This window comes from Salvelinus alpinus, chromosome 31, assembly GCF_045679555.1.
Source record: "Salvelinus alpinus chromosome 31, SLU_Salpinus.1, whole genome shotgun sequence".
NCBI classification, from domain to species: domain Eukaryota; kingdom Metazoa; phylum Chordata; class Actinopteri; order Salmoniformes; family Salmonidae; genus Salvelinus; species Salvelinus alpinus.
The window spans coordinates 23,920,598-23,992,008 of NC_092116.1; the positions used below are offsets into that span (position 1 = coordinate 23,920,598).

The 71,411-nt window shown below is 41.8% G+C and overlaps 4 protein-coding genes across 7 annotated transcripts; 1 reads left to right on the forward strand and 3 right to left on the reverse strand.

Annotated features, from left to right (window-relative positions):
- Positions 1-6,703: 6,703 nt before the first annotated feature.
- mblac1 (metallo-beta-lactamase domain containing 1) lies at positions 6,704-11,719 on the reverse strand. Of its 2 annotated transcripts, XM_071378149.1 has the most exons (4): positions 11,170-11,719; positions 10,704-10,960; positions 9,341-9,431; positions 6,704-8,427 (listed from the first exon to the last, which is right to left on the reverse strand). In XM_071378149.1, the coding sequence occupies exons 1-3, from the start codon at positions 11,599-11,601 to the stop codon at positions 9,365-9,367; spliced, it is 756 nt and encodes a 251-aa protein (XP_071234250.1). In that variant the 5' UTR covers positions 11,602-11,719; the 3' UTR covers positions 6,704-8,427; positions 9,341-9,364. The 2 variants fall into 2 exon arrangements, with proteins under 2 accessions (XP_071234250.1, XP_071234249.1); XM_071378148.1 differs by having other exon boundaries at positions 6,704-9,431.
- An 8,043-nt stretch (positions 11,720-19,762) lies between these two features.
- Positions 19,763-39,784, reverse strand: LOC139561799 (trafficking protein particle complex subunit 14-like). 2 transcript variants are annotated; one of them, XM_071379083.1, is made up of 11 exons: positions 37,736-39,784; positions 36,396-36,485; positions 36,173-36,302; positions 35,939-36,025; positions 31,904-32,024; positions 31,531-31,678; positions 27,569-27,630; positions 25,573-25,745; positions 25,095-25,231; positions 24,740-24,939; positions 19,763-24,226 (listed from the first exon to the last, which is right to left on the reverse strand). In XM_071379083.1, exons 1-11 carry the CDS (start codon positions 38,225-38,227, stop codon positions 24,034-24,036), a joined length of 1,833 nt encoding a protein of 610 aa, XP_071235184.1. In that variant the 5' UTR covers positions 38,228-39,784; the 3' UTR covers positions 19,763-24,033. The 2 variants fall into 2 exon arrangements, with proteins under 2 accessions (XP_071235184.1, XP_071235182.1); XM_071379081.1 differs by having other exon boundaries at positions 36,390-36,485.
- A 102-nt stretch (positions 39,785-39,886) lies between these two features.
- LOC139561800 (galactose-3-O-sulfotransferase 2-like) lies at positions 39,887-60,409 on the reverse strand. Of its 2 annotated transcripts, none has more exons than XM_071379085.1 (6): positions 59,975-60,409; positions 58,194-58,310; positions 54,808-54,958; positions 54,544-54,690; positions 48,263-48,383; positions 39,887-47,440 (listed from the first exon to the last, which is right to left on the reverse strand). In XM_071379085.1, exons 1-6 carry the CDS (start codon positions 59,995-59,997, stop codon positions 46,500-46,502), a joined length of 1,500 nt encoding a protein of 499 aa, XP_071235186.1. In that variant the 5' UTR covers positions 59,998-60,409; the 3' UTR covers positions 39,887-46,499. The 2 variants fall into 2 exon arrangements, with proteins under 2 accessions (XP_071235186.1, XP_071235185.1); XM_071379084.1 differs by having other exon boundaries at positions 58,194-58,313; positions 59,975-60,408.
- An 8,857-nt stretch (positions 60,410-69,266) lies between these two features.
- On the forward strand, positions 69,267-70,502 carry LOC139561597 (A-kinase anchor protein 5-like). The gene has a single exon (XM_071378817.1). The coding sequence runs from the start codon at positions 69,267-69,269 to the stop codon at positions 70,500-70,502; it is 1,236 nt and encodes a 411-aa protein (XP_071234918.1).
- The last annotated feature ends 909 nt before the right edge of the window (positions 70,503-71,411 follow it).

A 71,411-nucleotide genomic window follows, 5' to 3' on the forward strand; every position in this document is an offset into this window, starting at 1 on the left:
TGTCTAGCTAGTATTACTAGTAGTAATAGTAGTAATAGTAGTAGTAATAGTAATGGATGTAAAAATAGTAATAGTAGTAAAAGTAATAGTGATAGTAGTAGCAATAGTAGTAGTAATAGCAGTAATAGTAGTAATAGTAGAAGTAGTAGTAGTGGCAATAGTAGTAAAAGTAGTAATAGTAGTAGAAATAGTAGTAATATTAGTAGTGATAGTAGTAATAGTAGTAGTAATAGTAGCAGTAATAGTAATAGTAGTAATAGTAGTGGATGTAAAAGTAGCAAAAGTAGTAATAGCAGTATTAGTAGTAATAGCAGTAATAGTAGTAGTAGTGGTAGTAATAATAGTAGTAGTAGTAATAGTAGTAGTAATAGTAGTAGAACTAGTAGTAATAGATGAGAAAGCAGTAGTAATAATATTAGTAGTAGTAGTAGTAGCAATAATAGTAGTAGTAGTGTAGTGTTGTAACATTTGTATCATGGCTGTGTGTGGTTATAGCCACGAGATGAAGCGAAACCAGTCTGTCAAAAGTTGCTAGCTCATGTCTAAATTCTCAAACTAAATACATACTGCAATTCAAACCACAAAACATCTTAGCTTCGATTTTAAGACTTAAAATACAACGACTTGCCTAGCTAGTATTACTAGTAGTAATAGTAGTAGTGATAGTAATGGATGTAAAAGTAGTAATAGTAGTAATAGTAGTAGTAAAAGTAATAGTGATAGTAGTAGCAATAGTAGTAGTAATAGCAGTAATAGTAGAAGTAGTAGTAGTGGCAATAGTAGTAAAAGTAGTAATAGTAGTAGAAATAGTAGTAATATTAGTAGTGATAGTAGTAGTAATAGTAGTAGTAATAGTAGCAGTAATAGTAATAGTAGTAATAGTAGTAATAGTAGTGGATGTAAAAGTAGCAAAAGTAGTAATAGCAGTAATAGTAGTAGTAGTGGTAGTAATAATAGTAGTAGTAGTAATAGTAGTAGTAATAGTAGTAAAACTAGTAGTAATAGATGAGAAAGCAGTAGTAATAATATTAGTAGTAGTAGTAGTAGCAATAATAGTAGTAGTAGTAGTAGTAATAGTAGTAGTAGTAATAGTGGTAGTAGTAGTAATAGTAGTAATAGCAGTAATTGTAGTAATAGTAGTCGTAATAGTAGTGCGATGTAATAGTAGTAAGATGTAATAGTAGTAGTAATGGTAATAGTAGTATTAGCAGTAATAGCAGTAATAATAGTAATCATAGTAATAGTAGTATTAGTAGTAGTAGTAGCAATAGTCATATTAATAGTAGTAATAGATGTAAAAGTACCAATAGTAGTAATAGTAGTAATAGTAGTATTAGCAGCAATAGCAGTAATAGTTGTAGTAGTAACAATAGTAGTATTAATAGTAGTAATAGATGTAAAAGTAGTAATAGTAGTAGTGATAGTAGTAAAAGTAGTAATAGTAGTATAGGTAGTAATAGTTAAGTAGTAGTAATAGTAGTATTAGCAGTAATAGTAGTAGAAATAGTAGTAATATTAGTAGTGATAGTAGTAATAGTAGTAGTAATAGTAGCAGTAATAGTAATAGTAGTAATAGTAGTGGATGTAAAAGTAGCAAAAGTAGTAATAGCAGTATTAGTAGTAATAGCAGTAATAGTAGTAGTAGTGGTAGTAATAATAGTAGTAGTAGTAATAGTAGTAGCAATAGTAGTAGAACTAGTAGTAATAGATGAGAAAGCAGTAGTAATAATATTAGTAGTAGTAGTAGTAGCAATAATAGTAGTAGTAGTGTAGTGTTGTAACATTTGTATCATGGCTGTGTGTGGTTATAGCCACGAGATGAAGCGAAACCAGTCTGTCAAAAGTTGCTAGCTCATGTCTAAATTCTCAAACTAAATAGATACTGCAATTCAAACCACAAAACATCTTAGCTTCGATTTTAAGACTTAAAATACAACGACTTGCCTAGCTAGTATTACTAGTAGTAATAGTAGTAGTGATAGTAATGGATGTAAAAGTAGTAATAGTAGTAGTAAAAGTAATAGTGATAGTAGTAGCAATAGTAGTAGTAATAGCAGTAATAGTAGAAGTAGTAGTAGTGGCAATAGTAGTAAAAGTAGTAATAGTAGTAGAAATAGTAGTAATATTAGTAGTGATAGTAGTAGTAATAGTAGTAGTAATAGTAGCAGTAATAGTAATAGTAGTAATAGTAGTGGATGTAAAAGTAGCAAAAGTAGTAATAGCAGTAATAGTAGTAGTAGTGGTAGTAATAATAGTAGTAGTAGTAATAGTAGTAGTAATAGTAGTAAAACTAGTAGTAATAGATGAGAAAGCAGTAGTAATAATATTAGTAGTAGTAGTAGTAGCAATAATAGTAGTAGTAGTAGTAGTAATAGTAGTATTAGCAGCAATAGCAGTAATAGTTGTAGTAGTAACAATAGTAGTATTAATAGTAGTAATAGATGTAAAAGTAGTAATAGTAGTAATAGTAGTAGTGATAGTAGTAAAAGTAGTAATAGTAGTATAGGTAGTAATAGTTAAGTAGTAGTAATAGTAGTATTAGCAGTAATAGCAGTAATAGTAGTAGTAGTAGTAGCGATAGTAGTATTAACAGTAGTAATAGATGTAAAAGCAGTAATACTAGTAATAGTAGTAAAAGTAGTAATAGTAGTATAAGTAGTAGGAATAGTAGTATAAGTAGTAGTAATAGTAGTAGTAATATATGTAAATGTTTTAATAGTAGTAGTAATAGATGTAAATGTAGTAACAGTAGTAAAAATAGTAGTAGTAATAGTAGAAGTAATAGTAGTAATAGATGTAATAGTAGCAATAGTAGTAGAAATAGTAGTAGATGTAGATGTAACAGTAATAATAGTAGTAATAGCAGTAATAGTAATAACAGTAGTAATAGTAGTAATAGTAGTAGTAGTAGGTGTAAAAGTAGTAATAGTGGTAGTAACAGTATTAGTAGTAAAAGCTGTAATAGTAGTAAAATCAGTATAGTAGAATAGTAGTAATATTAGTATTAATAGTAATAGTAGATGCAATAGTAGCAATAGTAGTAGTAATAGTAGTAATAGATGTAAAAGTAGTAATAGATGTAAAAGTAGTAATAGTAGTAATAATAGTAATAGTAGTATTAGCAGCAATAGCAGTAATAGTTGTAGTAGTATTAATAATAGTAATATATGTAAAAGTAGTAATAGTAGTAATAGTAGTAGTAATAGTAGTAAAAGTAGTAATAGTAGTAATAGTTAAGTAATTGTAATGGTAGTATTAGCAGTAATAGTAGTAGTAGTAGTGATAGCAGTATTAATAGATGTAAAAGCAGTAATAGTAGTAGTAATGGTAATAGTAGTATTCGCAGTAATAGCAGTAATACTAGTAATCATAGTAATAGTAGTATTAGTAGTACCAATAGTCGTATTAATAGTAGTAATAGATGTAAAAGTAGTAATAGTAGTAATAATAGTATTAGCAGCAATAGCAGTAATAGTTGTAGTAGTAGCAATAGTAGTGTTAATAGTAGTAATAGTAGTAAAAGTAGTAATAGTAGTAATAGTTAAGTAATTGTAATGGTAGTATTAGCAGTAATAGTAGTAGTAGTAGTGATAGCAGTATTAATAGATGTAAAAGCAGTAATAGTAGTAGTAATGGTAATAGTAGTATTCGCAGTAATAGCAGTAATACTAGTAATCATAGTAATAGTAGTATTAGTAGTACCAATAGTCGTATTAATAGTAGTAATAGATGTAAAAGTAGTAATAGTAGTAATAATAGTATTAGCAGCAATAGCAGTAATAGTTGTAGTAGTAGCAATAGTAGTGTTAATAGTAGTAATAGATGTAAAAGTAGTAATAGTAGTATAGGTAGTAATAGTTAAGTAATAGTAATAGTAGTATTAACAGCAATAGCAGTAATAGTAGTAGTAGTAGCGATAGTAGTATTAATAACAGTAATAGATGTAAAAGCAGTAATAGTAGTAATAGTAGTAATACTAGTAATAGTAGTAAAAGTAGTAATAGTAGTAATAGTAATATATGTAAATGTTGTAATAGTAGTAGTAATAGATGTAGATGTAGTAACAGTAGTAAAAATAGTAGTAGTAATAGTAGTAATAGTAGAAGTAATAGTAGTAATAGTAGAAGTAATAGTAGTAATAGATGTAATAGTAGCAATAGTAGTAATAGTAGTAGAAATAGTAGTAATAGATGTAAAAGTAATAATAGCAGTAATAGTAATAGCAGCAGTAATAGTAGTAGTAATAGTAGTAGTAAGTGTAAAAGTAGTAATAGTATTAGTAGTAAAAGCTGTAATAGTAGTAAAAGTAGTATAGTAGAAGTAATAGTAGTAATATTAGTATTACTAGTAGTAATAGATGTAAACGTAGCAATAGTAGCAATAGTAGTAGTAAGAGTAGTATAGGCAGTAATAGTAGTAGTAATAGTAATAGCAGTACTAGTAGTATCCGTAGTAGTATTAATAGTAGTAATATATGTAAAAGTTGTAATAGTAGCAATAGTAGTAGTAATAGTAATAGTAGTACAAGTAGTAATAGTAGTATACGTAGTAATAGTAGTAGTAATATTAATAGTAGTATTAATAGATGTAAATGTAGTAAAAGTAGTAATAGTAGTAGTAATAGATGTACAAGTAGTAATAGTAGTAAAAATAGTAATAGTAGTAATTGTAGAAGTAATAGTAGTAATAGATGTAATAGTAGCAATAATAGTAAAAATAGTAGTAATAGATGTAAAAGTAATAATAGTAGTAATAGGTTGGAGTTAAAACCTACAGGAGGGTAGCTCGCCAGGTACAGGGTTCCTACTGGAGGGTAGCTCTCCAGGAACAGGGTTGGAGTTAAAACCCATGGGAGGGTAGCTCTCCAGGTACAGGGTTGGAGTTAAAACCCACGGGAGGGTAGCTCTTCGGGAACAGGGTTGGAGTTAAAACCTACAGGAGGGTAGCTCTCCAGGTACAGGGTTGGAGTTAAAACCTACAGGAGGGTAGCTCTCCAGGTACAGGGTTGGAGTTAAAACCTACAGGAGGGTAGCTCTCCAGGTACAGGGTTGAAGTTAAAACCTACAGGAGGGTAGCTCTCCAGGTACAGGGTCGGAGTTAAAACCTACAGGAGGGTAGCTCTCCAGGTACAGGGTTGGAGTTAAAACCTACAGGAGGGTAGCTCTCCAGGTACAGGGTTGAAGTTAAAACCTACAGGAGGGTAGCTCTCCAGGTACAGGGTCGGAGTTAAAACCTACAGGAGGGTAGCTCTCCAGGTACAGGGTTGAAGTTAAAACCTACAGGAGGGTAGCTCTCCAGGTACAGGGTTGGAGTTAAAACCTACAGGAGGGTAGCTCTCCAGGTACAGGGTTGGAGTTAAAACCTACAGGAGGGTAGCTCTCCAGGTACAGGGTCGGAGTTAAAACCTACAGGAGGGTAGCTCTCCAGGTACAGGGTTGGAGAGCCCTGATTTAGATGATGTTGGAAGTTGCCTGGATTTCAGACTGTGTATTTCTGATTTAGCCAACTCATATGATGTTATCGTGTTTGGCAGAACAACAACAGACAAAACTGACTTCAGCTGGAACAAAAACATTTTTTTAACCACTTTGAGATTCTTTATGTAATAAAAAGTGGTCTATAACTTATTATTATCCAGGCTACATTGCTGGTGGGGTTTCAGAAACGTCTGAGGCCTTGCACAGTCAGTTAGTGAGAGTGCTGAACCCATAGAATTCAGATTTGAATTAATTCTACGGTTCTAACCACAGAGTTAAATAGAACACATAGGATCTACGGTTCTTTCATTGGTGTGCTATCACTATTGCAAAAAACAGGACCTTGTGAAGACTACAACAACAATCACAACACCAGTAGTGATGTTGCACAAGCAGCAGGACCCCCTGAATGAATAACTAAGTCTAAGATTAAGACCCCTCCAGTGAACTGAATGGGCACTTGAGTGAAAATATGCAGTGGTTTTGAGTAACAGACAAGATGAACAAGATTCACAGGACTTACAGTAAATGAGTGACATTGTATTGTTAGAGGGGTCAAGGAGCGGCTTGAGTGTCATGTCATTGAACTCTATAAGGCTTTTTGGTTCAGTCATGCACATCTCCTAACTTTACTAGGCCTAATATATAGGCTATTGAGGTCTGTCAGAGTAGTTGGTCCATCTATGAAATACAGTAACCTAGTGATGAAAAGGCAGGTGTTTGTTTAGGAAGCAATAGTAATGGTATCTTTTTGTAGGAACTAACAGAGGCTAACTCCACCATGGCTCGTTGGCCAAAGCCTATGGGGAAATGAATGAAGGCCAAAAATAATGTCTTTGGTAAACACAGGCTTGGATGAACTTACACGTTTTGTTCTATGAGATAATCTTCATCAGCTAATGTCACTTTTTGTGAATTTTGAAGCATTTATGTAATCAAAATAAGCACATCAAGGCTTCATAATTCATAAAGCTCATGTTACTTGAGCGATATTATCTCATCGAACAAAACGTATATCTCCTAAGCCCGTTAACCTTATTTTCGGCGTTTATCCCAAAACTCCATTCTTTCCCCATTCATTTGCCCCATAGGAATGTCTAAACGAAACAGGTTTCATTTCCGTTTTTTTGGACTGCAAACTGGCGAACTCTATTCTACATTATTACAGTGCTAATACTGATTCAGAGAGAGGAACAATGCTGAGTTAGCTAATCGGGGAAGCCTAGTGACGAATGAAGAAAAAGTCATTACTTTATTGAGTCCAAGTCACTTGATATTAACCGTTGACAAATCCCAGTTATGCAACGCTGTTACATTGAATGGCCCCTGGCCCCTGCCTTAGGCCCTCTGACTAACGTTCACAACGGCTTTTTATGATTTCCTCATTATTCAAATCACTTTGATTTCATGAGGGCTATGAAAGGCGTGCTTGCTTAAGGCTAGCCAACATTATAAAAATCCTATAAACATCATAGGCAAGGCAGTGGTCCATAAGACAACTTTACCACAGACATCATTATAGTCAGGGGTGGAATCATTTTTTTATTATTATATATTTTTTTTTACATAGAATCCTATAATTTTTTAATGGGCAGTTCCCCGAGTGACTTTTCCCCATTTATCATAGTGTACTATTGTAGGCTATCGTGTAGGGCTCTGCTGCTGTCTCCGATCTCAGGGGAAACTCCTTCTCTCCAATTTAATCATTCAACATTGTGACCCCTATTAAAATTCACTTACTTTATGGAATTTACATTCCACCAAGCTCGTTAGACCCCAGCTGTCACCTACGGTTTATAGTATAAAAAGAAAACAACACAAACGTTACAGCATTTAACCCAAGATGGTAAACCTTAGTATCTGAAAGAAAGATACAACTCATTGACAATACCTTGTGTTGTGGTGTCATGGGGTTATTGTGAATTTTCAACCGCAGATGAATAAAGGAAACCAGTATCTTCGGTTCAAATATGTCTACCACCACAGAATGATCATTCATAGCCTCCTCGTGCCCCAAGGAGACATGCACATCCCATGTACACGTTTCATTTCAAGGCACGTTTGCAAAGTAGACAGGTGATCAACACAGACGACTGTCCCTACACCGCAGACTAGTGTGATGCGCTTCTTGCCACGGCTAGATGTACCGCAGCATCTCGTTTGGGTCCGTGGACAGTCACTGTGTCCCGACACACACTAGCACACCAATACGCATGGCCAATACATCTCTTCAGTGTGAGTCGACTATGTGTGTGGAAGGTCCCGACATAGATTCAGTCACTGTGAGGTGACGATAAGTTTACCGCCCAATGATGTGTATTAACCCTAGATGACTGACAGGGGGCGCTGTATTGGAGCGCACAGCCATTTTGGTACTCCTCCGCCAATGTAAAAAAAAAAAGATTTTGGAAGCTATAAAAATGCATTTATTAATGTCTACATCAGTCTACACACAAATACCTCATAAAAAAAAACTGTTTTTTAGACATTTTTGCAAATGTTTTACACACCTACTCATTCAAGGGTTTTTCTTCATTTTTTACTATTTTTTACATTATAGAATAATAGTGAAGACATCAAAACTATGAAATAACAAATATGGAATCACATAGTAACCAAAAAAGTGTTAAACAAATCAAAGTATAATTTATATATTTTAAATTCTTCAAAGTAGCCACTCTTTGCATTGACGACAGCTTTGCACACTCTTGGCATTCTCTCAACCAGCTTCATGAGGAATGCTTTTCCAACAGTCTTGAAGGAGTCCCCACATATGCGGAGCCCTTGTTGACTGATTTTCCTTCACTCTGCGGTCCAACTCATCCCAAACCATCTCAATTGGATTGAGGTCAGGTGATTGTAGAGGCCAGGTCATCTGATGCAGCACTCCATCACTCTCCTTGGTCAAATAGCCCTTAGACAGCCTGGAGGTGTGTTTTGGGTCATTGTCCTGTTGAAAAACAAGAGACAGTCCCACTAAGCGCAAACCAGATAGGATGGCATAATGCCGCAGAATGCTGTGGTAGCCATGCTGGTTAAGTGTGCCTTGAATTCTAAATAAATTACTGACAGTGTCACCAGCAAAGCACCCCCACACCATCACACCTCCTCCCCCATACGTCACAGTGGTAACCACACATGCGGTGATCATCCGTTCCACTACTCTGCATCTCACAAAGACACAGCGGTTGGAACCAAAAATCTCAAATTTGGACTCATCACATCAAAGGACAGATTTCCATCGGTCTAATGTCCATTGCTTGTGTTTCTTGGCCAAAGCAAGTCTCTTCTTCTTTTCTAGCTCCCGCATGGCGCAGCGGTCTTAGGCACTGTATCTCAGTGCTAGAGGCATCACAACAGACCCTGGTTCAATTCCAGGCTGTATCACAACCGGCAGTGATTGGGAGTCCCATTGGGCGGTGCACAATTGGCCCAGCGTCGTCCGGGTTTAGGTTTGGCCGGGGAAGGCCGTCACTGTAAATAAGAATTTGTTCTTAACTGATTTGCCTAGTTAAATACAAATAAAAAAAATAGTAGTGGTTTCTTTGCAGCAATTTGACCATGAAGGCCTGATTCACAGAGTCTCCTCTGGGTCTTCCTTTCCTGTGGCGGTCCTCATGAGAGCCAGTTTCATCAGAGCGCTTAATAGTTTTTGCGACTGCACTTGAAGAAACTTCAAAAGAAATGTTCTGGATTGCCTGACCTTCATTTCTTAAAGTAATGGACTTGGTGTTTTACCAAATAGGGCTATCTTCTGTATACCACCTCTACCTTGTCACAACACAACTGATTGGCTCAAATGCATTAAGGAAAGAAATTCTACAAAGGAACTTTTAACAAGGCACACTTATTAATTGAAATACCTTCCAGGTGACTACCTCATGAAGCTAGTTGAGAGAATGCCAAGAGTGTGCAAAGCTGTCATCAAGCCAAAGGATGGCTACTTTGAAGAATCTGAAAAATAAAAAATATTTGGATTTGTTTAACAGTTTTTTGGTTAATACATGATTCCATACGTGTTAATTCATAGTTGTGATGTCTTCACTATTATTATGAAATGTAAAAAATTGTAAAAAATAAAGAAAAACCCTTGAATGAGTAGGTGTGTCCAAACTTTTGACTGGTACTGTAAGTATTCAGACCCTTTACTCAGGTTCAAGTCCGGGCTCTGGCTCGGCCACTCAAGAACATTCAGAGACATGTCCTGCATTGTCTTGGTTGTGTGCTTAGCGTCGTTGTCCTATTGGAAGGTGAACCTTTGCCCCAGTCTGAGGTCCTGAGAGCTCTGGAGCAGGTTTTCATCAAGGATCTCTGTGCACTTTTCTCCGTTCATCTTTCCCTCAATCCTGACTAGTCTCCCAGTCCCTGAAAAACATTCCCACAGCATGATGCTGCCACCACCATGCTTCACCGTAGGGATGGTGCTAGGTTTCCTTCAGACGTGACGCTTGGCATTCAGGGCAAAGAGTTAAATCTTGGTTTCATCAGACCAGAGAATCTTGTTTCACATGGTCTGAGAGTCCAAGCGGGCTGTCATGTGCCTTTTACTGAGGAGTGGCTTCTGTCTGGCCACTCTACCATAAATGCCTGATTGGTGGAGTGCTGCAGAGATGGTGGTCCTTCTGGAAGGTTCTCTCATCTCCACAGAGGAACTCTGGAGCTCTGTCAGAGTGACAATTGGGTTCTTGGTCATATCCCTGACCAAGGCCCTTCTCCCCTGATTGCTCAGTTTGGCCGGGCGGCCAACTCTAAGAAGTGTCTTGGTGGTTCCAAACTTCTTCCATTTAAGAATGATGGAGGCCACTGTGTTCTTGCGGACCTTCAATGCTGCAGAAATGTTTTGGTACCCTTCCCCAGATTTGTGCCTCGACACAATCCTGTCACGGAGCTCTACAAACAATTTGCAAAAATGTCTAAAAACCTGTTTTTGCTTTGTCATTATGGGGTACCGTGATGTCATTATGGGGTATTGTGATATTATTATGGGATATTGGGTGTAGATTGATGAGAAAAAAAATATTTAATACATTTTATAATAAGGCTGTAACGTAACAATATGTGGAAAAAGGGAAGGGGTCTGAATACTTTCGGAATGCACTGTACACATCAGTGGTTACTCCTAACCACTGATCTAAGGTTTTGCACTTCTTCCCCCACATTGCTACGGTTAGAGAGAGGAAGGCTAAAACTGATCTGTGCCTAAGGGCCTAACAGGGCAGTTTCTACCCAGAGCGTCCGTCCGCCTCCTCCCTGTGGACCCTGAACGGCAACCCGTGTCCCGGGATGATGACATCAGAGGTGCGTAGCGCCTCCTGTCGGCTGGCCTCCTGAACTGCAGGATTCTCACTCAGTTCCCTCCAACTGTCGTCGTCAGTGCAACGCTCAAATAGGTCCCCGGCAACAAGCACCGTGCCCATTGTGGTTCCCTTCACAAGAAGGCTCACATCGTGCCCTGTGTGGCCCGGAGTGGGTACTATTGACACCTGGTGGAGAGATTAAAGTATTACAATGAGGTTCAGAGTACAGTAGTATGTAGTACCTATTGTAACATGCAAATGATGCACTGTAATGTTACTGAGTAAAGTGCTGGTGAATATGCATGGGAAACCATTGAATATGGCTGTTACACACACACACTATTGAATATGATTACACTGAGTTGAGTTGAACAAAATAACAGTTTCAGACTCACATGTTCATCAATAGGATAGGGTTGCCCCTCAGCCAGCTGGTTAGGAAGGTACCTATCCCCCTCACTGATGTCACACCCCACAACTATTGTTGCCCCTGGAAACAGCCCCAGATTACCAACATGGTCGGAGTGGCCATGTGTCCCCACCACCAAGCTGATATCACCCGGGTCTAGTCGCTTATCCTTCAGCCTTTTCACTAGAAAGTCCCGGTCCCACGGTCCTCCGGTGTCTACTAGAATAGTTCTAGGTCCCGTTAGGAGAGAGATAGTCCCGTCTGCCCGAAAAGAACCGTCCTGTTCGGCCAGACAATAGCCTACTTTGAGCACCGAGATGGAGTAGGGTTGTCCCACAATCTCGAGTTCTGTGTCTGATAACTCGCTTCTTCTAAACTCGCTACTGTTACATGCATTATTTTTCTCAGTCGCTTCCATCTCTGCTCAATAATAGATGTTTGCCAGCTACAGAATCACAGTTTTTGATCGATTAACTACAAATATCACTACATGTATCTAACAACCACACCGGTTGTTGACAGCTTGTACCAGTTCTACGGTATGGCAAGAAGAACAAGTGTAATTTTGTCGTTTGGAAAAAGAATTAGTTGTCACATCAAAGTGCTTTGTCGCCATCTGTTGGACGGCAGCGTCTATTACATGGTGTAAGGCCAGCTGGCGTCACGCAACTTTGCACCATGATCACTCTTACCTATATCTGCCTAGCCTAAACTATGGCAGGTTGAAATATATTTGGCTTCCAGTAAAATGTTATGATTTCTTTCGGTATAAGTCCACTTTCAAGACTATAGTGCATCTACTGTGTGTATGACCAACAGTAGTACCATGAACACAACAGAAGCAGTTGAGAGATAAACAGGTAAGTCACTTTTTTTGTGTTTAGGAGGTCAATTCTGGGTATTTTCAGATATTTCATAATTATAGATGCTGTATAGTATGAGATGCTAATATAGATGTCTTAAACAGAAAAAAAAGAAAGCTGACAAAAGTGTCAAACCTCAGTCAAACCTCAAACCAAAATGTGTAAAAACTCAATGTTAATAACTGTCTTAAAAATAACTGTCACAAACGTATTGTTTAACTACTATTTCATACATCTGAGATATATGATTTAAAATAACTGTCACAAACGTATTGTTTAACTACTATTTCTTACATCTGAGATATATGATTTAAAATAACTGTCACAAACGTATTGTTTAACTACTATTTCATACATCTGAGATATATGATTTAAAATAACTCACAAATATGACATTAAAACCCACCTCAATCAAAACAAAGCAGTTACAGTATTATACCTGAAAAGGTTTTGAATCTAAGAGTTCTGTGAAATGATTGATCACAATGCATGAGGTTGATGTTGGTTCAATACGTTTCTTATAGGAAATAATTGGAGAATTCCAGTAACGTGTAATCACTGTAAGGCAGTCTGTGGAACTGACCCTTGATCCTATAAACACTGGCAGACAACTTGACTGCATGGCTCAATTGTTATTGTTCTTGTGAAATAGTACATCTCTCTCTCTCCCTCTCTTTGTCTTTATCACTCTCTCACCCTTACTCTCAATTCAATTTCAATTTAAGGGCTTTACTTTATTGGCATGGGGAAAATATGTTTACATTGCCAAAGCAAGTGAAATAAATAGATAATAAACAAAAGTGAAATAAACAATAAAAAACTAACAGTAAACATTACACTCATAAAAGTTACAAAAGGATAAAGACATTTCAAATGTCATATTATGTCTTTATACAGTGTAGTAACGATGTGCAAACAGTTCAAGTACAAAAGGGAAAATAAATCATCATAAATATAGGTTGTATTTACAATGGTGTTTGTTCTTCACTGGTTGCCTTGTGGCAACAGGTCACACATCCTGCCACTGTGATTGTGGCATCTCTAATATGGTCATACATTTGGCAGGAGGTTAGGAAGTTCAGCTCAGTTTCCACCTCATTTTGTGGGCAGTGTGCACATAGCCTGTCTTCTCTTGAGAGCCAGGTCTACCTTCGGCAGCCTTTCTCAATAGCAAGGCTATGCTCACTGAGTCTTTCCTTAATTTTGGGTCATTCACAGTGGTCAGGTATTCTGCCACTGTGTACTCTCTGTTTAGGGCCAAATAGCATTCTAGTTTGCCCTGTTTTTTTCTTTCTAATGTGTCAAGTAATTATCTTTTTGTTTTCTTATGATTTGGTTGAGTCTAATTGTGTTTCTGTCCTGAGGCTCTGTGTGGTCTGTTTGTGTTTGTGAACAGAGCCCCAGGACCAGCTTGCTTAGGGGACTCTTTTCCAGGTTAATTTCTCTGTGGTTGTTGGCTTTGTTATGGAAGGTTTGGGAATCACTTCCTTTTTGGTGGTTGTAGAATTTAAGAGCTCTTTTCTGGATTTTGATAATTAGCAGGTATTGGCCTAACTATGCTCTGCATGCATTATTTGGTGTTTTACATTGTACACAAGGATATTTTTGCAAAATTCTGCATGCAGAGCCTCAATGTGGCGTTTGTCCCATTTAGTGTATTCTTGGTTGGTGAGCGGACCCCATACCTCACAACCATAAAGGGCAATGGGCTCTATAACTGATAGTATTTTTAGCCAGATCCTAATTGGTATGTCAAATTGTATGTTCCTTTTGATGGCATAGAAGGCCCTTCTTGCCTTGTCTCTCAGATCGTTCACAACTTTGTGGAAGTTACCTGTGGCACTCATGTTTAGGCCGAGGTATGTATCGTTTTTTGTGTGCTCTAGGGCAACGGTGTCTAGATGGAATTTGTATTTGTGGTCCTGGCAACTGGACCTTTTTTGGAACACCATTATTTTAGTCTTACTGAGATTTTTCTCTCTTGCTCTCTCGCCCTCCCTCCCTCCTCTCCATAGACCATAGACCACAATGCAGCAGCCTAATAACCACAATAGCCGGTCTCCTAAGGTGAAGGAGAAGGACCATCACTAGAGGTCGGAGGACAGAGGCTCAGAACCCTGGAACAAGCCCAACCTCAGTGACAAGCAGGCTGTCTTCTATGACATATGACACCCTATTCCCTATATAGTGCCCTACTGATAAAATAACTTGTATGTCTAAAGATAATGATTAAATAATTCCACTCTGAAACCATATAATTGTATGAAATGTATTATAATCATAAAACTATAATTTGATGATGTGTGTAGTTTTAGTCAGAATTAGAACGAGGACCTTTTGTTCCTTTTTACTATGTAAGCAGGGTGCAAGTGTGAAACAAATGATAAGAGGAGCTATCGACAGACAAGCTGGACCACTGTGTTCCTTACAGGACATTCTGTCTCCACCCGTGGAGGGGAGAAACTGTTAGGCTGGCAGAAAATTATGAAGCATGTTGCAGATTAAACAATGTATCTGTGTAGTGGAAAAACACTGACTGTCTGAGCAAGGCGTAGCTTAAGATTTGAACTTGTTTGTGCGTGTTATAAAGACTGGGTTGCATTTTTGATGTTAGAACGTTCTCGTGAATAAACATTTTTGACTATTGTAAGCTGGGACTCTTGTCTGTTTCATTCAACCAGAATATTACAAACTCTGGGTTGCAGACTGAGTAGATTAATTGAAGTTTATGGACATTGATAACAACATTCTCATAACACCTATCCAGTTCCAATGTCATACATGTCTTATGAGTTACAGGGAAACAATTGGAGAATTCCAGGAACATATAATCACACTAAGGATGTCTTTGGAACTGACCCTGATGATGATGTCGTCTATTGCTGTCTCACATGACACACTATTCCCTATATAGTGCACTACTTTTGACTAGAGCCCACTCTTTTCCATTAAGTGCACTACTTGTAACCAGAGCTACATTGTGACAAGACTGGCTTTGTAGTAAACACTAGGATTTGACAGTATAATCAGCCTACTAGTGTGTGGATGTATTCTGTGTTGTATTCTGCAGACTGTGGAGGCTACCCACTCAGCACCCTGGAATAAACCACAACTCAGCAACAGCAAGGTGGGTTCAGTTTCCATCCAGTAAACAACTAGCCACCCCATGTTTATGCCAGGGACCTTGTCCCAAGACCGTTGAATCGCCTATTTAACTTTCTGCATATATATTTTGAATCTTGGATGCTGGGCATGATGGCTGATATTAACCTACCTGGGTGATGTGTGTTATATTAACCTTCCTGGGTGGTGTGTTATATTAACCTACCTGGGTGGTGTGTTATATTAACCTACCTGGGTGGTGTGTTATATTAACCTACCTGGGTGGTGTGTTATATTAACCTACCTGGGTGGTGTGTTATATTAACCAACCTGGGTGGTGTGTTATATTAACCTGCCTGGGTGGTGTGTTATATTAACCTACCTGGGTGGTGTGTTATATTAACCTACCTGGGAGGTGTGTTATATTAACCTGCCTGGGTGGTGTGTTATATTAACCTACCTGGGTGGTGTGTTATATTAACCTGCCTGGGTGGTGTGTTATATTAACCTACCTGGGTGGTGTGTTATAATAACCAACCTGGGTGGTGTGTTATATTAACCTACCTGGGTGGTGTGTTATATTAACCAACCTGGGTGGTGTGTTATATTAACCAACCTGGGTGGTGTGTTATATTAACCTACCTGGGTGGTGTGTTATATTAACCTACCTGGGTGGTGTGTTATATTAACCTGCCTGGGTGGTGTGTTATATTAACCTGCCTGGGTGGTGTGTTATATTAACCTGCCTGGGTGGTGTGTTATATTAACCTACCTGGGTGGTGTGTTATATTAACCTGCCTGGGTGGTGTGTTATATTAACCTACCTGGGTGGTGTGTTATATTAACCTACCTGGGTGGTGTGTTATATTAACCAACCTGGGTGGTGTGTTATATTAACCTGCCTGGGTGGTGTGTTATATTAACCAACCTGGGTGGTGTGTTATATTAACCAACCTGGGTGGTGTGTTATATTAAACTACCTGGGTGGTGTGTTATATTAACCTACCTGGGTGGTGTGTTATATTAACCTGCCTGGGTGGTGTGTTATATTAACCTACCTGGGTGGTGTGTTATATTAACCTACCTGGGTGGTGTGTTATATTAACCTACCTGGGTGGTGTGTTATATTAACCTGCCTGGGTGGTGTGTTATATTAACCTACCTGGGTGGTGTGTTATATTAACCTACCTGGGTGGTGTGTTATATTAACCTACCTCTGAGGGAAAAAAAGTGGAAATTACAAACTTAAAACATTATTTTTAAGGCCAGGAGCCACACCCTCATAGGGTCTTTTTTTCTCTCCCTTTTTTCTCCCAGATCATAATCAACATTGAATGTAGACATGAATATAATACTTTTTAGTATTAAAAACAAAAATACATATTTTTTTGAAATATGCAAATTAGGTGATATCTCAATACATATATATATATACAGTGGGGAGAACAAGTATTTGATACACTGCCGATTTTGCAGGTTTTCCTACTTACAAAGCATGTAGAGGTCTGTAATTTTTATCATAGGTACACTTCAACTGTGAGAGACGGAATCTAAAACAAAAATCCAGAAAATCACATTGTATGATTTTTAAGTAATTAATTTGCATTTTATTGCATGACATAAGTATTTGATCACCTACCAACCAGTAAGAATTCCGGCTCTCACAGACCTGTTAGTTTTTTTTTAAGAAGCCCTCCTGTTCTCCACTCATTACCTGTATTAACTGCACCTGTTTGAACTCGTTACCTGTATAAAAGACACCTGTCCACACACTCAATCAAACAGACTCCAACCTCTCCACAATGGCCAAGACCAGAGAGCTGTGTAAGGACATCAGGGATAAATTGTAGACCTGTACAAGGCTGGGATGGGCTACAGGACAATAGGCAAGCAGCTTGGTGAGAAGGCAACAACTGTTGGCACAATTATTAGAAAATGGAAGAAGTTCAAGATGACGGTCAATCACCCTCGGTCTGGGGCTCCATGCAAGATCTCACCTCGTGGGGCATCAATGATCATGAGGAATGTGAGGGATCAGCCCAGAACTACACGGCAGGACCTGGTCAATGACCTGAAGAGAGCTGGGACCACAGTCTCAAAGAAAACCATTAGTAACACACTACGCCGTCATGGATTAAAATCCTGCAGCGCACGCAAGGTCCCCCTGCTCAAGCCAGCGCATGTCCAGGCCCGTCTGAAGTTTGCCAATGACCATCTGGATGATCCAGAGGAGGAATGGGAGAAGGTCATGTGGTCTGATGAGACAAAAATAGAGCTTTTTGGTCTAAACTCCACTCGCCGTGTTTGGAGGAAGAAGAAGGATGAGTACAACCCCAAGAACACCATCCCAACCGTGAAGCATGGAGGTGGAAACATCATTCTTTGGGGATGCTTTTCTGCAAAGGGGACAGGACGACTGCACCGTATTGAGGAGAGGATGGATGGGGCCATGTATCGCGAGATCTTGACCAACAACCTCCTTCCCTCAGTAAGAGCATTGAAGATGGGTCGTGGCTGGGTCTTCCAGCATGACAACGACCCGAAACACACAGCCAGGGCAACTAAGGAGTGGCTCCGTAAGAAGCATCTCAAGGTCCTGGAGTGGCCTAGCCAGTCTCCAGACCTGAACCCAATAGAAAATCTTTGGAGGGAGCCGAAAGTCCGTATTGCCCAGCGACAGCCCCGAAACCTGAAGGATCTGGAGAAGGTCTGTATGGAGGAGTGGGCCAAAATCCCTGCTGCAGTGTGTGCAAACCTGGTCAAGAACTACAGGAAACGTATGATCTCTGTAATTGCAAACTAAGGTTTCTGTACCAAATATTAAGTTCTGCTTTTCTGATGTATCAAATACTTATGTCATGCAATAAAATGCCAATTAATTACTTAAAAATCATACAATGTGATTTTCTGGATTTTTGTTTTAGATTCCTTCTCTCACAGTTGAAGTGTACCTATGATAAAAATTACAGACCTCTACATGCTTTGTAAGTAGGAAAACCTGCAAAATCGTCAGTGTATCAAATACTTGTTCTCCCCACTGTATATATATCGTGGAAATCGTACATTTACATATCGTGCAAATCCATTTTTCTGTCAGCGCCCCCCCTGATTTCTCAGGCTGGCACACAGGCCAAAGTCCCACAGTTGCCGTGCAAATATGTTTGTCAATCGATCCCAATATTACAGTCATTCCTTGATCATGTTTATTCAGTGGAGTGGCTGTGTGGTCCCAAGTCTGGGATTAAAGGTCTCTTTTCCAAGCTTAAAATGTTAAACATTCAACATTGGCCATGCTGTCAATGAAGCATGATTTGTGCCGCGCTCAAAACAACTGTTAACTCAGAACTGTGAAAACTTGACTTCAGTGAGTTCAAGACAACTGGGAAAATACTAGCTCCGACTGGGAAAATAAGTTTTGAACGGTCATCCAACTCGGAATTGTGAATCGGGAACTCGGGCCACTTTCTAGAGCTACGACCTGAAGATCACTGTCGTGATCATGATTCGACCATTTGATGACAAAGTTTAATGACAAAATTTGCCCACGAAGGACCGCCGCGCCACCTTCCTGTTCAAGTGAGCACAGCACAAGGTGAGTCCAAAAATGTTTTGTATGCTGCTGCAGGGAAGGTGCTGCTGCCAGGGAAATATGTATACTGTAACTAAGAAAGTAATACTAAGTGTATGTTGTGTAGTAAGCTATTAGTAGCCCATGTGATTCACCCTAATAATTTGGTCTATTTTCCCCTCTTAATTTCACCTACGGTTCTGACTTGGTGGTGCACATGTAGCCTATAACCGGTTTTAAAGAAATGGAGTCATTGAATATTGTAAGAGCTTTCATTGTCTGCTTATATGCCAACTTTATTTATCCCACGGTTCTGACTTGGTATACAGGGAGAATACTGTAAGAACGGCCCATGTTCTGAATTCTGTCAATCTACAATTCAAAAGTGCCGAACAAATAGTTATATTGACTACGTCCGTCCTAGCCTCTTAATCGAAATTACGGATTACCGCTTATCCGCTTGTCGTCCCCTTATGGTTTAGTTTGTACATCTCAATTGTCAGTAGAAACCACATTTGTTTAAGCAAGTCAGCCATAACAGCTACGTTTTTTTTTTTTAAAGGCAGTAAATGAGGCTGAAGAAACTTTCGCTGCCAGACAAGGCTCCGCTGATAGCCAGGTGTAGTTGTGGTAAGGTGTTGGGACTGCTGTTGGGACTCTGCTGGTGGGACAGCTTTATGTAGGCCCTAACAGTTTGTGGTCACCGTTATAGTGCAATTAATGTATTGCTTAGTGTTGTGTAGTGGCATTGCTGGCATGCATCCCACATGTTTTTGTTTGCCCCACCAAGAGTTACATGCTAAAATCCCCACTGGCTGCAAGCATAACATGGTCTTGTTATATATATATATATATATATATATATATATATACACATACACACACACACACACACACACACACACACACACACACACACACACACACACACACACACACACACACACACACACACACACACACACACACACACACACACACACACACACACACACACACACACACACACACACACACACACACAAAAGGCATGTATACAAACTGCCCAATCTTTCCAATTGTCTTTATTCAGTCAGTGCAACAAACTAGGAGTGACCAAAAACACTTTTTTCCAACATGTTTGTTGCAAATTCAAAACACTTTTTGCCAACAGACGTTTGCATTCAAGGCATTCCTTGTGTTTGTGTGTCCGAGGAACCATGAACAATACAATTCAAATGTAAATAAAGTGCTTAAAAACAAATTCCTGTTAAAAATAAGTCCAAAATATACATACACAATGCAATTATGAGTTACTTTGGTCTGAGTGGAAATAATAAATTAATTTCAAATCACAAAAGGAAAGGAATGGAAATGTTATGACCAAACTTTCTCTCTGATAAAGAGAACAATGGAAATGCAGTTGGAATGGGGCTGTTTTTCAAACAAACAAAATAAATCCTGATAAACAAGATAACAGCAAAGCCGACATCCTCTACTCTACTATGGGTTGACAGCTACAGTGCATTCGGAAAGTATTCAGACCCCTTGACCTTTCCCCCATTTTGTTACCTTACAGCCTTTTTCAAAAAAAACAATCCTCATCAATCTACACATAATACCCCCATAATGACAAAGTAAAAACAGGTTTTTAGATTATTTTGCAAATGTATTCAAAATAAAAAACAGAAATACCTTATTTACATAATTATTCAGACCCTTTGCTATGAGACTCAAAATTGAGCTCAGGTGCATTTTGTTTCCATTGATCATCTTTGAGATGTTTCTTCAACTTGGAGTCCACCTGTGGTAAATTCAATTGATTGGACACGATTTGGAAAGGTACACACACCTGTCTATATAAAAGGTCCCACAGTTGACAGTACATGTCAGAGCAAAAACCAAGCCATGAGGTCGAAGGAATTGTCCGTAGAGATCAGAGACAGGATTATGTTGAGGCACAGATCTGGGGAAGGGTACCAAAACATTTCTGCAGCATTGAAGGTTCCCAAGAAGACAGTGGCCTCACTCATTCTTAAATGGATGAAGTTTGGAACCGCCAAGACTCTTCCTAGAGCTGTCCGCCTGGCCAAACTGAGCAATCGGGGAGAAGGGCCTTGGTCAGGGACGTGATAAAGAACCCAATGGTCACTCTGACAGAGCTCTAGAGTTCCTCTGTGGAGATGGGAGAACCTTCCAGAAGGACAACCATCTCTGTAGCAATCCACCAATCAGGCCTTTATGGTAGAGTGGCCAGATGGAAGCCACTCCTCAGTAAAAGGTACATGGCAGCCCGCTTGGAGTTTGCCAAAAGGCACCTAAATGATTCTCACCATGAGAAACAAGATTCTCTGGTCTGATGAAACCAAGATTGAACTCTTTGACCTGAATGCCAACCTTCACGTCTGAAGGAAACCTGGCACCATCCCGACGGTGAAACATGGTGGTGGCAGCATCATGATGTGGGGATGTTTTTCAGCGGCAGGTACTGGGAGACTAGTCAGGATCGAGGGAAAGATGAACGGAGCAAAGTATGGAGAGATCCTTGATGAAAATCTGCTCCAGATGGCTCAGGACTTCAGACTGGGGCGAAGGTCCACCTTCCAACAGGACAACAACACTAAGCACACAGCCAAGACAACATCGGGAAAAGTCTCTGAATGTCCTTGAGTGGTCCAGCAAGAGCCCGTGCTTGAACTCGATCGAACATGTCTGGAGAGACCTGAAAATAGCTCTGCAGCGACACTCCCCATCCAACCTGACAGAGTTTCAGAGGATCTGCAGAGACACGAGGCTGTAATTGTTGCCAAAGGCGCTTCAACAAAGTACCGAGTAAAGGGTCTGAATAGGTTTTTCTAAAAACCTGTTTTTGCTTCGTCATTATGGGGTATTGTGTGTAGATTGATGTGGGGGAAAAACAATGTAATCCATTTCAGAATAAGGCTGTAACCTAACAAAATGTGGAAAAAGTAAAAGGGCCTGAATAGTCCGAATGCACTGTATCTATCCAATATAACACAGAGGGTCTTCTTTAATGGAAAAGTGGTATTCTGCAAGGCAGCTGTCTTGGTCCTTTACTGTTCTCTATTCTTTACCAATGATCTACCACTAAACATTAAACAAAGCCTGGAATCAACAACAACAAAAAATGTCACATGCTTCGGAATCAAAAAGGTGGAGACTAACAGTGAAATGCTTACTTACGGGTCCTTTTCCAACAATGCAGAGTTTTTTTCATCAGAAATTAAACAAAAAATAAACACGATAATAGCAAACTATATCCTCTACTCAAGTCCCTTGTGTCCTTCTTGACAAGATATAGAAATGAACAAAGGATACACAAGAAAGTAGTTTGTGTCCAGGGAAAATGAGGCATACCACTCAGTAGACAGTCACATTTTGTCAGATTGTTTGAAATGTCCCCACCGAATATCACATTGTCTTTTACATCAGGGATAGATACCTCTTGGCCATTCCCATTGGTTTATGAACCAGAAAATAAAATGAAAAGACAAATATAGATCCAGTGTTTTAGGCTCATTCTGAAGCATACAACACACACACACCACGATCATTCTCTGTTACTAACACAAATGGAAACAGTTGAAAACAGCTACAGGGACTGACTTTAAATAATGCACTATTCTGGATTAGCCAAGGGGACTAAATCCCTAATAATAAGGTCAAGTCTGAATGACTACAACGATCAACAGGCTCAACCAGTCAAAGCTTAAACAGCTGTGAACCACAGTGGCAGGCTATGTCCCAATTCTCCACCCTTCTCCCAAAATGTGCACTTGCACAATTTCCCGGCTTGGATGTGAAAGTATTGGATTGGAGAGAGGTTCCCCATTGTTAAATCCATTAGACTGTAGGTTGTATAGGGACGCAAAGGAAAGACAAATGATTGGAAAGGATGCAGGATTATTCCCTATCATGGAGTGTGTACTAATATGTAGTGTACTAAGGAGATGAGAAAATTGTAGATTTTTAAGCAGCAGCAAATGCTGACAAAATAAAATAATAAAAATCAGACAAATACACAAAATCTCTGATAGCCAGTGCAAAGACAAAATATTAAATGTTTTAAATTCAGTGTAGAGACTGTGGCCCTTTGTTACGCACGCCTCCCACAACACAGAAACTGGGGAACGTAACACCCTTAGTCACTAAACTACAACACATTGTAACAAGAGTGAAACTACATTTTTTCCACAATGAAACCGAACTCAGGCCTTTCTCTAGGTCATCCTGGTGCTTTTGTTAAAGCTAGAATCCTTAGTTGCTACATCATTTTTTATTTATTTTTTACTTAGGAATTATATATACCCATTGATTCTTGAAGAATATTATAAATGCCTCAAGAGCAACAGTCGTACCCCATCAGAACCAAAAATATAAGTTTGTTTACAAACATTGGAGTAAAAACAATGTAAACAAACACTGTACAGCCTCAAAACATGACTAAATTATCATGTTGAAATCATGGATGGTCATTCCTTCAAAACATGACTAAATTATCATGTTGATATCATGGATGGTCAGTCCTTCAAAACATGGCTAAAATAATAATTTTGAAATCATGGATGGTCAGTCCTTCAAAACATGGCTAAAATAATAATTTTGAAATCATGGATGGTCAGTCCTTCAAAACATGGCTAAAATAATAATTTTGAAATCATGGATGGTCAGTCCTTCAAAACATGGCTAAAATAATAATTTTGATATCATGGAAGGTCAGTCTTTGCATCCATAGCTCTGTCTATGACAGTGGTTACATCACTCCAGGCCTATCCCAAAGATTTTTACAAAAACAGAGGCGGGGTGGCTGCTTGTTATTGCTTGACTCAAGGACTCTAGCTTTAACATCCAAAGTTTTACATCAAACATGTCGCATGCAGAACAGTGTTAGAGAACACTTAATAGTGTTAGTTAGACAATGTATTAAGTCTATTAATTAACCAAACCCTGTGAATTTCACGTTAAATGGCAGCCCAAATATTACTGCAGATCTAGCTCGCCACCCGATGTTTTTTTGTCTAAAACAGTTATTTACATATTTAATTACACACCAAGACATAAAACAAGGAATAAAACAGAATGTTGAAATAATAGTAAAAAAATAAAAAGAATTGTGTTGAAAGTAACTTCTCCGGTGTCTTGAAATGATGTGGGTCATGTAGAGTAAGTCATTCAGTGTGGTGACTGTGGTCTGTATTTTTGTGTGAACCAGTTTTTGCATTTTGTTTCAGGTTGGATGAAATGCTCAATGAAAAATGTTCTCCCCCCACTCTTCCTCTAAATCTCCCATTACATCTCTTATTTCCTCTCTACCTCTCTACCTCATTCCTCCAACCCTCCCTCCCTCGCTCTCCCAGTCTCTTCCAAGTTCCAGTACCAATACCTTACACTCTCTCTTGGCGATCTTATCCAGTGAGAGGACGGGGCGTTCGGGGGGAAGGTAGAGGGGTCGACCCACTGGAGATCCCACCGGGGGAGTGATGGCCCGGCGCTCCATAACACTGCCCGTCCTGGAACACACACACGGACAGATACAGACAGACGCAACAGACACACAGGCACACACACAAGATGGGGATGATTAGGAGAGAGTTCAAAGAGTCAGAGCGGTCAGGGAGGCACTGCCAGAACTTGGGGATTACAGTATGGTTGGGTGTGTGCGTGTTTGACTGAATGCTAATGTGTGTGTGTCTACGTGTGTGTTCTGCCTTCAAGTTAAATCTAAAAAGGGAATATACATTTGATGTTTTTCCTCCCCGATCTATACAACCTACTGTACATTCTCAAAGTGAATGAGAACTATATACCTACGCAATCAAAACACCTTTGTTTTATTCATTTCTTTATTCATTATTCGTTTTATTAATTTGGAAAATGTTCTATAACTGTTAATTATTTTTTGAAAATGTGGAGTAGGTTGTGTAGATCGGTAGGGAAAAAATTGAATGTATTCCTTTTTAGATGACATTTTAAGGCAGCAAGACTTTCACTAGCGACTGTATATACGCATCTGTGTCTCCTACCTCATAAGATGTGACCGTGAGGGTTGTTGGTGAGAGAAGCTCTGTGACCGTCCCAGACTCTGTCTGTCCAGCAGGTCTCTAACTGCAGGGCTGGAGGGAGAGTTGTTACGGGACAGAGACAGAGACATGGCTCTGGCCTCAGCAGGGGGGTTGGAACAGGACGCTGTGAACTGGAGCTTCAGCTTCATGTGCTGGCTTAACTGGAGAGGAAGAGGAGGGTGAGTGAGTAATGTTTGGTCTGAGAAACGACAGACAGACAGACAGACAGACAGACAGACAGACAGACAGACAGACAGACAGACAGACAGACAGAGAGAGAGCGAGAGAGCGAGTGTGTGTGTATGTGTGTTGGTACCTCAAACAGTCCTGCCTTGAGAATCTGGAAGGCAACTGTGAAGGAGAGGGTGGATCCTTTTCGACACTGTCCCAAGTTGTTGAGGGGGGAGTGACACACCACAGAACTCGCTGACGGGTCCTCCTGCCGACCACGACCTGGGGGGAGGAAGGGAGAGAGGATGGTGCTTAGTTTAACCAAGGAGAGAGCAAAATAATATAACCTAAAGTCATTCTGTTCCTCTGGTATGTAGTCAGTTAGTTAGGGGCTTTGTTACAAATCATGACTGGATGTTAGACAGGATTCACCCATCATCTACCACTACACCTCTCTCTCCCTCCCTCCCTCTCTCCCTCCCTCCCTCTCTCCCTCCCTCCCCTGTAACAACCTCTCCATTATTTTTTCGCTCTCTTCCATCTTCCCTCTGTCTCTTTCCATCCCTCTTCCAATCTCTCTCTATCACTCTTTTCCCCCCTCCATAATGATTATCTCTTCTCACCTTCAGGTGTCCAGACCAGGCGTACAGCCAGGAAGTCCTGCAGGTTGTTGAGGAGGGTGTATTTGACCCGGAAGTGCTCCTGCGGCCTCACGGCACTCTGACAGGAAGCTGTCATCACCAAACGGGGGCGGTCCAGTCTCACGCTGGGTAGCTGGTAGTGGGTCGAAATGTACCTGGGGAAAGGAAGTGAAAACGGTCAAATCAGGTAATAATGGGGTAGGTATATTTGGACAGATAATAGAGTTAATGGAGAGTAGTTATTATGGGGTAGTTCCAACAAATACTGGGTGTACATGTATCTTGTGAAGGGAAGGCTTGTAGTTATGCTTGTAGTTATAATAGGGTAGTTACAGTGCATTCGGGAAAAGTATTGGGACCCCTTCCCACATTTAGTTACGTTACAGCCTTATTCTAAAATGGATTCAAATACTTTTTTTTCTCATCAATCTATACACAATACCCCATAATGACAAAGCAAAAACAGTTTTTTTGAGATTTTTGCAAATTTATAAAAAATAAATTGAAAAAAATACCTTATTTACTTAAGTATTCAGACCCTTTGCTATGAGACTCGAAATTGAGCTCAGGTGCATCCTGTTTCTATTGATCATCCTTGAGATGTTTCTACAACTTGATTGGCGTCCACCTGTGATAAATTCAATTGATTTGGAAAGACACACACCTGTCTATATGAGGTCCCACAGTTGACAGTGCATGTCAGAGCAAAAACCAAGCCATGAGGTCGAAGGAATTGTAAGTAGAGCTCCGAGACATGATTGTGTCGAGGCACAGATCTGGGGAAGGCTACCAAAACATTTCTGCAGCATTGAAGGTCCCCAAGAACACAGTGGCCTCCATCATTCTTAAATGGAAGAAGTTTGGAACCACCAAGACTCTTCCTAGAGCTGGCTGCCCGGCCAAACTGAGCAATCGGAGGAGAAGGGCTTTGGTCAGGGAGGTGATTAAGAACCCGATGGTCACTCTGACAGAGCTCCAGAGTTCCTCTGTGGAGATGGGAGAACCTTCCAGAAGAACAACCATCTCTGTAGCAAACCCAATCAGTAAAAGGCACATGACAGCTCACTTGGAGTTTGCCAAAAGGTACCTAAAGCACTCTCAGACCATGAGAAACAAGATTCTCTGGTCTGATGAAACCAAGATTTAACTCTAGCAAGCAATGGCAATCATGTATTTTCTTACCGAGATTACTGTTCTAAAATATGTCCATACTGAAACTTTCAGGTGAAGTTTGTGTGAATTAAACATGGTCAATTGCTTTCATGAGCTTTTTCTCTCACTGGCCTGAGTTTAAGACAAGGGTTTAGCCATCTTGGAATTAAGAACATTTCCAAGAACTTCATTTTCAAGAATCTTTTTGCTAAAGGAGAAACATAAGAAATAGCACAAGAACATTTCCAATAACTTTATTGAGGAATAGCAGCTTTGCTTAACTTTCTTCTCGAGTCTATAGTTAAGGAAAAAATGGCAGTTAAGAGGAAATCGCTTCTTAAGAAGGTTTTGTGAATCCGGCCCCTGGGCCTCCTGAGTGGCGCAGCAGTCTAAGGCACTACATCGCAGTGCTAGAGGAGTCACTACAGACCCGGGTTCGATCCCGGGCAGTATCACAACCGGCCGTGATCGGGAGTTCCATAGGGCGGTGCACAATTGGCCCAGCGTCATCCGGGTTAGGGGAGGGTCTGGCGGGGGGGCTTTACTTTGCTCATCGCACTCTCTAGCGACTCCTTATGGCGTGCCGGGCGCTTGCAAGCTGACCCCGGTCGTCAGTTGAACAGTGTTTCCTCTGACACATTGGTGCGGCTGGCTTCCAGGTTAAGCGGCCTGGTTTTAAGAAGCACGGTTGGGCGGGTCATATTTCAGAGGACGCATGACTCAACCTTCGCCTCCCGAGCCCGTTGGGGAGTTGCAGCGATGAGACAAGATCGTAATTGTGGAGAAAAAAGAGGGTAAAATAGAAACATTTAAAAAGTAAACCTACCTGGTAAATGGAAGCTTAGAGGTAGACCATTGCAGCACAGCCACCAATGGAACCTCCAGACCCTAAAGCAGAAAGAAAAACACATTCCTCAAATGATCTCATGCTGTAGACATAAGGACATTATTGGCAGATCTTTCATGCATATGTTTAATCTAAAACAGTTGAAATGATCTCACACTAAAGCCGGTTGTACACTACACACAGAAAAAATATATATAATAATTTGCTGAGCGATGGTCTTGCCAACATAGTGGTGCGCACACTAAACAATGTGGCACAGATGGGGGTCACACACTACAAGATTCTTCACTTGGTCGTAAGGATTGTCGATACCACGCTGTCTCGCCAAAACAACGATGTGATTAGATTTAACGTAGCTACAACGAGCTGTGGCTCAAAGCAGCCTCAAATATTTTCAGTCAGACATTAACGCTTGCCATACAATACAATCTGTAAGTATTCAGACCCCTTGACTTTTTCCAAATGTTTTTATTTTACAGCCTCAATTGTTTTTCTCCCTCATCAATCTAATACCCCATAACGACGAAGCAACTGAAATATTACATTTACATAAGTATTCAGACCCTTTACTCAGTACTTTGCTCCAAGTGAGCTGTCATGTGCCTTTTACTGAGGAGTGGCTTCCATCTGGCCACTCTACCATAAAGGGCTGACTGGTAGAGTGCTGCAAAGATGGTTGTCCTTCAGGAAAGTTCTCCCAACTCCACAGAGGAACTTTGGAGCTCTGTCAGAGTGACCATCGGGTTCTTGGTCACCTCCCTGACCAAAGCCCTTCTCCCCCGATTGCTCAGTTTGGCCAGGCAGCCAGCTCTAGGAAGAGTCTTGGTGGTTCCAAACTTGTTACATTTAAGAATGATGGAGGCCACTGTGTTCTTGGGGACCTTCAATGCTGCAGAAATGTTTTGGTAGCCTTCCCCAGATCTGTGCCTCAACATAATCCTGTCTCAGATCTCTACGGACAATTCCTTTGACCTCATTGCTTGGTTTTTTGCTCTGACATGCACTGTCAACTGTGGGACCTCATATAGACAGGTGTATGCCTTTCCAAATCATGTCCAATTAGTTGAATTTACCACAGGTGGACTCCAGTCAAGTTGTAGAAAGATCTCAAGGATGATCAATGGAAACAGGATGCATCGGAGCTCAATTTCGAGTCTCATAGCAAAGGGTCTGAATACATATGTAAATAAGGTATTTCTGTTTTGTATTTTTTATACATTTGCAAACATTTTCTAAAAACCTGTTTTTGTTTTGTCACTATAGGGTATTGTGTGTAGATTGATGAGGATTTTATTTATTTAATCCATTTTAGAATTTTATTTTTATTTTTTTTATTTCACCTTTATTTAACCAGGTAGGCTAGTTGAGAACAAGTTCTCATTTGCAACTGCGACCTGGCCAAGATAAAGCATAGCAGTGTGAACAGACAACACAGAGTTACACATGGAGTAAACAATAAACAAGTCAATAACATGGTAGAAAAAAAGAGAATCTATATACAATGTGTGCAAAAGGCATGAGGTAGGCAATAAATCGAATAATTACAATTTAGCAGATTAACACTGGAGTGATAAATCATCAGATGATCATGTGCAAGAAGAGATACTGGTGTGCAAAAGAGCAGAAAAGTAAATAAATAAAAGCAGTATGGGGGGTGAGGTAGGTAAATTGGGTGGGTAGTTTACAGATGGACTATGTACAGCTGCAGCGATCGGTTAGCTGCTCGGATAGCAGATTTTTAAAGTTGTTGAGGGAGATAAGTCTCCAACTTCAGAGATTTTTGCAATTCGTTCCAGTCGCAGGCAGCAGAGAACTGGAAGGAAAGGCGTCCAAATGAGGTTTTGGCTTTAGGGATGATCAGTGAGATACACCTGCTGGAGCGCGTGCTGCGGGTGGGTGTAGCCATCGTGACCAGTGAACTGAGATAAGGCGGCACTTTACCTAGCATAGCCTTGTAGATGACCTGGAGCCAGTGGGTCTGACGACGAACATGTAGCGAGGGCCAGCCGACTAGGGCATACAGGTCGCAGTGGTGGGTCGTATAAGGTGCTTTAGTAACAAAACGAATGGCACTGTGATAAATTGCATCCAGTTTGCTGAGTAGAGTATTGGAAGCTATTTTGTAGATGACATCGCCGAAGTCGAGGATCGGTAGGATAGTCAGTTTTACTAGGGTAAGTTTGGCGGCGTGAGTGAAGGAGGCTTTGTTCCTGTTGATATAGGACTCGTTTTACTGTGGATATAGATACTTTTGTACCTGTTTCCTCCAGCATCTTCACAAGGTCCTTTGCTGTTGTTCTGGGATTGTTTTGCACCATTCGCACCAAAGTACGTTCATCTCTAGGAGACAGAATGCATCTCCTTCCTGAGCGGTATGACGGCTGCGTGGTCCCATGGTGTTTATACTTGCATACTATTGTTTGTACAGATGAACGTGGTACCTTCAGGTGTTTGGAACTTGCTCCCAAGGATGAACCAGACTTGTGGAGGTCTACACTTTTTTCTGAGGTCATGGCTGATTTCTTTTGACTTTCCCATGATGTCAAGCAAAGAGGCACTGAGTTTGAAGGTAGGCCTTGAAATACATCCACAGGTACACCTCCAACTGACTCAAATGATGTCAAGTAGCCTATCAGAAGCTTCTAAAGCCATGACATTACTTTCTGGATTTTCCCAAGCTGTTTAAAGGCACAGTCAATTTAGTGTATGTAAACTTCTGACCCACTGGAATTGTGATACCGTGAATTATAAGTGAAATAATCTGTCTGTAAACAATTGTTGGAAAATGTACTTGTGTCATGCACAAAGTAGATGTCCTAACCAACTTGCCAAAACTATAGTTTGTTAACAAGAAATTTATGGAGTGGTTGAAAAACAAGTTTTAATGACTCCAACCTAAGTGTATGTAAACTTACGACTTCAACTGTATCAAGCCAACATATTGAATTGAATAACATTGGTTGTGAACTTCAGAGCTATAGCGATTTGACACTTTGGCTTTGGTTAAAGGCAAGTACAAACACATACTAGTTGTAGTCATCGCTCCTGCTCTAGTCTACACATCCTGGGTGAAGCGAAACACTCATCATCTCCCTGTTTTCTTCTCTGGCGAGCTCTCATTGGCTATTGCTTGTCACCGTTTTCAAAACTTGTTGTTTCACACTACACGAGCATTGCAGATTTTATGCAGATAAAATCAAACATGTTTGAAAATATTTGGGACGTCTGGGACTGCTCAAAGACGAGCTCGGTAGTCCTCAGATTGTGTCTCTGACCCGCTCACATTAAACAAGCGTCAGTGATGGCTGCGTGTCCCGAGTAGGCAATGACATGGGAATTTTGTCTCCAATCTCAAAAACTAAATCCGGGCCAAAATCGTGTAGTGTACATTCGGGTTAAGTATGATATTATAGTCTGGAATGTATCTCACTGACACAGATACTCCCTTCACTCCTCTTTATGTTACAAACTGGGACTATTTCATTTGGTATTACATTCTCCTTTCTCTCCGTGAGAGAATCTCTCCCTGCCTGCTTTTGAAAAAGGTTGAAGGTAACCGAGGAGAGGAGCCGAGGAGAGGAAACGGAGAAACAAATGCGCTCGTATGAAATGAGACATCTGCACTCGCACATTAACATTTTCTAGATAAAAGGATAAGTAGCATATAGATTTTAAATGTGTGCTTGCTTTTCTCATTCCAAAAAACAACAGCTGATTCAAAGGGGGGAGTGGTCAATGTTTAAACACTTCTGCACTAGCCTCCATGAGGATACACCTGTGCATCCTCTGCCGAAGTAGGTTATCATGGAGGTGAGCACAATCCTCCGTTCTCCTACTAACAAATTGACACTCTCCATGACTATTACCCACTTATCGGTTTCAGGGAAGGAGTTGAGGAGAGGATAGACTTTTGCCCAATTGAGAATCTCCCCCACTCTCACCTCGCTGGACTCTTCCTCTGGCTGGTCTCTGAGCTGCAGCTGAAACAGGAAGTTCTGCTCCTCCAGGGCAGAGAGCATGCTGGGAAGGTGGGAGGAGCTACTGTTCATTCTGTGGAATGATGCCATGGTAACCTCCGCTGATTGGTGGCTGCAGACAGGTAGTATAGAATGTTGTGGTTACAAAATGGTTACAAAAAGTGGAACTTTTAACATTCTGATCAAGGTCTTTTTTCCTTTTTTTTTTTACAGCAGTTTAAAAAAAACAGACAATATTTAGACAGACATTACATCTTTCAAACACTTGTTTACCAGACACTGACCTAAGGCCAGTTTTGCATTGAATCCTAATGGTTAAGGTTAGGACTGTAATTACCAGACATTGTCCACTAGGAGTACAGAGCCATCAGGCATCATGGGGAGGTAGGACGCGTTGAAGTTAGGAAGAACCCTCACGTTCCTAACACACACCTCCTCCTGGGAACTGGAGTTTAATACTGGGGAGAGGGGGGAGAGAGGTGGAGGGGGGGTGGAAAAGGGTGAGAGAGTGGGAGGTGGAGGGGGGATAGAGAGGTGGAGCGGGGAGCGTGAGAGAGGTGGGAGATATTAAAAAAGAGACAGGAACAGGAAAACAGAGAGAAGGAGATGTTTAAGTGATGTAGTATTGTCTCCTAAAAGTCATGGTAGTATTGTCTCCTAAAACAATGGAGTCACTTCCATCGGACAATATTTATACACATACACAAACCCCACATTCCATTAACTTCTCTAGGATAGGGGGCAGCATTTTCACGTTTGGATGAAAAGCATACCCAAATTCAACTGCCAGCTACTCATCCCCAGAAGATAAAATATGCATATTGTTAGTAGATTTGGATAGAAAACACAGTTTCTAAAACTGTTTGAATCATGTCTGTGAGTATAACGGAACTTATTTAGCAGGTGAAACCCAGAGGACAAACCATTCAGATTTTTTGTTGTTGTTGAGGTCACTCTCTTTTCAATGGATTTTCATTGGGAATACAGATTTCTAATTGACCTTCTTGCAGTTCCTACCGCTTCTACTGGATGTCAACAGTCTTTAGAAATTGGTTGAGAGTTTTTCCTTTGTGTAATGAAGAAGTACGGCCATTTTGAATCAGGGTCACTTGTTGTGTACTGTTTGTTAGAGGCGCATGACCAGAAGGCTAGCTACAGTTTGTTTTAATCCTGTGTTGAACACAGATCATCCCGTCTTCAATTTGATCGATTATTTACGTTAAAAAATACCTGAAGTTGTATTACAAAAGTAGTTTGAAATGTTTTGGCAAAGTTTATAGGTATATTTTGAGATAATTTTGTAGTCACGTTTCACAAATTGGAACCGGTGTTTTTCTAAGTCAAACGCGCCAAATAAATGGACATTTTGGATATATATCAACTGAATTAATCGAACAAAAGGACCATTTGTGATGTTTATGGGACATATTGGAGTGCCAACAACAGAAGCTCGTCAAAGGTAAGGCATGAATTATATTTTTATTTCTGCGTTTTGTATCGCGCCTGCAGGGTTGAAATATGCTTCTCTCTTTGTTTACTGTGGTGCTATCCTCAGATAATAGCATCGTTTGCTTTCGCCGAAAAGCCTATTTGAATTCTGACATGTTGGCTGGATTCACAACCATTGTAGCTTTAATTTGGTATCTTTCATGTGTGATTTAATGAAAGTTAGATTTTTATAGTAATTTATTTGAATATGGCGCTCTGCATTTTCTCTGGCTTTTGACCAAGTGAGACAGTAGCGTCCCGCCTAAACTCAGATTTTTGGATATAAATATGAACTTTACCGAACAAAACATACATGTATTGTGTAACATGAAGTCCTATGAGTGTCATCTGATGAAGATCATCAAAAGTTAGTGATTCATTTTATCTCTATTTCTGCTTTTTGTTACTCCTCTCTTTGGCTGGAAAAATGACTGTGTTTTTCTGTGGCTATGTACTGACCTAACATAATTGTTTGGTGTGTTTTCGCCGTAAATCCTTTTTGAAATCAGACATGTTGGCTGGATTCACAGCAAGTGTAGCTTTAATTTGGTGTCTTTCATGTGTGATTTTGGAGCTCTGCATTTTTACTGGCTTTTGGCCAAGAGGGATATTAGCGTCCCACATATCCCAGAGAAGTTAAAGGAATAGCGCAACATTTTGGCACCCGAGAGCAGTTTCTCTGTGTGCAGTTTGAAGGAAGTTGAAGGTAGTTTCTGGGGCCATTGCTAACTACAGTTAGTGCAATGACTGGAAGTCTATAGGAACTGCTAGCATACGACCTTCAACTTCCTTCAAACTGCACACAGAGAAACTGCACACCGAGAAACTGCACTCGGCTGCCAAAATGTCGCGCTATTCCTTTAATGGGATGTGGATGCTGTAAGTGGGGTTTGTGTATGTATGTAGAAACATAAAAATGGTATCCATGAGTTCATCTGTGTCTGGGTAAGTAAAAAAAGGGCTTACACTGCCTTCAGAAAGTACTCACACCCCCTTGACTTTTCCACATGTTGTTGTGTTACAGACTGAATTTAAAATTTATTAAAATGTAGATTTTTTTGTCACTGGCCTACACACAATACCCGATGATGTCAAAGTGAAATGATGTTTCTCAAAATGTGTACAAATTAATTAAACATGAAAAGCTGAAATGTCTTAAGTCAATAAGTATTCAACCCCTTTGTTAACGCAAGCCTAAATAAGTTCAGGAGTAAATATGTGCTTAACAAGTCACATAATAAATTGCATGGACTCACTCTGTGTGCAATAATAGTGTTTAACATGAATGTTGAATGACTACCTCATCTCTGTACCCACACATACAATTATCTGTAAGTTCACTCGGTTGAGCAGTGAATTTCAAAACAGACCAGGGAGGTTTTCCAATACCTCGCAAAGAAGGTCACCCATTGGTAGATGGAAAAAAAAAAAATCAAAAGCAGACATTGAATATCCCTTTGAGCATAGTGAAATTATTAATTACACATTGGATGGTATATCAATACACCTAGTCACTACAAAGATACAGGCATCCTTCCTAACTTAGTTGCCAGAGGAGAAGGAAACCGCTCAGGGATTTCAGCACGAGGCCAATGGTGACTTTAAAACAGTTACGGAGTTTAATGGCTCTAATAGGAGAAAACTGAGGATGGATCAACAACATTGTAGTTACTCCACAATTCTAACCTAATTGAGTGAAAAGAAGGAAGCCTGTAGAGAATACAAATATTCCAAAACATGCATCCTGTTTGCAACAAGGCACTAAAGTAATACTGCAAATAAAGTGGCAAAGCAATTCACTTTTTGTCCTGAATACAAAGTGTAATGTTTGGGGCAAATCCAGTAAAACACATTACTGAGTACCACTCTCCATATTTTCAAGCATGGTGGTAGTTGCATCATGTTATGGTTATGCTTGTAATCGTTCATCTACTGGGGAGTTTTTCAGAATAAAAAAAAACAGAAAGGTAAAATCCTAAAGGAAACCCTGGTTCAGTGTGCTTTCCACCAGACACTGGGAGATGAATTCACCTTTCAGCAGGACAATAACCTAAAACACAAGGCCAAATCTACACTGGAGTTTCTTACCAAGAAGACAGTGAATGTTCCTGAGAGGCCGAGTTACAGTTTTGACTTAAATCTACTTGAAAATATATGGCAATGAAAATGGTTGTCAAGCTATGATCAACAACCAATTTGACAGCTTGAAGAATTATGAAAAAAATAATGTGCAATTTGAGGTGTGGAAAGCTCTTTAGAGACTTACCCCAAAAGACTCACACCTGTTATCGCTGACAAATGTGCTTTTAAAAGTATTGACTCAGGGGTGTGAATACATATGGAAATTAAATATTTCTGTAATTTATTTTCAATACATCTGCAAAAATGTATTAAAATTTTTTTTCTCTCACTTTGTCATTATGGGTTATTGTGTGTAGATGGGTGTGAAAATATATATATATGTAATCCATTTTTAATTCAAGCTATAACACGACAAAATGTGGAATAAGTCAAAGGACATGAATATTTTCTGAAGGTGCTGTAGTTGTCACACTATCCCTTTAAGACAATACAGGGTCATTTCAGAGGGTCCTCTTACTCTATAGTGTAAACACACACACACACACACACACACCACATATGAGCCATTACACTTCTGAGCTATTGCATAACACTGTAATAACACTGTGGCAGCGAGGATAAAGTACTTGATGTCATACTTTGGTCCAGAGTGGTCCAGAGTGTTTCTCATTCAGTGTAACTAGGGTCCAGAGTGTTTCTCATTCAGTGTAACTAGGGTCCAGAGTGTTTCTCATTCAGTGTAACTAGGGTCCAGAGTGTTTCTCGTTCAGTGTAACAAAGTTTAACCTCCCCAGCTCCCTACCTTTGAGTACGGTCAGGTGCTTCCCGGAGACGGTAATCTGTTGACATTTCACAGTCGGAGGAGGAAGAACACTCAGGGTGGTGCTGACTGGACAGAGAGGGGGAAGGAGGGGGAGAGAGAGAGATATGTCATAAAAAATACATTCAAAAACTATTCTGTACAATATTTAATTGAATGCAAATATGATGTTTTGAGTTTTTTGAATTTCAAAGGCATGTGTGTGTTTGTGTGTACCCTGTGCCTTGAAGGTGTTGAGGTCCTGTCTGAAGGTGTGTGTGGGACTCCTCAGCTGTAGGATGGTGAGGTAACCATGTTCCCTGATCTCTGCCTTCTCCTTCTCCTGCTTCCACACTGTCACTACGATCTGACATAGACAGGAATGCACAGGTTATGGCGAGGTTATGAACATGAATAGTCACTGCGATCTTACCACACATAAACACACTCTCACCTTGACCTTGAGCGTGTTGACGTGGAGTTTGTCCAATGAGACGGTCAGAGGGAAGATGACCTCATCGTTCAGTACCACTGGCTTGTCCATGGGTGACTAGGAGAGAGGAGGGCACGAGTACACACACACAGAAATATTATATCATTTTCTATTGTCCATGGGTGACTAGGAGAGAGGAGGGCACGAGTACACACACACAGAAATATTATATCATTTTCTATTGTCCATGGGTGACTAGGAGAGAGGAGGGCATGAGTACACACACACAGAAATATTATATCATTTTCTATTGTCCATGGGTGACTAGGAGAGAGGAGGGCACGAGTACACACACACAGAAATATTATATCATTTTCTATTGTCCATGGGTGACTAGGAGAGAGGAGGGCACGAGTACACACACACAGAAATATTATATTGTTTTCTATTGTCCATGGGTGACTAGGAGAGAGAAGACGAGACAGAAAAACTATATTATATGTGTGTGTGTGTGTGTGTGTGTGTGTGTGTGTGTGTGTGTGTGTGTGTGCCACACAGAGAGAGATTATGTAAACAATGGGCTCTCACAAAAAGAAAGGAGGAGGCTTTATTTGGACTATAGATTCTTGATACGGATGTGAGTCACTACTGTTATCCACTCTCCCACATCAGCAGTGTATGATGGACAAACGGGATCTTTCACAAAAGACATGGGAAATTAAAGTGTGGTTGAGTGCCACAAATACAACAATCCATTCCCATTATTTTGCCCACATTGACTATCATAGTGGGTGTATTCTTGCAGCGTTGCCAACACCTCAAGGTACATTTGTTTGGCTATGAGCTGCTGTGTTATGAGAGGTGGTGTGACTTCTCTGAAAATATGACTGGGTTGTTTTTGTCTGTCTGCACTGGCACCGTGCGGCTTCATAACAGGCAACGGTGAGCAAATACTCCACAAGCCCTGCTCTTTCTCTCTCAATGTCAAGTTCGGACAAATCGAAACAGTGCTGAGGCTCGCATGCTTGAGGCGTCTTGTATGTCATCAGTAACTACTAGATAGCGCCGACATGTACAGCAGATCACAATAACAAGTTATCATAGTCAGAGTGAGACAGTGTTTTGGCTTGTTGGGTCAGTGCATGCAGGAAGTTGAAAAAGGTCTGGTTCACTGTGGTCGTGGTTTACATGTGTGATTCTGCTGCACTCTTATCAGCTCAGGAAATGTCAGCACTTCCTATTTCACACAAGAGGTGTACACGTAGCCTATTATAAAATACAATAAACTGGGCATGTTTCTCGTCCACTTACGGACCCTTCTTTCCCTTCCACTTATCACCAGAATGTTATTAATTATTTCATATTACCTGCATCGGTGCCCGCCGATACTGCCGTCCATCACTCCCCGTGTTATTGTGAATGAGAAGCGGCTTGCATTCTCTGAAGCCTCGGTTCCTGGACTCCCTTCTGCCTATATGGGCTGTACCCGCAGCAAAGTCAACCTCGTCGGGGTCCTCGTCTGCACCGTCGTCGCTGTAGCTTCTCTGGAACTCGTGGGGGTGAAGTTGGGAGCGATGTCGGCTCTCTCCGGGGCAGACACTTGCTACAGCGGAGAGGGACCCTACCAGCTCCTTCCAAGCCCGGGTACCGCTGTCACTATCCCCGTTTCCCTTTGTCCCGCCCGAACCTGACCTTTCATCTCTGGACCGCAGGACCAACAAGAACTGCACGGTCTCGCCGAGATAGAGGTGACTGCGACGGGGGAGAGTTCGGTATTTTGACGGGTCGGAAAGGTCCGTGATGGGAACAGCAGGGAAATACATAAAATACTCGCATTGCGATTCCATCATTAGAACCATTGCTAACGTTAGCTAGCTTATTTACCCGGTTATTGCCACATGCAAACAAGCTAATACGATTCACACCCCTCTTGGAGTTATAGTCTCCGTTTATGACCAGCGTCAACAGCTGGCCTATTTTCTATAAATATATTCTCAATAATAAACATTTAAAATCCAATTCATTGTGGCCATCAGTCGATGAACCTGCAACCGACTCTTCACTTTGCATCAGTACAACCAGTCGATCACAGACAAAAAAAACTGAATATTTAAACTAGGCAGGAGTAATCAACTGCCTATAAATAAATATAGTTCACAGAAGCCCACATAGCAGGCCTTTCTCTCCCCAGTCAGGTAGGCCTACTAAATACTATAGTATTATTTAAAAAAAAAATGTCTCACAATTAAATAAACCACACTTGATTTTGTCAGTTGAAAACATTGACTGAAAATCCTGTTAAACCCATTGTAAACTTGATGTGATCAATTTGCAGCAATGCCTAGAGATTTGCACTTTCTATTTAAATCTTAAATAGATAAGCCACTCAAAACCACACAAGGATCACAGGCAGAAGCTTTGTAAAACCAATGAATGAATGCATGCAGATATACTGTATATCGAGGTTTCAAACCAAGTATAAACATCTTCAAGTCACAGGGAGATAATGACATGTTAAATATAGTTTTCTGAAGTATAACCTACAATGTCTGCAAAAAGTATGCTCTGAAGTACGGTAGAATAGTCCCAATTTGAATGAGAATAAAAGTCCTATCAAACCAGTACACTATGGTTGTTTGTTAATGTTAGGCCTATCAAACCAGTACATTATGGTTGTTTGTTAATGTTAGGCCTATCAAACCAGTACATTATGGTTGTTTGTTAATGTTAGGCCTATCAAACCAGTACATTATGGTTGTTTGTTCATGTTAAGCCTATCAAACCAGTACATTATGGTTGTTTGTTCATGTTAAGCCTATCAAACCAGTACATTATGGTTGTTTGTTCATGTTAAGCCTATCAAACCAGTACATTATGGTTGTTTGTTCATGTTAAGCCTATCAAACCAGTACATTATGGTTGTTTGTTCATGTTAAGCCTATCAAACCAGTACATTATGGTTGTTTGTTAATGTTAAGCCTATCAAACCAGTACATTATGGTTGTTTGTTAATGTTAGGCCTATCAAACCAGTACACTATGGTTGTTTGTTAATGTTAGGCCTATCAAACCAGTATATTATGGTTGTTTGTTAATGTTAAGCCTATCAAACCAGTACATTATGGTTGTTTGTTAATGTTAGGCCTATCAAACCAGTACATTATGGTTGTTTGTTCATGTTAAGCCTATCAAACCAGTACATTATGGTTGTTTGTTCATGTTAGGCCTATCAAACCAGTACATTATGGTTGTTTGTTAATGTTAAGCCTATCAAACCAGTACATTATGGTTGTTTGTTAATGTTAGGCCAATCAAAGAAAGTTTATATTCCCTCAATTTACCCTAGTTACTATTTCCTTGTTTTTCCCATACAAATTAATTAAATCATAATGATATCCATTCAATTTATAATACTATTTGGTGGAATGACATTTCGTTGCTTCAACACCTTATTGTTTTTTTTAATGGCAGTGAGAAAACATGTCCCATGATTCCAGGTGAGTATTCTTCAAGTCAACATACATGAGACAAAAACCCTTTATTTCAATAGTGTACAGTACCATTCATTCTCACAGACATACAATATGTAACATGGTTCCCATCATGTGAGAATAGTGTATCAAGTCAATAGTAGAGAGGTCAACAGAAAAGTATCATTATCACAGTACCACCCTTCTTGAAAAAAAAACACATGAATTTCACATATAATGTTCCAAAACCACATGAATTTCACATATAATGTTCCAAAACCACATGAATTTCACGTAATTACGTGAAGTGTTCCAAAAACGCACGTTTTCACATGATCGTATGAGACGTTAATGTGATAACACGTGACAACATGTGAAGACACGTGAAATGTTCCACATGGGAAATCATGTGGTTTTTCTGTACGGGCATAGCAATCTGCACAAAGATGCCTTGAAAGTAGCCTGTGAGACTCTCAACCTCTGGTTAAACATCAGCCTTGGGGGCAGAGTGGTTAAACATCAGCCTTGGGGGCAGAGTGGTCAAACATCAGCCTTGGGGGCAGAGTGGTTAAACATCAGCCTTGGGGGCAGAGTGGTCAAACATCAGCCTTGGGGGCAGAGTGGTCAAACATCAGCCTTGGGGGCAGAGTGGTTAAACATCAGCCTTGGGGGCAGAGTGGTCAAACATCAGCCTTGGGGGCAGAGTGGTCAAACATCAGCCTTGGGGGCAGAGTTGTTAAACATCAGCCTTGGGGGCAGAGTGGTTAAACATCAGCCTTGGGGGCAGAGTGGTTAAACATCAGCCTTGGGGGCAGAGTGGTTAAACATCAGCCTTGGGGGCAGAGTGGTTAAACATCAGCCTTGGGGGCAGAGTGGTTAAACATCAGCCTTGGGGACGGAGTTGCCTTACAGGCTGCTTTCAAGAAGTGTAAATCCCATCACTTTAAAAATTAACAAGTTTGGAGGAACAAAATGACAATTTCTTACAGTATTGTCAGTGGATACATTTGCCTATATCACTCACTGCTTTGTGTGTGTGGTTGTATGCTTGCCATTGCTTTAATGAATAAATAATTCATACATCTACATCTAAGTCATTTAGCAGACGCTCTTATCCAGAGCGACTTACAAATTGGAAAGTTCATACATATTCATCCTGGTCCCCCCGTGGGGAATGAACCCACAACCCTGGCGTTGCAAGCGCCATGCTCTACCAACTGAGCCACACGGGACCAATAATGGTAACTTGGGTCACGTACTGTACATTTTGTGTGTTTTTGTATATTGATAATATTATAATAATTATGTCTCAAAGAAATGGGATAATTAACATAATTAAATTGTGTATCAATGTGTGTATGTTTCCATTAGCTCTTAAATGTAAAAATAAAACAAAAAAAAGTGCACTCCAGTCAAATTTACCTTAAAATAATACATAACATATATACCAGAGATTTTAAAAAGTAATGATAAATACAGAAACGGTCATTTTTAAAGCCCTGTTCCCAAAATGTACAGTTTAAGGCAAAAAAAATACTTTTATTAGCATTTGTATTTTTGTCATTCAACATTTTATTTTTCTCTTAATAAAACCACCAAAAACCACCATCTCCGAGTCTCGGTCAAGACGATCAAAAACTACAAACATGGAGACAGTGAAACAGTGAAACTAAAAGCCCACCATAACCGTAGTTCATAACATAGACACAATGAAAGACATAGCACTGATGTAACCAGTTGATGTAACCAACAAATTCTTTTAGTTTTAAGTCTAACCATTGTACTAAATTAAAAAATATATTTCAGTTGTGGATGAATCAACTGTATTGCTGTAGAGTTAACTACCTGAACTCAACAAAAAACGTCAGTTACCCAAAGGAGTGTAGTGTACTGAGATGAAATAAAATGATAAAACGTCACGCCTCCTTCCTTAAAAGGTGAATTTAACAGTTGTAAAACTGCAGTAGGCTAATGTGTCAATGTGATTGTGTAATAAATGTTCCAGGTTTTATGGACAATATATTCCTTGACTGTTTGTCAAACACACTAACTGACGCCACTTTCACAATGGTAATACCAAGTCAGTTTTTTTTCAATCCGTTTGGTGCAATTTTCACAAGTCTGTGGTATATTTTCACAACTAAGCACAGAAATCTAAACAGATCATCAAAATGGCTCATATTTCAAAACTCTAAACACATTTTCCATCGACTGAGCACCAAACAAATTCAGTGTCACTTTCACTTTCAAATTCAGTGTTCACTGCACCGAATCACTCTTTCAATTCGGATGTATATTCAATATAAGTATCTGCTTTTCAAAACGCAATATTCACTTTTGATATGATTTCGCAAACAATACAATGAACTATTACTTAATCAAACTGCTCACTACTGAACCAACATGATGTAGTGCCTAGCTAACGTGTATAGCTTGATAACTGCTGAACACTGTCAATTTCAAATCATGTATGGATGTGGCTGTAAATACTACATCCTCATTCTCCATCAGCCAGTGTGCTTCAATAGGACAAAGAGGAAAGACTCCCTATGTGCTACCATTATAGCGTAGTGTACAATGCACTGCTGAAATACCTGGGATTATACAGTATATAACAATACATTCCACCCAGTATCTGAATTTCATTGATACATTAAGCTGATGAATGTCAAGCAGAGACAGGTGATACTGTGTCAGTTGACAAGTCACGCAGAAAAGGTGATATTGTACAATTTTCCATGGGGCAGAAATGGCATACAACACCGTGGCAACGTTTTTACCGTAGCCGGCGGCTTTAAAATACCACTATATCTGATTATTTGACCTATGTACTGTAGTACTGTATGTACTGTATAAGGATAATGCAACTAAAATGGTGCATGTCAAGTTATAGTCAAATTCTGTATGGAAAATTATATTTACAATCTACTATTCTTTCTAACCAGCACGTCAAAAATAACAGTTTTTACAATGTGCATCTTGTATTCTTTGCTACTGGATTGAATGTTAGTTAAAATTACTAAATGGTGAGCCTATCATTATCTGATGTATTGGTGACTAAAGTAAATGTTGTATTTTATGGAAAACTTTGATTTGGCATGAAAGACCCAGGGGTGAAAGATGTGTGCAACCTCAATGAATGCACAATCAAAGGTTCTGAACATAAGACAGGAGGCATTACACGTGTTATCAGTTTAGAGTTTTGTACATAGAGCTTAGAATATATACCACTTTACATCTGAAAAATGTGCCAAAGTGATAAAAAAAACAACTAAATAGATTACACTGCACCTGGAGTGGTGAATGGAAAGGGAAACGATAGCTGTGTGTGTGTGTGTGTGTGTGTGTGTCCCTGTTATCTAAAGAAGCTTCAGGTAAATTCTGTTCAAAGATGTTGTGTCACACCAGCAATTATGTAATGTAGATTGTGTTCAAAGATGTTGTGTCACACCAGCAGTTATGTAATGTAGATTGTGTTCAAAGATGGTGTCACACCAGCAGTGGTCATGTAGATTGCTTAATAAAAATGAACTGACTTGGTCACAGATTCTCTCCAAAAATCACAGCTTGTTCTGCCAAAGACATTAATACCTGTGTGTATCTTACACTAGTAAGATCGTCAACCAATAATAACATCCTGGTACTCAGTGGCCTCAGTGGTATTGCTATAGCCTGGTCTAAGATCAGGATAGGAGTTGGTTAATACAGCACAACTAGATCTGGGACCAGGCTATAGCATTACACCTCCACACCACCAGATGGCGTGCCTTTATATATGCACCCCATGGTCACCTGACACCAATTGCGCTAGCTGGCTGGGCCACATGGACATGTGAGAATGCATTTCAATGAGCTTCCATGATTCACTTACGCTGTCAAGCATGACAGAGTACAGTGTGTGTGTGTGTGTTAAAATGTATATACTATGTAAGATATGATCTACATACGTGTTCTTGTATGTAAGGTATGCATGAGACGTACTCAGGCTTCACATGTGAATATCTATGTGAGGGGGTGGAATCATAGCTCGCATTGAAACCTACCATTGAGCCAGGGAAATACTGGGTATACTATATTACATACACTGTACATACAGTATGAAAAGACACACTAAAAAAGGTTCATAGTCAAGACTTGCTATCCATTCAACCACAGTGCTTCAGTTCAGATACAGTACATGTCGGTCCCTATCAAAGTACCATGTGTTAACATTAAAGGCCCAGTGCAGTCAAAATTCTGTTATCTAATTGATACCGCTGATGAAACTAACACTGTAGAAGTTTTTTACATTGTTATTATCAGTGTTATTTCCTGATAGTTGCTGGTCGAAAAATAAATATCTACACAGGACCTTCTAATCAGCAGGCTTGCATGGGCTGGAGTTACGGCTTTCCATGGTGACATCACCATGCGATAAATTGTTTAATAGATAACAATAACAAAGAGTTAAAATCCTCTCTGCCAATAACAGCTAGTTCAGTCCACCCCCCCCCAGACATTCCTAGCAAAATTCTAGCTTGAGAATTTTTTCATCAAGAAACTATTTTTGCCCTTTTTAATAGAAGTCTATTACTTATTGGTTGCCAGAAATGATTTGACATTGAGATAAAAACGGCTGCATTGGGCCTTTAAGATGTTTTCCATCTATCTCTCTAGAAGACATCACAGTAAGGCCTATTGTGAGATTCACTGCTCTTCAATGCTGGCTTTGTATCAGTGGAGGCTGGTGTCACTTTAAATTATAGGCCAGGCTCATTGTAATGGCATGAATAGAATGCTATCAAACACATGGAAACCATGTGATTGTTGCCGTTCCTTTCATTGCATTCCAGCCATTATGAGCTGTCCTCCTCACACCAGCCTCCGCTGCTTCATATGGACTACATTTTCTACGCCAGGCACACTGTGTTCAGAGGGATGGATTCCATTCCGCTCCTCAGTCAGAACATGCAATTCACATCATCCCTATCCCAGCATTTACAGTAGCTATGGCTGGCTGCCTGTTTGCTGTTTTAACATTAGCATTCAAGAAAAAGGTTAAAAGTTATTTTTCTAAAAACGAAAAAAATGCTGACAATTTGATCGTGCAAGAGAAGTTGGACCTCCGAATCTCAAGCAGAGAAGCAAACTTTTTGAACAACAGTTGGCCCACTGAATGCAATGCAATTCCATTTCACGTCCACAGTGTTCATAAAGTCCAGAGAGCGAACTATACTGTGACATTCAGGGGAGCCTCTACTAGGATTTTTTTTTTTTTATTGGCCTAATAGTAAAGATATAATTATCATTTATCTGTAAAAATGTATTACATTTTAATGTGGCATGAACACAACCAGTCATGAAGTTGTCATCTGATTGTCAAACATATCACTTAAAAAAGTAGGCTACCTGCGGCTGCGCACGTTCCTCCACTCCAAAATAATTCCAGCATCCAAACAGTGCACGCGCCATTTAATGAATAGAAAGAGACATCTGTTACAGACACCATCAGTGTAATGACATTTGGTGATTGTCATTAGGTCTTCTACAGTGGGTGTATTCTTGGATGCCAAGGGAAGCCATGTTTCCCCAAAAATGTGAACAATAAAAAAAAAATACAAAAATAAGTTTAGTAATTTTCCCTCAATTCGCAAAGGAAACACTTGAGTAAATGAGGGATACAAAGTATATTGAAAGCAGGTGGTTCCACACAGGTGTGGTGCCTAAGTTAATTTAGCAATTAACACCCCATCATGCTTAGGGTCATGTATAAAAATGACCAGTTGCCCATTATTTTGGCTACCATGACTAGAAGAGATCTCAGTGATTTTGAAAAAGGGGTCTCAGATGAGCATAGGGGGTTTAAAGGGTTTGTGTGTGTGTGTGTGTGTGTGTGTGTGTGTGTGTGTGTGTGTGTGTGTGTGTGTGTGTGTGTGTCACCAGATCAACCCAATTGAACACTTATGGGAGATTCTGGAGTGGTGCCTGAGACAGCATTTTCCACCGCCATCAACAAAACACCAAATTATGGAATTTGTCATGAAAGAATGGTGTCACATCGCTCCAATAGAGTTCCAGAATCTATGCCACGGCGGCATGCGCATTGAAGCTGTTCTGGCTCAACGTCCTATTAAGACACTTGATGTTGGTGTTTCCGTTATTTTGGTAGTTACTTGTATCTCACCAGAGAAAGGATCAGAGCGTGCGAAACGCCACCCCTCTGTCATACTTGTTTGGTCCCGACAGCATCAGATATATGGGCAACACATACTGAGTGGTAAGATTGATGCGTCTTGCTGTCGGTGCGTGTCTAGGTCAAATTATCAATACCCCTCCCCCCAAAAAAACATTTTGGGAATTTGATTACCTTTAGAGGAGCTCATGTGTCATTCAGGGAAGCTTAGCTTCCCCATAATTCGCACCCTTACATAGTCAATATGAACATAAGGGAGTCATAACCAGTCATGACCGTTCATAAAAGGAGTCATAAGATGTGCCAGAAAAACGGGAATGTACAATAAAGTGGAGGTACAGCAGGGTTGGAGGGAGAATGGGTCTTTCGGAGTACTTCAGTAGTACTTGAGTAATAGAAATACTCAACAAGTGCTTGAGTACGAGTACACAGGCTCATGCGGGGTTTAGTCTTATCCACTCCCCACCTGGAATTAATTCTGGATGGAAAACTATCTTATGTTCCTTTTCCCCCTTCTTCCACCTCTATCTCGCGCCAATGTTTGGTTATTATTATTACTACGAGATAACCGACTCCCGTCCCAGTCCCTCTCCTCCTCCCCCATCCTCCTTCCTCCCTCCACTCCCAGCTCTCCTGTCCTGAGTTGGAAGGAGGGGCCTTTCCTCACGTAGGCTCCCCCAGCAGGGATAGCTGGGGGCGGAGCTTGGGCAGGCTGGGGAGCTGCCCTGGGGAACTGCCTGGCATCCAGCAGATCTTTATACTGGATCTCCGGCCTGATCATCCTCAGACAGGCCTGACGGGTAGCGTTGTCCAGCCCAGGCTGGAGCTCATATCCTAGGATCTTCACCAAGCCGCTCTGGAAGGGCCTGATGTTCCTGTCTCGGATGCGGCTTGCCTCTACCGGCTTCCCGCCTTCCCTCAGGCAAGCCTTAGCCAGCAACTCCCGGCGGGTCCGGAGTAGAACGACCTCTTGGTCCATTCTGGCTCTCCCAAAGCGATCCACTTTGTCCCAGAAGTAGCGGTTGAACGCCTGATAGAGGTGCCAGTCCAGGGCGTTCCACTCCCGGAGCTTCTGGCGTTGGTTGTCTGTGAGAGCCTTGGCGGGGGGCTGAGCAGCGGCCGCTTTATCCACCCAGGAGCTGCTTCCACTGGACTTTTGCTGCCGGGCGTTCAGGCTAAAGGAGACGACAGCGTCCAGAGGCCAACAGAGGGCGTGGCGGAGCAGTACCATGGATTCGTCGAAGTGCTCCGAGACCAGGATGAGTTTGAAGGCACGTCGGATGGCCACTTCACCTCGTTGCGCCAGTGCGGTGGAGAAGTTGGCGTTGTGGTCCAGGCCGAAGTCGAACCACAGCAGGTTGCGAGCGTAGTGGTTGTTATGGAGACGGGGGTCGTAGTACTTCCAGGGGTTGTCTGCGAAGTCTCCCAGGCCTGTCAGATTAAGATTAGATTAAGATTAGAAAACCTAAAATGTCCTCAATGAGGCTATTCATTTGATAGCATCCAGACTCTATATGCATTGGTGATGGGGGGGGGGGGGTCTTTACATTTACATATCTCAATGTTATTTTGGACGATATTATATCGATACTAGCATTGGGATCAATTCCAGTCAATTCAGGAAGTACACTGAAATTCCAATTTAAAATCTCTTAAATGCTTTTCAATGAGGAAAATGTGGAATTTGAATTTGGTTAACATTCTGAATTGACTGGAATTGAAATAGAATTGACCCAGACCCTGACTGACTCCAAGTATGGATTTGTTAACTAGGTAGTTTAAAATATTGTTGTATGCTGTTGTTTAATTTTACATTTTTGTACTTTTTACCCCTTTTTCTTCCCCAATTTCGTGACATCCAATTAGCAGTCTTGTCCAATCGCTGCAACTCCAATACGGACTCGGGAAAGGCGAAGGTCAAGAGCCATGCATCCTCCGAAAAAAGACCCTGCCAAGCCGCACTGCTTCTTGACACACTGCTCGCTTAACCCGGAAGCCAGCCGTACCGGCGGAAACACCGAAGTCAGCGTGCATGCGCCTGGCTCGCCACAAGGAGTTTCTAGAGTGCGATGAGACAACGACATCCCGGATGGCCAAACCCTCCCCTAACCCGGACGACGCTGGGCCAATTGTGCACCGCCTCATGCGTCTCCCGGTCGCAGACGGCTGCGACACAGCCTGGGATCGAACCTGGGTCTTTAGTGACACCGCTGCGCCACTCCGAAGGCCTATGGACTATGATTTGATATGTACCTTTGGCTTTCCTGAAGGCAGGGGCAACGGATTTGTAGTAGGCGTAGGACGACTCGGTGAGCGCTACAGGGTCACGAAGGATGGAGAAATAGAAGGTGTCGGCTGGCATCACCTTCCCTACCTGTAGTAGACCGCAAAAGAAGAGAGGTGAGAGGTTAGAGGGGTCAAAGGTCATGGAGAAAGAAAATGAGTGACGGATGCCATCGTCAAACTGTTAGATAGGATGTTATTTTAATGAAATCATGACATTTTTCTTGACACCCAAAAGTACTCGTTACATTTTGAATGCTTAGCAGGACAGTGTTACGTTCCCCAGTTACTGTGTTGTATTTGAGTGTGTGTGTTTCAGGAGATGGCTTCCAGCCATCTCCTGAAACACACACACTCAAATACAACACAGAAACTGGGGAACGTAACACGCCCACCACAAAAATTGCAAACATACAGTTTGTAATAACAAAACCCAACGCTTCCCCAGTTAGTAAACCCGTGATAGAGCGTCAGTAACCACATTCGCCGAGCCCTTCACATAGGCTAGCTGTACAGTATATCTGGTAAGAACTTGTTACCTGACCTGGTTTTCGGCAATGGACCTACACAATCAATTATCACTCTTTCAAACGGTTCCCCCACCACAGGAATCGGGCAGAGCGGTGCTCTAGGAACTGTTTGATTCGCTTTCCCAGTGAGTTGACATATGTGACATGTTTTACAAAATTGGACCACATCAGACTTCAAACCTGGCCAGAAAAAATTACGAAGGACCCGGTTATAAGTCTTTGTGATCCCCAAATGTCCAGACCACGCCTGGTCATGGGCGAGTGACAGCACCTGCTGTCGGAACGGTGTAGGAACAACCACTTGACACACTTCACTCCAGTCATTAACGGTGTCATGAGCTGCCCATTTCCGCATCAAAACTCCTGCTTCCATAAAGTAGGCAGTCTCTCTAGTTTTAGCTTCCTCAACGGAAATTACCGAAGCAAAACACTTGCGAAGACTGGTGTCTCCTTTTTGACATTCAATCACCTTCTCAGGGGTGACAGACAAAAGAATGTCATGTAATTGGGGTGTGATTTTGCAGTCCCCTGCCATAGTTTTTACAGGAGTAAAAACTGTTGGCCTTGCAGAAGGAATACTCAGTGCATTGTCTTCTACTTCAACATTCTCAAAAATGGAACTAGCCAAATCCACCACATCTCCAAGCTTGCGAGATTGTGCCCTCGTTAACACACAAGCAGGAAAAACATGGGGAAATGCTTGAACCAATTTCTCATCTGCAATTCTGATTTCTGGGATTTCTACTACCTCTAACACAGGAGTAACGTTACCACCAGCAATATCATTCCCTAGTAGCAATGTGACTCCTTTTACTGGCAGTGTAGACACTACACCAACACGGAAACGTCCTGATACCAAGCCTGACACTAAGTGGACCCAGTGTAATGGTACAGGTACTGTTTTTGTCTCTATCCCCTGTAATATGACATGCGAGCCACAATATGTTTCAGGAGACCAGGGTAAAGCATCAGTAATGATTACTGACTGCGCCGCCCCGGTGTCTCGTAAGATTTTAAAGGGCTTTTGATCAGCTTGTTCTCCAGTTAAGGAAACACAACCGATAGAGATAAACGGAGCATAGACAGGATCCGGTTTCTCAAATGCTGAATCAATACCTCGGACCAACGGACGAGCCAAAGACTTGACTAAACCCAAACTTTTCCTTTTTGGGGACGGTGACTGGGACTGTTTCGGTTTATTTTTCAAAACTGGGCAGTCCGCAATCACGTGACCCTTTTATGACAGTAAAAACATTCACGGATTTCATGAAAAGGCTTGTCAGAGGAAAAGCGACCTGAACGAGGCACTGATGACGTAATCAGTCTACCTTCAAAACGAGGTGCACCAAAGACAGTCTTGTGTGTCAAAGCATACTCATCTGCCAACACTGCTGCCTGGGCCAATGTCACCACTTTCTGTTCATTTAAATGAACTACAATTCTATCAGGGAGGTTGCTTTTAAAATCCTCCAACAGCATCAACTCCCGAATATCAGCAAAGGTGTTAGCTTTGCTGGCTGAACACCATCGATTAAACAGAGACTCTTTGTCCCTTGCAAACTCAACAAAAGTACGGCGAGAGGGTTTCTTGTGGTTCCTGAAGCGCTGTCTGTAAGCTTCAGGCACCAACTCATAAGCCCGCAACACGGTAGTTTTAACTGTTTCGTAATGTAAACTGTCTTCCAGCGAGAGAGCAGCTACTACTTCCTGGGCTTTCCCAGACAATTTACATTGCAACAGGAGCGGCCAAACCTCAAGTGGCCAATGTAGCGCAGCGGCCACACGCTCAAACGCAGAGAAATAGGCATCAACTTCCGACTCTCGAAATGGTGGGACTAAAGCTATATTTTTACTCACATCGAAGTGGGCTTGATTATGAGCAGCTTTTGGAGTCGCACTGGAGCCAGCATTTAGCTCCAGTTGTCGGATCCTTACCTCCTTGTCGGCTTCTATTTTCCTAATTTCAAGATCAAAATGCATTTGTCTCTCCTTATCTTGTTGCTCCATTTCTAACCGGGCCAGCCTCACCTTCAGCCTAGCGGTCCCGTCTGAACGACCTGAAGATAAAGGATCATATCGAGGCAATGCAAAGGGGGTACGAGCAACCCCTTCCTCTGCCCTGTCCTCCGACTTGGCATCGGAAAGTCTACCCGTCTCCTCTCCTTGCAATGAGAGAATTCTTTCTCTTGTTAATCCCTCCCTGACTAGCACCAAAAGCTCAGCCTTCAGGTCTTTCTCAGGGATAATGAATCCATAATGGTCAGCTATAGCTAAAAGGTCTACCTTTCGAAACCTCAACAAACAATCAATAGAGGGCGCTTCAATGCATATTTTCATTTTCAATTAAAATATTCAAATTCACACACTTATCAAGAGAATACGTGGTCATCCCTACTGCCTCTGATCTGGCGGACTCACTAAACACAAATGCATCATTTGCAAATTATGTCTGAGTGTTGGAGTGTGCCCCTGGCCATCCGTACATTTTCAAAACAAGAAAATGGTGACGTCTGCTTTGCTTAATATAAGGAATTTGAAATTATTTTAACTTTCTGAAGTATATTTAATCAATTACATTTACTTTTGATACTTAGGTATATTTAGAAGCAAATACTTTTACTCGAGTAGTATTTTACTGGGTAACTCTTTTACTTGAGTAACTTTCTATTAAGGTACAGTTGAAGTCGGAAGTTTACATACACTTAGGTTGGAGTCAAAAACGTAATTTTTCAACCACTTCACAAATTTCTTGTTAATGTAACCGATGTGAAATGGCTAGCTAGTTAGCGGTGGTGCGCGCTAATAGCGTTTCAATCGGTGACGTCACTCGCTCTGAGACCTGAAGTAGTTGTTCCCCTTGCTCTGCAAGGGCCGCGGCTTTTGTGGCGCGATGGGTAACGATGCTTCGTGGGTGGCAGTTGTTGATGTGTGCAGAGGGTCCCTGGTTTGAGCCCGGGTCGGGGCGAGGGGACGGACGAAAGCTATACTGTTACATTAACAAACTATAGTTTTGGCAAGTTGGTTGGGACATCTACTTTGTGCATGACACAAGTAATTTTTCCAATAATTGTTTACAGATTATTTCACTGTATCACAATTCCAGTGGGTCAGAAGTTTACATACACTAAGTTGACTGTGCCTTTAAACAGCTTGGAATATTCCAGAAAATTATGTCCTGGCTTTAGAAGCTTCTGATAGGCTAATTGACATCATTTGACATCATTTGAGTCAATTGGAGGTGTACCTGTGGATATATTTCAAGACCTACCTTCAAACTCAGTGCCTCTTTGCTTGACATAATGGGAAAATCAAAAGAAATCAGCCAAAACCTCAGAAAAAAATTGTAGACCTGGGCTAGGTCTACATAAGGGTGCTAATTTTTTTAAATTCACAAAAGCTCTGACGAAGGCCGTGAGGCCGATACGTAAAGCTTATTAAAGATCAGTGATACTATCAAGAGCAGTGTGTTGTTTCCTTTTTCATTCAAATGTCTGAAGGTACCACGTTCATCTATTCAAACAATAGTACGCAAGTATAAACACCATGGGACCATGCAGCCGTAATACAGCTCAGGAAGGAGACGCGATGAATGTACTTTGGTGCGAAAAGTGCAAATCGATCCCAGAAAAACAGCAAAGGACCTTGTGAAGATGCTGTAGGAAACAGGTGCAAAAGCATCTATATCCACAGTAAAACGAGTCCTATATCAACATAACCTGAAAGGCCGCCTAGCAAGGAAGAAGCCACTGCTCCAAAACCGCCATAAAAAAAGCCAGACTATGGTTTGAAACTGCACAAAGATCGTACTTTCTGGAGAAATGTCCTCTGGTCTGATGAAACAAAAATAGAACTGTTTGGCCATAATGACCATCGTTATGTTTGGAGGAAAAGGGGGGATGCTCACAAGCGGGTGGCAGCATCATGTTGTGGGGGTGCTTTGCTGCAGGAGGGACTGGTGCACTTCAAAATAGATGGCATTATGAGGCAGGAAAATTATTATCAGTCTGGATGTTAAAGCTTGGTTGCAAATGGGTCTTCCAAATGGACAATGACCCCAAGCATACTTCCAAAGTTGTGGCAAAATGGCTTAAGGACAACAAAGTCAAGGTATTGGAGTGGCCATCACAAAGCCCTGACCTCAACCCTATAGAAAATGTGTGGGCAGAACTGAAAAAGCGTGTGCGAGCAAGGAGGCCTACAAACCTGACTCAGTTACACCAGCTCTGTCAGGAAGAATGGGCCAACATTCATCCAACTTATTGTGGGAAGCTTGTGGAAGGCTACCCGAAACGATTGACCCAAGTTAAACAATTTAAAGGCAATGCTACCAAATACTAATTGAATGTATGTAAACTTCTGACCCACTGGGAATGTGATGAAAGAAATAAAAGCTGAAATAAATTATTCTCTGTACTATTATTCTGACATTTCACATTCATAAAATAAAGTGGTGATCCTAACTGACCTAAGACAGGGAATTTTTACAACGATTAAATGTCAGCAATTGTGAAAAACTGAGTTTAAATATATTTGGCTAAGGTGTATGTAAACTTCCAAATTCAACTGTACCTATACTTTTACTCAAGTAGTATTTTACTGGGTGACTTTCACTTGAGGAGCTTTCTATTAAGGTATCTATACTTTTACTCCAGTATGACATTTGGGTACTTTTTCCACCACTGCAGATGACACAGAATGTCAGCATGCACTGTCATCTCAAACTGACAAACCCGTTTTAGCTCTGATTTGTCCTGTTATCAAAAGTAATATACACACACCCACACACAGTATCGCTCCTTCTTTAGTTACAATACGTGGCTAACTCCTGTTGAAACATTCACCTACAGTACATACAACTTAAACATTCAGTCCTTTCTTTTCCAGCAGTGACATGAGTAGTTAACGAAACACCAGGGAGCTGACAGACCTACAAAAGATATCATCAGCTCCATGCAAATTACAATCTGTGTTTTGCTAACATACGACAATACCAAAACATTTGATTTTACTTTATTTCATTTCCTCAAGAAATAAAATTCCAACATGTATTTCTAGAATAAAAAAATAAAAACTTCAAGTAAAATGTGGAAAATGTTCTACTTTTATAATTTTGGGGCGTAATCTGGGGCGTATTCATTGCGGAAACCGTTTAAGAACCAAATGGAAGGGCAAAACAAGAGTTTCTATTGGACAAATTCAGGTAGGTCCCTCCCTGTTTTGTTCTGCATCGCAGCGCTAGCTGTGCCACCAGAGACTCTGGGTTCGCGCCCAGGCTCTGTCGCAGCCGGCCGCGACCGGGAGGTCCGTGGGGCGACGCACAATTGGCCTAGCGTCGTCCGGGTTAGGGAGGGTTTGGCCGGTAGGGATATCCTTGTCTCATCGCGCACCAGCGACTCCTGTGGTGGGCCGGGCGCAGTGCACGCTAACCAAGGGAGCCAGGTGCTCGCTGTTTCCTCCGACACATTGGTGCGGCTGGTTTCCGGGTTGGAGGCGCGCTGTGTTAAGAAGCAGTGCGGCTTGGTTGGGTTGTGTTTCGGAGGACGCATGGCTTTCGACCTTCGTCTCTCCCGAGCCCGTACGGGAGTTGTAGCGATGAGACAAGATAGTAATTACTAACAATTGGACACCACGAAATTTGGGAGAAAAGATGGTAAAATAAAAAATAAAAAAAACGTTTTGCAACAGAATTGACGTAATGAATACGCCCCTGAAGTAACGTACCTCTGGTTTGTTGAAGCGCATGTGGTTTCCCATGATGCTGAATTCTGCCACACGGGGCCCTCTGTAACCTTTGACCCTGTGGGCGTTGAAAGGGAGGGGGTAGTCGAACTGATACCCCAGAGGCAGGGCGAAGCGCAGGTCCTTCTCCTAGAAGAAGAAGAATCCAATTGCCAGATTATTATGAGGTTTACAGTATTTTTGCACAGCTTTGTGCTCTTTTGAAACACAGAAATGTTTCCCTGAATGTGGAGATGGAGTCTGTACCTCTCCGTATCGGTAGAGAATGTTGAGGACGGTGCTGCTGGCTGTCTTGTGGGTTTTCAAGAACATGACGTGGCTGCGGGGCCGACAGGAGCCCAGAGACGGGCCCTGGCCATCGGACGAGAACAACCACCGCAACCTATCCTGCTGGAGGCTATTGGGAGACAGGGACAGAGAGAGCGAGAGGGACAGAGAGAGCGAGAGGGACAGAGAGCGCGAGAGGGACAGAGAGCGCGAGAGGGACAGAGAGCGCGAGAGGGACAGAGAGCGCGAGAGGGACAGAGAGCGCGAGAGGGACAGAGAGCGCGAGAGGGACAGAGAGCGCGAGAGGGACAGAGAGCGCGAGAGGGACAGAGAGCGCGAGAGGGACAGAGAGCGCGAGAGGGACAGAGAGCGCGAGAGGGACAGAGAGAGCGAGAGGGACAGAGAGAGCGAGAGGGACAGAGAGAGCGAGAGGGACAGAGAGAGCGAGAGGGACAGAGAGAGCGAGAGGGACAGAGAGAGCGTGACAGTCATTTGAATATCAATAAAACAGGTTAGATTGTAATAATTTAGCAGACACTTTTATCCATATAACAGTTGGACCACTGAAAGAGAGCAGGGACGCTAGTTCTCCTCAGAAGGCTGAAGGATTTAGCCAAAACCCCTAGGTAAAACTGCCAGATGTGGAGAGAAAGACAGAAAGGGAGAAAGAGAGAAGAATGAAAGAGAGAAAGTTGAGTGAGGAAGAGAGAGAAAGTTATTGAGAGAGTGAGGAAGAGAGAGAGTATGAAAGAATGGGACAGAGAGAGGGAGAAAACCAGCAACAACAACAAAACTAAGCACATGTCTGTCTCTCTAGTGTACAAAACAACAAATTACATTCAAGTGTGTCTATTCGCTGGAGTGTGTGGCTGGGTTAGTGGCCAAAAACTGGCCCAAGGCACTATACCTAAAGCTTTAGGGTGTCCCAACTTCTCAATTTCAAAAATGATTTATTGGCATGACAAAAGAAAAAGGTGTATTGCTGCTTTGGCAATACACAATGTAACCTACCTAACCCAAGGCCCATATAGCTAAAGCTTGTATCCTAATAATAATAATAATACGCTTGGATTGCGTCCTACCTGACAGGTCGCTCCTACCAGGTGGCGTGGCGAGAATCTGTCTCCGCACCACGTGCTCTCACCACTGGTGTCCCCCAGGGCTCTGTTCTAGGCCCTCTCCTATTCTCGCTATACACCAAGTCACTTGGCTCTGTCATATCCTCACATGGTCTCTCCTATCATTGCTATGCAGACGACACACAATTAATCTTCTCCTTTCCCCCCTCTGATAACCAGGTGGTGAATCGCATCTCTGCATGTCTGGCAGACATATCAGTGTGGATGACGGATCACCACCTCAAGCTGAACCTCGGCAAGACGGAGCTGCTCTTCCTCCCGGGGAAGGACTGCCCGTTCCATGATCTCGCCATCACGGTTGACAACTCCATTGTGTCCTCCTCCCAGAGTGCTAAGAACCTTGGCGTGATCCTGGACAACACCCTGTCGTTCTCAACTAACATCAAGGCGGTGACCCGTTCCTGTAGGTTCATGCTCTACAACATTCGCAGAGTACGACCCTGCCTCACGCAGGAAGCGGCGCAGGTCCTAATCCAGGCACTTGTCATCTCCCGTCTGGATTACTGCAACTCGCTGTTGGCTGGGCTCCCTGCCTGTGCCATTAAACCCCTACAACTCATCCAGAACGCCGCAGCCCGTCTGGTGTTCAACTTTCCCAAGTTCTCTCACGTCACCCCGCTCCTCCGCTCTCTCCACTGGCTTCCAGTTGAAGCTCGCATCCGTTACAAGACCATGGTGCTTGCCTACGGAGCTGTGAGGGGAACGGCACCTCCGTACCTTCAGGCTCTGATCAGGCCCTACACCCAAACAAGGGCACTGCGTTCATCCACCTCTGGCCTGCTCGCCTCCCTACCTCTGAGGAAGTACAGTTCCCGCTCAGCCCAGTCAAAACTGTTCGCTGCTCTGGCACCCCAATGGTGGAACAAACTCCCTCACGACGCCAGGTCAGCGGAGTCAATCACCACCTTCCGGAGACACCTGAAACCCCACCTCTTTAAGGAATACCTAGGATAGGATAAAGTAATCCTTCTAACCCCCCCCCCCCCCCTTAAAAGAGTTAGATGCACTATTGTAAAGTGGTTGTTCCACTGGATATCATAAGGTGAATGCACCAATTTGTAAGTCGCTCTGGATAAGAGCGTCTGCTAAATGACTTAAATGTAAATGTAATAAGCTATTTTGTAATGTTGTTTTGTGCACAAGTATTTGTTGAAGAGTGTCTTGTATTCCCATATGGGCTGTGAACCAAATGGTGAATGAAATAATATAAAATCAACCACAGTCAATCTATGCAGCCCCAGGCAATACACCTAAGTCTTACCAAGAGCATGCCAGCCTAGAAATCCAGTCCAACCAGTCCTGCTGTCTTCTGTTCTGCCTCGTCTGTCCTGTTATCTGTCTATGCACCCACCATAGGGCTCCCGAGTGGCGCAGCGGTCTAAGGCACTGCATCTCAGTGCTAGAGACGTCACTACAGACCCTGGTTTGATTCCTGGCTGTATCATAACCGGCCATGATTGGGAGTCCCCATAGGGCGGCGCACAATTGGCCCAGCACCGTCCGGTATAGGCCGTCATTGTAAATAAGAATTTGTTCTTAACTGACTTGCCTAGTTACATTTTTTTTTTATTAAAAAAATAGTGGAGGCTGATGGGAGGAGCTATAGGAGGATGGGCTACCTTTAGGCAGTTATAGAAGAGACAGCTCTATCCTCTTAGTCTTTTCTCATCTATTTTCTATTGAAGAGCAGAATGAAATAGAAACATAACACAGATATAGAGTAATAACAGAAGAAGAAGATGATGAATGCTCGGCTATGAAAAACCAACTAACATTTACTACTGAGGTGCTGACCTGTTGCACCCTCTACAACCACTGTGATTATTATTATTTGACCCTGCTGGTCATCTATGAACGTTTGAACATCTTGGCCATGTACTGTTATAATCTCCACCCGGCACAGCCAGAAGAGGACTGGCCACCCCTCAGAGCCTGGTTCCTCTCTAGGTTTCTTCCTAGGTTCCTGCCTTTCTAGGGAGTTTTTCCTAGCCACCGTGCTTCTACACCTGCATTGCTTGCTGGGTTTCTGTATAGCACTTTGTGACATTGGCTGATGTGAAAAGGGTTTTATAAATACATTTGATTTGATTGATGATGGTGATGAAGTAGAACAACAACAAAAGCTGCAGTGCGGCCATAGAAGTTGGCAAGACAGCACAAACTGATCTGGAACCGGGTTAGGTGGCCAGGCTAGGTGACCAGGCTAAAAGCTATATGACCTCTGACCTTTTGTTGTAAATGACTCCCAGGAGCTGTCCTGCGAAGGCAATGGCCACGAACACCAGCAGGGCCTTCCAGAGCCACGTGGGCCCCACCCGATAGCACCGCAGCCCAAGACGCATCCTTCTGGACAGAGAGAGAGAAAAATAAATATTATTATTGTTGTTATATTATTATTTAAGGGTCCAGATCCACATGGGCCCAAGCCGCATCCTTCTGGGGATAGAGAGAGACAGAGGCTGGGAGGGAGAGAATTGCCAAGGGTCATCAAACAAATATTATATAAAACACACCAAGCTAATATAAGGGGAGGGGAGAGGGCGAGACAGAATGGACAAATAAATATGGAGAACAGAAAGAGGGAGTGTGAGAGAGATATGGAGAGAGATATGGGGAGAGAGATATGGGGAGAGAGGCGGAGTTGTATGGCTCACCAAACAAATATGACTTGAGGGTTGTGATGACCAGCGAGAAGCACCAGTATCATTCAGCTAGTACAGTACACTCTGAGTCTGATGTTGTTCATACTCAGTGTACTGTACTATAAACAGAGCAGTGAATGACAATTTTTCAGCGCTACAACGCTTGTTGTAGGGATTTGTCTACTCGTGGGAGTAGACAAAAAAACATTTAGGGGGGGTGAACTCATTTGGGCTCAATTTACTGTTGCAAGTTAGAACAGTAGACTACACAAGGTGCAATTTCGAAATGGTTTTTTTCTCTTATGTCGGTCACTGAGTCACTCAATTAGCCCATGTCAGCTAACAATTTTTAGATTGGTAAATTAGTCTAGCCGCCAGCTAACTAAGTAATCATGGTCGAAATACCGGCCCCAATTTATTTTCTGTTTAACTCAGATATTAAAACATGCAAACATTTCTCTCCACCCTATGGAAAGATGTGTAGAATTGCAGGAAAGTTGTTGTAAAACGGCAACACTTTCTCTACGCCCCATGGCAAAATGTGTACAATTGCCCCGAAATTGACTAATGCCCATTCCTGGTTTAGTGGTACTGTGATTAAATCAATGGACTGTGCAAAGCCTCACTGTTCACCACTGGACGTTTTGCATGAAGAACTTAAACAAATGCCAGAACAATAACATGCATTGTACTGTTAGATAGCCTATTACAGTTCTCACCAACTGTCCCACTAATGTTTGTCACAGTGTGTATAACCACCCACACTTCGGTAAGTGCTACAATACACGGATTTATTACTATAATAAAATCATTATAAAGAGGGGGGGGGGGGGGGATATACTTAAATGTGCCCAGAAGTTCAATCAAGAACAAAGATTTCCGGGCTGAAAGATTAAGCTAACAATTACACAAGAACAGCATAGTGTATATTGAAAATGAATCTTGCTTGATAGCCTACAACATAGCCGAATCATAAACAGTGTCTACCAAAGCACAGATTTGATTTTGTCACACAAGCAAGCATGATGATTCGACTTGCTACAAGCAAGGCAGCCAATGGCGAGGCGAAGTTAGGCTATATTTCGAGACGCCAACATACATTATATAACGCAATGAATGCTCAATGAAGGGTATAAGCAAGACACATTCTCGCACGAACGAAAGGGGGGGCTTTGTTTGGTAAGGCAAAGGCTTCTCTCCTTTCAGGTCCTGTCTGCACGGACCACAGCTGCGGTCACTGTATCAATCTCAGCTTCAGTTTCAATCATAATTTCAGATCCCTATCTATCGTCCTCAACCTCCGTTGTGCTCCCGCCGCCAATGCAAGCGCCCGTTCCCGACCGAAAATAGCCCCGGTGTGCTTACCTCGCTCTCCGTTTGAACACCATGATAGAACTGGGCCCGTGGCGGTGTCCGTGTTGTGGTGCAGTGGTTGGCGGCAGCAGCAGCCACCGTGCATCTCGAAGGCTTGAGCCCTGGCCGTGCCTTGACCGAAAACCACCGACGATAGGCTTCAAAATAATCAAGCCATCGTGAGATATAGTAGAACGGCTATTATTGTCGCCTATATAAAATACCAGAAGTTTTTGCTTTACGACTGTAGTGTACAGTATTGGGCGTACATGCCGCGGCCGCTCTCAAAGTGCTGATTATCAAGCTTAATTCGCTTTGATTTTGCGCCCTTCTTTCCTGGTTGGCTGCTCCTTCATGGCTCCAGGGTAAAACATGTTTGGACGGGGAGAGAGTTTGGTATGCGTTATGTGTGTGTGTGATGAGGGGCGGGGGAGTAACACAGAGAGAGAGCGATTGCTGTGCCCACCACTGTGAGTCGGTTGAGCTCTGACGTCATGGATTTAGCCTTCGGTTAGTTTGCTCGGATGATGCACGACAGAACGAACCGAGGTGCAGAGCAGAGTCCTGAGGGGTATCCTATAGCAACAGGGGCAGACTGGGATCAGACATCGGCTCTGGAATTTCTAACACAATGGCCCATTTTTTCCCTTGAGTCCCTTACACTGGCCATTTTATTCCTTGAATCCCATTAATAGCCCAATAATTATCATTTTGAGCAACAAAATGCCAGGCCCACCCACTGGGAAGCCAGGATCAGCCAATCAGAAGGATTTTTTTGGACCTTCCTTTAAAAAAAATATTTTTACAGATGGAAATACTCCTCCGTTTCATGGCTGGTCCAAGACGATCCCGTAAGTGAAGAGGCCCTGGGCTGGCGTGGTTACACGTGGTCTGCTGTTGTGAGGCCGTAAGGTCATACTGCCAAAATCTCTAAAACCACGTTGGAGGCTGCTTATGGTAAAGAAATGAACATGCAATTCTCTGTCAACTGCTCTGGTGGACATTCCTGCAGTCAGTATGCCAATTGCACACTCCCTCAAAACTTAAGACATCTGTGGCATTGTGTTGATTGAGAAAATTGCAAATTTTAGAGTGGCCTTTTTTTCAAATCAAATTGTAGTTGTCACATGCGCCGAATACAACAGATGTAGACCTTACCGTGAAATGCTTTCTTACAAGTCCTTAATTAACTAATAATGCAGTTCAAGAAAGAGTTAATAAAATATTTACTAAATAAACTAAAGTAAAAAAAAATGGAATCAATCAAAAAGTAACACAATACATTTACATAACAATAACGAGGCCATACCGGTACTGAGTCAATGTGCGGCGGTACAGGTTAGTCGAGGTCATTTGCATAGATAATTAACAACGAGTAGTAGCAGGGGTGTCAATGTAAATAGTCCGGGTGGCCATTTCATTAGTTGTTCAGCAGTCTTATTGCTTGGGGGTAGAAGCTGTTAAGGAGCCTTATGTTTCTAGACTTGGTAGCAGAGAGAACAGTCTATGACTTGGGTGACTGGAGTCGAGGACAATTTTTGGGGCCTTCCTCTAACACCGCCTACTATATAGGTCCTGGATATCAGGAAGCTTGGCCCCTGTGATATACTGGGCCGTACGCACTACCCTCTGTAGCGCCTCATACCAGGCGGTGATGCAACCGGTCAGGATGCTCTCGATGGTGCAGCTGTATAATTTTGAGGATCTGGGGACCCATGCCAAATATTTTCAGTCTCCTGAGGGGGAAAAGGTGTTGTTGTGCCCTCTTCACAACTGTCTTGGTGTGTTTGGACCATGATAGTTTGTTGGTGATGTGGACACCAAGGAACTTGAAACTCTCTTTATCAAAAATCCACTTATAACGACTCTCAGTCCTCAGACCAAATAACAAATTCTCGATTTGTTTATCTCCTCACCCACTCACACCAAACACATAAGGACAGACAACATATTATTTCTATCTTCCAGGTGTCATTCTGTTATCACCTGTTCCAGAACTGTTCACGCTGGATACAGCTTCTGCTCCCTAACTAAACAATCTATCTTCCAGGTGTCACCTGTTCTTAATACATATAACATACAACAATTACCATACATTCATTGACTTATACATACACAATTTAGGTTCCATTATTTTTATAATTACAAGAGGGAGGTGGTGCTTTTACATACCAGCGAAACACTGAACACCCACTTCTTCTAAATTACAGACTTCGATATAACAGGTGTCTGCTTACCTTATAATTTGGTGATCAGAGAAGGGAGGTTCAGGTTCCGTCCAGTAGTGTTACACTTACTCCTTCCTGGCAAGCTCGACAAATGTTGGTTCCACTTTTCTGGGCTCAGTTATTTACTTAACAAATAAGGAACACTCAAAATGTGCATATATAAAATTAAGATATTTTAATTAGAATACAGCTGTAGACAGAAGTCAAAGATCAAACATCCGACATACAACTGATGTATCTCCTGAGTTCTGCCCTGAACAAAAGACAGCATCTTATATACCCCACACCTTATGGTATGATCTCCTGTCAAACCCTGCATGTGCAGCTAAAAGAACAAGATTATCTTAACACAAGGTTTCTGAGAACCTGTTTTAGTGGCATGCAAATCTGCCCTTGTTTTAGAGAACAGCAGACGCTGTCTCTCTGTCTCGCTATCACCCTCAGTCCCTTTTCTCACCTTCTCTCACAGACGCAGGGCTGCAGGATTTGGCAGAGAGCTAGACACCGACAGAGGCCTCAATATTCAGCTATACAGTGAGCATAAGTACAATGGCACGTAAGCAAACGGTGGCACGTAAGGTCTTTAGATGACCCCCATAATCAATTTTAATCCTTCAGTAGCATTGCCTTTATTGTTTTAACTTGGGTCAAACGTTTCAGGTAGCCTTCTACAAGCTTCCCACAATAAGTTGGGTGAATTTTGGGCCATTCCTCCTGACAGAGCTGGTGTAACTGAGTCAGGTTTGTAAGCCTCCTTGCTCGCACACGCTTTTTCAGTTCTGCCCACAAATTTTCTATAGGATTGAGGTCAGCGCTTTGTGATAGCCACTCCAATACCTTGACTTTGTTGTCCTTAAGCTATTTTGCCACAACTTTGGAAGTATGCTTGGTGTCATTGTCCATTTGGAAGACCCATTTGCGACCGAAGTTTTAACTTCCTGATTGAGGTCTTGAGATGTTGCTTCAATATATCCACATACTTTTCCTGCCTCATGAAGCCATCTATTTTGTGAAGTGCACCAGTCCCTCCTGCAGCAAAGCACCCCCACAACATGATGCTGCCACCCCCGTGCTTCACGGTTGGGATGGTGTTCTTCGGCTTGCAAGCGCCCCCTTTTTCCTCCAAACATAATGATGGTCATTATGGCCAAACAGTTCTATTTTTGTTTAATCAGACCAGAGGACATTTCTCCAAAAAGTACGATCTTTGTCCCCATGTGCAGTTGCAAACCGTAGTCTGGCTTTTTCATGGCGTTTTTGGAGCAGTGGCTTCTTCCTTGCTGAGCGGCCTTTCAGGTTATGTTGATATAGGACTCGTTTTACTGTGGATATAGATACTTTTGTACCTGTTTCCTCCAGCGTCTTCACAAGGTCCTTTACTGTAGTTCTGGGATTGATTTGCACTTTTCACACCAACGTACGTTCATCTCTAGGAGACAGAACACATCTCCTTCCTGAACAGTATGATGGCTGCGTGGTCCCATGGTGTTTATACTTGCGTACTATTGTTTGTACAGATGAACGTGGTACCTTCAGGCATTTGGAAATTGCTCCCGAGGATGAACCAGACTTGTGGAGGTCTAGAATTGTTTTTCTTGGCTGATTTCTTGGCTGATTTCTTTTCATTTTCCCATGATGTCAAGCAAAGAGGCACCAAGTTTGAAGGTAGGCCTTGAAATACATCCACAGGTACACCTCCAATTGACTCAAATGATGTCAATTAGCCTATCAGAAGCTTCTAAAGCCATGCCATCATTTTCTGGAATTTTACAAGCTATTTAAAGGCACAGTCAACTTAGTGTATGTAAACTTCTGACCCACTGGAATTGTCATACAGGGAATTATAAGTGAAGTAATCTGTCTGTAAACAATTGTTGGAAAAATTACTTGTGTCATGCACAAAGTAGATGTCCTAACGGACTTGCCAAAACTATAGTTTGTTAACAAGAAATTTGTGGAGTGGTTGAAAAACTAGTTTTAATGATTCCAACCTAAGTGTATGTAAACTTCCCACTTCAACTGTATATACAGTAGATTGTCATTGTGTGGCTGGGTCAGACAGTCAGCTAGCCATTACACTAGCTGGTCTAGTCATTGTGTGGCTGGGTCTGAGTGTATGAGTCTATTATTGATTTGTCACTAATTTGATTACATCAGGTAATCAATAAATGTGCTGGTGAATCGATCAATCACTGACTAGGCTATGTGGCTATCCCCTCTGTGTTGTCCAAATCTTCTGGGCATTCGACAGTTTATGGCCGGGCATTTGGTCAATCAGATGGGTCTAATCTAGTTTAGACTGATCCTATGGCCCAGTATTACTAGGTCTATGTGGTCCCTGGTGAAGGTCTCAGGCGACTGCCTGAGTAAGAACAATTTGGCATAAACTTACTTTATGTTGAACATAAACGTTGACTGGTTTGACTGGTCCGACTGGTTTGACTGTATCACCGCCCATTCAATTCAAAGGGCTTTATCTCTCTCTCTAGAGTAGAGTCTCTGTAGAGTTCCACATACTTTTAATAAACCGAAACTCACCTAACAAAACCACAACCAACCGAACGAACGAACGAACGGACGAAGGAAGGAACGAAACGAAAAGCTACAGGTGTGCACTCAGGCAACTCAATGTAGACAAGATCCCACAACACAAACGAGGAAAATGGCTACCTCCTCAGTTTATGTTGGCCTGATATGGTTCCCAATCAGAGACAGCTGTTTATCGTTGTCTCTGATTGGGAACCATATCAGGCCAACATAAACATACAACACTCCTAGACATACAAAAACCCTAGACATACAAAAACCCTAGACATACAAACTAGCGTACCCACCCTAGTCACACCCTGACCTAACCAAAATATATAGAAAAACAGAGCTATCTAAGGTCAGGGCGTGACACTATCGCTCTCTCTCTCTACCCCTCTCTTTCTCTCTCTCCCTCTCTACCCCTCTCTCTTCTCTTTCTCACTCTCTCTCTCTCTCTCTCTCTCTTCTCGCTCTCTTTCTTTCTTTTTCTCCCTGTCTGTCTGTCTCTCTCTCTGTCTCTCTCTCTCTCTGTCTCTCTCTCTCTGTCTCTCTGTCTCACTCTCTCACTCTCTCTGTCTCTCACTCTCTCTGTCTCTCACTCTCTCTGTCTCTCACTCTCTCTGTCTCTCACTCTCTCTGTCTCTCACTCTCTCTGTCACACTCTCTTTTTCTCGCCCTCTAACTCACTCTCTTTCTCTGTCTCTCTCTCTGTCTTTCTATTACTAGGCCTGTTGCATCCTCAGTTTAACTGTCTGAGTAGGCTAGACCTGTTGCATCCTCAGTTTAACTGTCTGAGTAGGCTAGACCTGTTGCATCCTCAGTAAAACTGTCTGAGTAGGCTAGGCCTGTTGCATCCTCAGTTTAACTGTCTGAGTAGGCTAGACCTGTTGCATCCTCAGTTTAACTGTCTGAGTAGGCTAGACCTGTTGCATCCTCAGTTTAACTGTCTGAGTAGGCTAGGCCTGTTGCATCCTCAGTTTAACTGTCTGAGTAGGCTAGACCTGTTGCATCCTCAGTTTAACTGTCTGAGTAGGCTAGGCCTGTTGCATCCTCAGTTTAACTGTCTGAGTAGGCTAGGCCTGTTGCATCCTCAGTTTAACTGTCTGAGTAGACTAGGTCTGTTGCATCCTCAGTTTAACTGTCTGAGTAGGCTAGGCCTGTTGCATCCTCAGTTTAACTGTCTGAGTAGGCTAGGCCTGTTGCATCCTCAGTCAAACTGTCTGAGTAGGCTAGGCCTGTTGCATCCTCAGTCAAACTGTCTGAGTAGGCTAGACCTGTTGCATCCTCAGTTTAACTGTCTGAGCAGGCTAGACCTGTTGCATCCTCAGTTTAACTGTCTGAGTAGGCTAGGCCTGTTGCATCCTCAGTTTAACTGTCTGAGTAGGCTAGGCCTGTTGCATCCTCAGTTTAACTGTCTGAGTAGGCTAGGCCTGTGGCTGGCAACGTTACACAACATTCAGATCTAAATATATTTTGTTGACAATATCTTGTCATGTAATCATGCCAGCTCTATTCAATACATTTATATCCGAGAGTCTGTCAGAAAGGTTCAACATTATAGAAAATACAGATAGGGATTGTCTTGTCTGTCATGCTCTATACATCACATTTCTACGTGGATGTAGAATTGTGCGTTGGGAACGTTTCACCTCAATGAGCGCTGCCTAATCAGAAAGGTTTGTTACAGATTGTTCACATGGAAAAGCATTAGATAGAACAGATAGGACTGTCTTGTCTGTCATGTTCTATATGTCACATTTCTACATGCAGTGCTCTGAACATTTCACCCCAGGCCAGCCACACGGAGACACCCTTCACTAGACGTGATAACTGTCTGCTCTATTCATTGTATTTCTATGTGCACTGCTCTGAATGTTTCCCCTCAGGGACGCCCTACTCCGGCCTGCACTGCCTGTCACAGTTGGAGAGTAGACATCCTCCACTACAAGTGCTAAAGGCCTGCTGTAGCCTTCCCCCCCTTATCACATCACATTGAACTCCCGTTGAACTCTGCCACAGAGAATTAGCACCTAGTCCACTGATGCTGCTACTGCTTGAACTGAAGGTTGCTTCAAACGGCACCCTATTCCCTATGTAGTGCACTTCTTTTGACCAGGGTCCACAAAGTTCTGTTCAAAAATAGTGCACTATGTAGGTGGTTTGGTGCTATTTGTGACACACACTGAAGTCATCCCGGATGTTCGGCGTTGGGAGTGACGGAGACCTTTTGATTTTTTTTAAATGTATGGTCATCATGCATTCAGTAATTAATGTCATTTACACATGTAATATTATATAGTATTATATATGTTGATATACATTGTTCTGTGTTTCAGTTATACATGGACTCTTGTGGGTGGTAATGTTAGACTGCAAGAAGGCAGCTGAACCAAGAAGACCCCATGCAGCAATCAAACACTACAGTATTGGGGAGCGATAACACCGATGGGGTATCAGGTGGTGGTAGTGTTAATCCTATCCCTTCTAGCTAAGTTCAGCTGGGTTCAGTCTCACGCTCTGCCTGAGGGGTCTCCTACGAAGCAGGTTTGAGGAGTTAGCAGGTAACTTTGTTCAACTCTTGAGTTCAACTCGGGATAACCGGTCATTCGAAAGTGGCTCATCTTTTAGCCAGGTAAACTTCTACGGCAATGAATCCTTCAGAACTAATCTGCTCCGGGGCAGGCTAACTCAGGGCTAACTCGACTTACCCTGAATGAAACGACTGAACCGCAAGTTGAGGACAAATGAAATCAGAGTCCATCCCTTTTGCAAAGATTCATCATCCCCTTCATTTGAGGAAGACGACTGATTCAATATTTTATTACAAGCCTGCTACAAGCCAGTTACAAGCCTGCTATAGTTAGTGGGAGGCGGACGAGCAATATCCACCATAGTACGGATGAAGCCTGAGCTGAGCGGTATCCTACGAAGAAAGCTAGATCTATTCAGGGTTTTCTAAAGCTAACCAGCTTCAGTTAGCTTCACATTCCAGCTCAGGCTTCATCCATACTATGAAAGTGGATATTGCTCGTCTCTAGCAGGCTTGTAACTGCGCGTGCATGTTGCACGTGGCTTGTCGATCGCCAAATTCTTCATTGAGACAATGCTGAACCATCAATCCATGGGCGAGTCAGTGCCACGTTCGAAATCAATGTTTTCTTACAAATTCAGTGGGCTATGGTGTGAAACAGGCTTTTAGTTTAATTGTATTACTTATCGTTTATGCCAACTTTGGTGTGCTAATCAATGCATAACCAAAAGCACCTTTTTATCATTCCTGTTGATAGAATAATTGTATTAAGTTATACAAAAGTGTAACTGTGTGTATAGTTTAAAATGGATTCTGTGATTACTAAATGTGTAGTGATACTTTAACATTACATTTATTTAACACACAAAAACATTTCTATAATAAAATATTTAATCAGTATTCTTCCTCAAATGAAAAGGGGGGGGTCTGATTTCCTTGTTCCTCAACTCGTGGCTCAGTCATTTAATTCATGCATGGTACATGGAATTAGTCATGAGTTATGGTGCTTTCAAGACAAATTGGAACTTGGGGAAAAAAAAGGTCAATCATGATGTCAGCGATCTTCAGGTCAGAAAGTCGGAGCTCTAGAAAGATGCCTGAGTTTCTGACTTGGAATTCCGAGTTGGATGACCGTTCAAAACGATTTTTCCCAGTCGGAGCTAATTTTTTTCCGAGTTCCCATTTGTCTTGAACGTAGGTAATGGCCCAATGGTGGAATAAAAAGTTAAGAGTAGGACAGAAGTTATTTGAATTAAAGGTTGAACATATTTGTTAGTGACATTTTCCTACCATAGGACAGTGTAGGAGATGTACAACCTTTAATATACCAGTAAAATTATTACAAGGAAGTTCTGTTCTGTAGAGATTTTCAAAGAAAATTACTTAGTGATGCTATCACCAAGGGGGCACTGGTGAATAACATATTACTGTTACTCTACACCCTTAAGATATAATATTAGGAATTGAAGTCTATCATGCGGTTGTCTCTGAGGCCCGTGTGTGAAATATATTTGAATTTAGTAGAACCATTTACTATAGCCTGTATTAAGTGAGAGTAGAATTAGGATTACAGTATCACCTACTGTTGTTGAACACACACTGAAAGGAGATAGAGAAGAATTCATATAGAAATATTCATACATATTACACCCACTTTAGGATAACCCTATAGAAATTGGAAGACACATTACACGCAGACTATCTAAATAAAAAGCCGGAGCACCATGGCACAGTCAAAACAGAATGAGGAGATAGGAGCAATGAAGCCTGTACAAGACTAGGTTGGATATAGTCAAGGAGATAATTCAGAGAAAAGGAGGACTAGACACTGCACTGAAGAAGGCCCGGCTTGCACAGATCGAGAAAGGAAGTGGTGGTTTTACTCACAATATGATGGCTGCTCAAAGTTGTTTCTACAGGCTCACCACAACCACAGCCTGTAGCTCCCCCACAGTCACATCAGTCACACCCGTGAACCTGGTGCCTGCAGGGTATGTGCTTTTCACCACTCAACCTTATGGTGACTCACAAACATGGACTGGAAGAGGAGGTGGGCCCGTCAGAGCCCTTTGTGTCTGGAACAGCACTCAATGATGGACCTGTGGGCAGTTGGGTCATGCGAGTTCGCAGTGTGGGAGAAATGGAAGAGGAAAAGGTTACAACAGGGGCAGAGGAAACTTTGGGTCTGGCAGAAGAAGAGGTTACAACAGGGGCAGAGGAAACTTTGGGTCTGGCAGAAGAAGAGGTTACAACAGGGGCAGAGGAAACTTTGGGTCTGGAAGAGGAAGAGGTTACAACAGGGGCAGAGGAAACTTTGGGTCTGGAAGAGGAAGAGGTTACAACAGGGGCAGAGGAAACTTTGGGTCTGGCAGAAGAAGAGGTTACAACAGGGGCAGAGGAAACTTTGGGTCTGGAAGAGGAAGAGGTTACAACAGGGGCAGAGGAAACTTTGGGTCTGGAAGAGGAAGAGGTTACAACAGGGGCAGAGGAAACTTTGGGTCTGGCAGAAGAAGAGGTTACAACAGGGGCAGAGGAAACTTTGGGTCTGGAAGAGGAAGAGGTTACAACAGGGGCAGAGGAAACTTTGGGTCTGGAAGAGGAAGAGGTTACAACAGGGGCAGAGGAAACTTTGGGTCTGGCAGAAGAAGAGGTTACAACAGGGGCAGAGGAAACTTTGGGTCTGGAAGAGGAAGAGGTTACAACAGGGGCTGAGGAAACTTTGGGTCTGGCAGAAGAAGAGGTTACAACAGGGGCAGAGGAAACTTTGGGTCTGGCAGAAGAAGAGGTTACAACAGGGGCAGAGGAAACTTTGGGTCTGGAAGAGGAAGAGGTTACAACAGGGGCAGAGGAAACTTTGGGTCTGGAAGAGGAAGAGGTTACAACAGGGGCAGAGGAAACTTTGGGTCTGGAAGAGGAAGAGGTTACAACAGGGGCAGAGGAAACTTTGGGTCTGGCAGAAGAAGAGGTTACAACAGGGGCAGAAGAAACTTTGGGTCTGGAAGAGGAAGAGGTTACAACAGGGGCAGAGGAAACTTTGGGTCTGGAAGAGGAAGAGGTTACAACAGGGGCAGAGGAAACTTTGGGTCTGGCAGAAGAAGAGGTTACAACAGGGGCAGAGGAAACTTTGGGTGTGGAAGAGGAAAGGGTTACAACAGGGGCTGAGGAAACTTTGGGTCTGGCAGAAGAAGAGGTTACAACAGGGGCAGAGGAAACTTTGGGTCTGGCAGAAGAAGAGGAAACTCAGCCCCAGTAACACTCGCCCGGAGCTGGAAATGCTCCCCGGGGCCACCTATGCCCTATGGACAAGGAGGACAAGTTCATGACAGAGGATAGCCATGGCCAATGGGAAATCAGAAAACCCCCAGGGGTGAGACCTATGACTGACCGATAGATAGACATAACTGAGACAGTGTGACCATCTTGAGTACATGAAGGAACTAAATTCTGTTGTAAGTTTTCTCCACTCTCACACTAGGAAAGCAGCAGAACCAATCCCAGGTGAGGATCCAGATGCTCTAACCATCTGTGTAGGAGACTAGGTGAAACTACGAGTCCATAAAATAAAATAAAATAAAAAAATTTTTTATTTTTATTTCACCTTTATTTAACCAGGTAGGCTAGTTGAGAACAAGTTCTCATTTGCAACTGCGACCTGGCCAAGATAAAGCAAAGCAGTGCGACACAAACAACAACACAGAGTTACACATGGAATAAACAAAACATACAGCCAATAATACAGTAGAAAAATAAGTCTATATACAATGTGAGCAAGTGAGGTGAGATAAGGGAGGTAAAGGCAAAAAAGGGCCATGGTGGCGAGGTAAATACAATATAGCAAGTAAAACACTGGAATGGTAGATTTGCAGTGGAAGAATGTGCAAAGTAGAGATAGAAATAATGGGGTGCAAAGGAGCTAAATAAATAAATACAGTAGGGGAAGAGGTAGTTGTTGTGGCTAAATTATAGATGGGCTATGTACAGGTGCAGTAATCTGTGAGCTACTCTGACAGCTGGTGCTTAAAGCTAGTGAGGGAGATAAGTGTTTCCAGCTTCAGAGATTTTTGCAGTTCGTTCCAGTCATTGGCAGCAGAGAACTGGAAGGAAAGACGACCAAAGGAGGATGGGACCAGCCAAGATGGACCCTTCCAGGTGACCATGGCAA

Excerpts from the sequence above, each read along its gene's own strand:
- LOC139561800 (XM_071379084.1), bottom strand. The coding sequence starts at position 59,997 with ATGGTGTTCAAACGGAGAGCGAG. Across the intron at positions 54,959-58,193 it reads GGAGTCATTTACAACAAAAG|CCTCCAGCAGGATAGGTTGC; the intron begins GTCAGAGGTCAT and ends GTCTCCCAATAG. Across the intron at positions 54,691-54,807 it reads TTCTCTACCGATACGGAGAG|GAGAAGGACCTGCGCTTCGC; the intron begins GTACAGACTCCA and ends TTCTTCTTCTAG.
- LOC139561597 (XM_071378817.1), top strand. The coding sequence starts at position 69,267 with ATGGTGACTCACAAACATGGACTGGAAGAGGAGGTGGGCCCGTCAGAG.
- LOC139561799 (XM_071379081.1), bottom strand. The coding sequence starts at position 38,227 with ATGGTTCTAATGATGGAATCGCAATGCGAGTATTTTATGTATTTCCCT. Across the intron at positions 32,025-35,938 it reads GCACCTGACCGTACTCAAAG|TATTAAACTCCAGTTCCCAG; the intron begins GTAGGGAGCTGG and ends CCCTCTCCCCAG. Across the intron at positions 24,227-24,739 it reads TCACGGTCACATCTTATGAG|GACGGGCAGTGTTATGGAGC; the intron begins GTAGGAGACACA and ends TGTGTGTTCCAG.
- mblac1 (XM_071378149.1), bottom strand. The coding sequence starts at position 11,601 with ATGGAAGCGACTGAGAAAAATAATGCATGTAACAGTAGCGAGTTTAGA. Across the intron at positions 10,961-11,169 it reads CCTATCCTATTGATGAACAT|GTGTCAATAGTACCCACTCC; the intron begins GTGAGTCTGAAA and ends TCTCTCCACCAG. Across the intron at positions 9,432-10,703 it reads GAGGCGGACGGACGCTCTGG|ATTCTTCAAAGTAGCCATCC; the intron begins GTAGAAACTGCC and ends TTTATTTTTCAG.